Here is a 65,059-nt window from a genome sequence, read left to right as displayed (position 1 = left end):
CAACTTACAGGTTCATTGAAAAGTTTAACAAGAGACTAGATAGCTCGAGAGTGGGATTTGCTCCTCGAGCGGTGAAGAGATATTATTAGGGCCCTCTCGGTATGTCAACATCAATCATCGTTTGGCCAAACGCATATAACTTGGTCGCGGGGATGCCGTAACACGAAAACGAGAAAGAAGAACAAAATCGGTAATGGGGATAACAGTATAGTGAGCATGTGATTACTCGGGAGGATACCGATGCATCCTGGGTTTTATAAAGTACCGCCAAGCAAAGGGAATGTCACATGGTAACCAAATGTTCACTCGAATATCATTGATGTGCTCATAGGGTTCGATATGGATGCCCACGGTCCCGCTATACGTCATTGAACGACGGGATTTTGTTCATGTCTATGAGTTACCGGACCTACGGGGGTCACAAGATTAAGGTAGTCATGATCTACAAAGTGGTAGTAGGACGGGAGTAATGATAACATATTTGTGGAATTGTTTCATTCATATAGTGAATAGTTTCGAGAGGATCCGGAAGCATTTCACGGTCACTACAAGGGTTTCATAGAGTATTGGGTAATACCAGGTATATATATATATAGAAACTCTATTCATTCATCATCCAGGTGCAGAATAGTTTATTCTTCACCCGAGATAATCTTATGATCAATTTACAAATAAATTAAATTTTAAATACAATTATTTACATTTATATTAAATCAATACGTAAAATTTGACAAAAGAAAAAACAAAAATATAGGTCATAATACCAGAAAAAATTGATTTTTTTATATTTTTTGCACTATTTTTGTATGTTCGTAATTTTACGTGATATAAAATATTTTTATATTGGTTTTATTTTTTTACAGTCTCTTTTTGCGTATAAAATAAGACAGAACTTACAGAATGTAAATTTACGGTGCGTTGATATTAAAACAGAGGACGTGAAGAATAACTATTTCTCACCTAGGATCGCGCTATTCGTCACCCTGGGTGAGGAATAGTTATTCTTCACCCCCTCTATTTTCACATCAATACACAGTAATTTTACATTTCTGAAATTTTAATGTTATCTCATACGTAAAAAGAGACCGTAAAAAAATACATAGTCATCGTAAAAATATTTTATGTCATGTAAAATTATAAACATAAAAAAATAGTGTAAATTATACATAAAATATGATTTTTCTGGTCTTATGACCTATATTTTTGTTTTCTTACGTCAAATTTTTTGTAGTGAATCAATATAAACGTATCTATTTGAATTTCAAATTTAATTTATTTATGAAATGGGCGTAAAATTACCTTGGATGAGGAATAACTTAATCTACACCCTGGATGATGAATAGAGTTTATATACATATATATATGTGTGTGTGTGTAGGTGGAAAATGTTTTCGAGGGTGTTAAATTATATATAAAATAATCTGAAATTATTTAAAACAAATTTTCATTTAATTAAATATCAAGGGGCCAACCAAAAAAAGGCCAAGAGGTGAAAGGAAACTTGGGCCCCATAAGGGCCCAAGTGGGAGGCGCCACCCTTCCCTAAGGAAGGAGCCCGAATTGGAGAGAGGGGGGGGGGGTCCAACTCCTCCTCCCTTGGTCGTCCAAGGAGGGTGCACTTTCCTCCTTGGGTGGCGCCCCCCCCCCTCTCCCTTCCAACCTATATATAGTTGAGGTATTGACACTTGTTGAATACATAAGTTTTGAAGCCTACTCTAGTACTTCTAGTTCTAGTTCTAGTTGGTCCAATTTGACAAATTAATTAGATCTAGGTCTAGTTTCTCTGATCCTCATGAAGAATCCCAAAGTGGTTCTAATCTCCTCCCTCTAATTCTCCGACGATGATTAGCTCTGGACGACGAAGTGTTGCCGAATCGTGAAGATTGCACGATTGCAACCAAGGAGAGAGGTTGTGCTTTCGGTCTTCAGTTCGAGGGATCATTCTTGGACAGTTCACGGGATCGTTCATCTACGGTTCGAGGGACTCCAAGTATGATCGACATCGTCATGCTCTTTTTCCACAACAACTCGGTGACGGTAACGATCGTGAGCACAACCATTATCGTATCTTCATAGTGTTCCTCGCTGATAGTAGGGCCAAAAATTTTATTTTCTACTACGTTTCACAACACCCCCCGTCAATGAAGAAAAGGTAGATCTAAAGAGTCAAACTTATATACACATGAATGTAGACGAACGAAGACTAGGTCCACGCAAAACCACAAAAGACAAACACGGACTGAACCCGAGACATCCACGAAGATACACACCTTCAAATGCCCTCTAATGATACGAGAAACACTTATGGTATGAGGGATAGACGAAAAGAAACTTATTCCATCTACATGGAGCCGATGCAGCCTCGTCTTCCTAAGCAGGACACAAACCCTAAACACACTAAAATAACTAAAAACAAAGCATGATCCCTCCCACCGACAAGGGACGGGATCCACCGCTCCTCCATGCCCCTAAGGTCATAGAAGACGAGGTCGATCGATAGCGACTCATGCAGGAGGTGGAAAACCCTAAATGCTTAGCGCCGTCGGGCTGGAGGACACAAACCATCTATTTGCAATAATTGTAACATGACCTCATGGCGTGTGCCAGTTTTACTACTAGCCCTCTCACATTTAGAGCCTCGTGAACTCTGGTGTCAGTTCGGTTTGGAACCAAGCGAATTTCACAAATCACATGTACTATCCTTGCACTTTTTGTTTTGAAATGAAGGTTGAAACCCCTGGCCTCTGCATCCTAGGATGTACACAACCATTTTTATTAACTTATTCAACAAAGGAAATACATGGATCAACTCAAAGTCACCTATTTGACCACATTAGTCGGTTATACCGACAAGCTTGATGAACTGCATGACCGCGTGCCATAGAAACATCTAATTCGGTGGCCTTCCCAAATTGCCCGCCGGCGAGGCGAGAGTACCAACCGGTAGTAACAGACGCTTGACGGGCACCATATGCACACGTTGTGGGCTCTGTCGGCGCCATCTTATGCTACCCGGTCTTCGGGATGGATCAATGTACCAACCTTGCCATGCCTCTCTATCGTCGACGCCACCGTGACACCAGACAATGCAATCCTCATGTGCGAGTCCATCTACATACATCAGACGACGAGCCTCCTCTATGCCACGCCATCGAGATTCGCCGTTGTTGATGTGGGAGATGAAATACCGCTCCGCCTCCTGCCTCTGTCTTCCAGCGCTGCTTCACAAACGATGTTCTCAAGAAAGACACGAGACAACAATGCCGCCATTGTCCGATCTACAAGACCAAATCCTAGGGTTTCCCCTGGAGTAGCACGAGTGGGTTGACAGTAGTTACACGACAATGCCTTCTTCAAGGTAACAACGTAGAACGCCGTCATCGGCTTGGTTTTCACCGGCAACCATGCCCCCCCGACTCGCAAACGGACTAGATGATGAACACCGAGATTCAACAACCCAGCCTTAGGCCGACCACCTCCGATGTAGGAGATGACCACCACCACCATAATCCTCGTGATGCAAAGCAGACCCGGTGTACCACAGCGAGCCTTAACTGAGGCCGACGAGAGGCAACGGAAGAGTATGTAGCAACATCAGCCCTAGATCAAGCCCTCCTGCCACATCGTCGCCTCCTGCCAATCCTGGCGGCCGCAACATAGCCCCTCGATGACCAAGATGAGCGAGAAGACGAGGAGCTGGTTCGAGGCCAGACAGAAGGAGATGTTCGACGCCGACGACCTGAACTAGGTCGTCCGATCGGCCGCGGCCGTTCTTGTTCGGAGGCTGGCACGGGTGCCGCCCGCTGGGCCGCTTGTTGTGTGCCGGCGAGAACCAGATTCATTTTGGAGGCTGGTTGTGTTGCCGTCCGCTGGCTGTGTTGCCGACGAACAAAACTATTCATTTTCTAGGCTGCTGTGTTGCCGACGAGGACGTGTAGGCCGCTAGCTGTGTTCCCGACGTGAACTAGGCCGCTGGTATTTAAAGCGTTGTTCTTTTGGAGGCGGACAGGATAGGGCAAACGGATGCGGCCGTGCGCTGGGCGCAAGGCCAGCGCATCCTAGGACAGGCTCGGACCCGACCCACCGCCCTACCCAAACAGACAGAATCCGGGCAAAACGGACGTCCGTTTGGGGTCGCGCGGTGGAATTGGCCTTAGACGCCACACTGCAGGAGTGGAGTTCAGCACGAGGCGCCAGCGTGGCAGTATGTATGACGCCTTTGGTTTAGACGTCACTTAGTGTAGCGTGACGCCTAGGTGTCGGACGTCACACAAAAGGACGAGTTGAGTGAATTTTTTTCAATCAAGGTTTAGCTTGTGAAATAGTTTCATCTATGGGTTAATCATATGCATTTCGCCTAAAAAGTGCGAGTTGGCAGCTTTTATAGTCAGCTGAGTCACTACTATCGTACATGGCCTAAGAACAAACTTGCACGTGCAGTAGCATCTCAGGTTTTGTTTTGCATGCGTTGTGAGGGGCCCACGTGACGAGCGGCTCGAATGTGTTATGAAGAAGACGGCACGTCCACGCGTTTGCTTCTAGACGTTGCAGGAAATACGCCTTCAATGGCGGCCGCCACCTGTGGTCGTCATGGACGCGTGGACCGATCACATGTTTGTCTTGGCAACGGACGGCGTCCATGTGTGGATACCCACAGCTAGCGACTTCACGCCGGTGCGTACTACGTACAATGGTGCAATTGAAATTAAAAAAACACTTATTTTAAGAAGAAGAAAAAAGAGTACGTGTTTCTACTCCTACACTAATTTGTGGGAAACAACAAATAAGATTAGTCCAACATGTCATGCTAGTAGATAGCTAGTGGCCGGCTTCACGCCTTCGCCAAATGATGATTGCCTAGATATATCAAATTAGACAATGTCGCAACAATATCATTTTACTCCATAAAGAATCATATCTCCTTATCATCCATTGCTTAGTCAAGGCCGGTAGTGGGAGGATCGTATGGAAGAAAATGTCAAGGCCGGTTGACTACATGTTATGCGAAAATAATTAATTCAATCGGAATGCGTGCATTATTAGACAATGCTAGACAGCTAGAGTGAAAGGCCTATCCATATATTACTTCATGTCCAAGCAATATCCATGTACTTCATGTCCAAGCAATGCAACAGGTCAGTAATATACTTCCTTCATCCCTAAATAAATATCTTAATTTTGTATTAAATTTAATACTTAAGTTTAAGATATATTTGTTTTGGAACGGAGCTGCCAACAGATTGTGCATGAACCCGATCAATAATGCAACACGTGAGTAGTTAGAACATCTATAGCAGAACCTTTCAAATGATTCTTCATATATTTACGGGCGCGTTCGGTTAATGACCAGACATGAAAAAAGAAAAAAAATCCAATCAAACACGTCATATTGTTTCTATATGTTTGGATCACGAATCCTCATATATCTATCTAAAATATGAAAATGATATGATGGCTTTTTGACACGTCCGGACGCACCCGATCAGTCCGTTACATAAAACGTGACTCCAGACCATTTTTTTTCTTCTTTCCATTAATCACGTACAAATGACCGGACATATGAAGAAAAAAAATATATAACTACACGAACGATAAATAAGAAACATATCTAATCAGTGACCAAGCGTGTTCATAAATATTTAAAGGATCATATTTGTAATGTCCGATTGCTGCAGATGCTTTTAGCCTGTGAGGTTGTCTGACCAAACTGGCGAACAAAACAGTACATGACCAAGCGGGCCTGCGAACATTCGAGCGGAATTTAAGAGCATGGTTAATAGTATAGCCAACTGCTGGCTATAAGCAGTCTTATAGCCCGTTTTATAGCTAGCTTATACAATAGTTAGCTATAAAAGAGTACTACTTTTATCATATATGGTCAATTCATTCTCACAAAGCACCTAGGAGCACGTGCTAGAGCTGACTCTTCACGAAGAGCCCACTTCCCTTCTCTCTCCTCTTCTCTCTCATCCAACTCAGTAAAAATATAGTATTTTAATCCTTACAGCCTGCTGCCTGTATCTTATTATACTTGTTCTAAAATCGCCGGGTGTAGATGCTCAACTGTGATGCCACGCGTCCACCTGGGGTCGTGCTGGAAGCCAGCTCGTGGCTTGGAGACCCACGAGGCCGCCACATGCAAGAAAAATGTTTTGTTTAGAGAGAGGTCCGTCTACAACCACCTGTCTCGTCATCAATACGTGGACTGATAGCATGTCAAAAGAAACATGTAGGCTGATGGAGCACAACACGTTGCTGGTTTGGGCTTATTGACCAGAGGATCGATGTGTGAGCCAAAGAAAAACGAATATACGTACTACTAGAGTACTAGCACGTCCGGGTGAGATTAGATGCTTGATGCTCTCCTAAGAACAAGTATAGTAGAGCTGAGTCAGCTAGCTATAAGAAATAAATTAATATATTTTTATTTAATTAGAGAAAAGAGAAAAGAAGAGAGAAGATAAGCGGGCTCTTAGCTAAGAGCCAGCTCTATCACGTATTTCTAGGTTTTTTGTGGATATGAAAGATGAATCATATAATAAAAAAGTAATACACTTTTGCAATAAACTATTGTATCTGTTGGCTATAAGATAAGTTATAAATGACATGACAATTGCTTATAACCAACAGCTGACTATACTATTGTACTTGCTCTAACTAGTGTCAAAACAGTGGACACAAGGAGTAACAAATACTCCAGGCTACCGGTGAAAGCTATTCCCTCCTTACCGTAATATAGAAATATTTTTAATAGTATTATGATGTCAAACCCGTTTTTATATATTATAAAACAAAAGAAGTAATTAAATACCTTTAGTAACGCCAATAGGATTAACTGTAACGCGCATGTGTGAATGAAAATTTTGCATGGGAAAAAACCAAAGCACAACAGTTGCGTCTTCTTAGAACCAAGGTCGACACATTCCTTGACTTTTATATCCAACCAATGCTAGTACAGTATTTTTTTGCATATAATAACATGTTGATGTCTTGCTCGAAGATGGTTTTGTTTCTGTCCATATATTAATTAATTACATGAAAACTTGTGTGTTTCTGCGCTAGCTGTTAGTTTATTAATTGCTACGGCAGAAAAATAAGGTTTCCACATATGAATCAATGAATGTATTTGAAAATACTACTATGATACTATACCAATCAAGTTTCGTCCGTCACCCACCTAGTCAAGACAGATTCATGATGTGTGTGATATCATAAGACTAATCATAATTGGAGTAAGAGGAAGTACAATAATGAGCTTATAACCCATTTAGATGATATTTTCGTTTATGTGAAGAAGAAAGATATGAAAAAGTAAGGAGAATGAGTTCTTAAAGCGATTAATAATATAACTAACTGATAACTATAAGACGTTGCTATATCATCTATAGCTAATGACCTTCACTCATACTATATAACAAAAAATTAATGAAAACGGGTGAGAGCCCGGTCAAAAAAGAAAAAAAATCCACGAATGATCAAGGCTAGAAAAGGTTGCACTTGCATATGAAGTGTCCGCTCAAAGAAGTCTAAGAATGCAGTACTCGTATTTAATAACCCGGTCGATGATGCCTTGATCGAGCATGCTCTCATCTCATCGTGCCTTCACTAATGATTAGTTAGTGGATCGATTACCGCACATCGTGATGTAACCCTGCCTTTTGCTTTAAGCCTTTTGGTTTTTTTATGATTAATCAATCAATTCTCGTTTGCTTAACAAATAGACTCTTCATGCAGAAATACTTGTCAAAGGAATAGCCTTATCTACATGTATTTAATTTTAGATATATCATTTCTATTCGTTTCAGCGACAAGTAATTATGAACGAAGGAAGCAGAATAGGCCCCGAACTTCCTTCATTCGTCCATTGCCTACCATGCACGTTCAGTAAGAGGAAACACGTTTCCGTCGACTACGAGACGTCTGTGATGACATTGTTAATATCAAGACGATGCCGGCTCAGTTTTTTAAAGTGTTCATATGGTTAAGATTCTTTGGAAAAAGGCAGGTGTAAGAAAAAGGGAGTGGCTTGTGTAGCACCGGCCATGACCGGATCAACCCACCCCAAATTCTTTGCTGGTCAGAAAGATGGGTGGAACGGTGGGACACGACGTGTGCCTTAGTCACCAACGCCTGAACGGCGACCGACCGCACAGGACCAATTTGAGGACGCAACCATCCAGATTCAGCATATGCCATCATAGATCGGCCGGCATACTAGTACCTTCTGCTCCAAGGATGCGCGTGACGTGGATCCTTCTTCCTTTCCTCCATTGCTGCTGGAAGGAAGGAAGGAGAAAAACTTTGGGGGGTCAGAGTCGGACCACGCCGCCACCACCACCACCACCGGGAACACCAAAACCGCAAGCATTTCCTTCCTGCCTTCTCCCTCCCTCCAATTCTTTTCCTTCTTTAATTAATTAATTAATCCCCCGCGGCCGCTCCCTCCCTGCGTGTCCTGCTCTGCTCGCTCCCCCTCCCTCCCCCATCGCCGATTTAACCACCAGCAGCCGGCAGCGGCAAGCTACGGGAGCAGAGAGGGGCAGATTCCGCCGCCAAAGATCTCGCCTTCCCCCCCCCCCCCCCCCCCCCCACCCCCTTCCCGAATTTCGCCGCCGGCCAGAGGCGGCGCCGCGCGGCGCGGGCGGTACCGCTCGCCCCCTTCCCGGGCCATCACTTGGTAAGCCTCCCTCCCCTCCCCTCCCCCGATTGCCTCCTTCCTTTCGTGGTTCTCGGCGGGATTAGGGGCCGCGGATCTTGGCTTTGGAGCTTGCGCGCGCGCGCAATTCAGTTCAGTTGCTTTCCTCTGCTTTCTACCTCCCCGCGCCACCAATTTGGTTTAGTTATACCGGCAGTTCCTACTCCTAGATACCCGTGTTGTTTAGTCGCGCTGGTGGTTTCTCGTGTTCGTAGCCGGCATATCTCGAGGGCAAAACAGAGTGGGTGCTACTATCTTTGTCCATCTGCGGCTAATGCTCTGTGTATTATATACTTATATGATATAAAGAAGCTTGCTAGTACATAGTACTTCATTTACCCGTCTCTCTGGGAGAATTGTACTAGGGAAAGTAGTTTCCTCCTTTTAAAGCTAGATTTGCTCCATAATAATGTCTGATTAAGAGCCTTTTTTTAGTCTCCAGTAATGATTGCCATTGCCTGCTGTCCCTTTCCCATGGAATCTATGTGCTTAATGTGTTCCTGCAGTTTGTCTACTTGTACTTTCTTTTTTGCTCTTTTGTCTCTCCATACAATTTCCCCTCTAGGGATTCGTTTATATATTGCATATGGGATGGATGGAGGGATGCTTGTTAGATTACTGCCGTTGCCCATTTTGCCACATGATACTAATGATTCACCCACCCTTTTAGATGTCTGCATTTGCAAGTTCCTGCTGCTTTTCTCAAAGCGTCCTATGCAGTAAGACAATCTTACGCATTAAGTATATAATGGCCACTACATTTTGGAAGAGAATTGACTGAGTGAGCAACCATACAAGGGTCTCGGTAGGTGCCGCATAAGTGACTCAAGTATCTACATGTTTCAGTGTGGAGCTTCTGAGTTAATTTGTAGGATATCATGCCAACATGGTCAGGGAACCTGCTTATTTGGTGGCTGTGCTCTACTATTAGCTTTGAAGGGTAGATACTCTTCATAACTTCTCGGATTCCCTTCTTTCTTTTCGCAAAGTGCTCTACTATTAGCTTTGAAGGCAGAAAAGAAGTACCTTTACATTCATTGTAGATCATCTCTCTTCACTAGCACATCCACATGATTAACACCACGGCGCTAGGTGGTTGACAACTACTCTGCGCTGAGTCCCTCCTTGCACCACAATCTATTTCTTTTCTTTACAGCAGCATAGTCGACCTATTTATATATCCTTGCACTGCTGCTGCTTCACAATGTCCATAACCAGCTTGGCAGTTTTGCTTCCGACCTTCATCTGTTCCATGGCGGATTAGCATCTTTAGTTGCCATGCTTGAGTTGGATGCATGATTTAGGTTATCCAGCTAGGTGGCATATCAAGGGTTCGTTGTAAGATTCATTATTAGAAGCCTATGTAGGAATGGGATGCATTAGGAATAGGAGTCCACGCCAAGGGAGGATAAGAAGCAGGATAGGTACATCCAAGTGGCCTTGGTCGACAGATCACTCTGATTTTGCGATATTTGTTCTGTCAATATCTGCCTAAACAATTACATAATTCTCCTGTTTGGGTTAGCCAGATTTGTTTTTTGTTCTCTGTAAATTCCTAGATTTATTTTGGCATCTGCAATATGGATGGTTTCAGTTACTTGTTCTATTCGTAGACGTGAACTTGTGGTCTTATGAAGATTTTAGGGGAAAATTGTAGGGAAAGTTTCATTCTTTTAGAGCCATCTTTGCTTGATAATGTCTTCAGTAAGAGTAGTTTTTGTCTCCGGTAATGATTGCCTCTCCATCCCTTCTCTATGGAATCTACTAATGTCGTGTGCAGTTTGCTCCTTCAGTTTGTCTACCTGTACGTTTTCTGTCTCCATTTGTCTCTGCATCCACATGGCCATATGGAATACCATTGTCATATTTTGTGAAATGATATAAAGATTCACCTCTGAGGATGTAAGCGTTCGGAAAAGTGCAATGCATTCTTAGAAATCATCCTATGCAGAAAGACAGTCATATTTATTTACTATAGGCCCACTTTATTTCGGAACAGAATTGAATAAGTGAGCAATCCTTGAAGGTCTCGGTAGGTTCTGTAAAGTGACTAAGTATTTACAGGATTTAGTGTAAAGCTGTGCGGTGATTTGTAGGGTAGCATGCCAATATGGTGAGGGTACTATGTGATATTTTGTGGCTGTCACAGTATTACAGAGAATACACTGCGTAACTTGTATGATTCACTCAAGCACCAAAGTACAATAAATTAGCTTGATCTTTTTGGTAGAGAGGAAAAGAGGCACATTTAATTCCTTTACCAGTTGTTTGCCACCCTATGTCTACTTTGTAGTTTGTGACTTCTTTCAGAAGTTAGTTTTAATATTGCTGTTCTGCACTTGTATCGCCATTTTGTCAGATTTTCACAATTATTTCTTTATGCAGATCTGGTGGCACAGTTCTGGAATTTTCACTGTGGTTGCTTTCATTAGGAGTATGAACTATCACTGACTTGGGGAGCAGTATTTTTATGGGAAGAGAAAAGCTGCATAAGCAGCCCTCTGGTCGTCTGATTGAATCCCTTAAAATGGAGAGGGTTAGGACTATTCTGACTCATAGATACCCATACCCACATGAGCACTCCAGACATTTCATGATCGCTGTGATTGTTGGTTGGCTTTTCCTCCTTTCATCGGACAACTTACAAACCCTTATAATGAAATTGGACAAGAATTTTAAATGGTGGTCGATGTATGCCTGTTTGATTGGTTTCTTCTATTTCTTCTCATCACCGTTTATTAGGAAGACTATCAAGCCAAACTATTCGAACTTTAGCCGTTGGTAAGCAATCTCTGGAGTCTGTGAAAAGATAATTTCGAGTAAAACAAGATGTATTAGTTCCCTGAGGCTGTTTCTGAATGCAGGTATGTTGCTTGGATATTCTTGGCAGCACTATACCATCTCCCTAGTTTTCAGTCAATGGGGTTGGATTTGAGGATGAATCTTTCCCTCTTCCTCACTATTTATATTTCCTCTCTAGTTTTCTTGATCGTCTTCCACGTCATATTTCTTGGACTCTGGTATTTGGGTCTTGTTTCTCGCATGGCAGAGAAAAAGCCAGAGATGCTTACTATAATCCAAAATTGCGCAGTAAGTTTCTTGGCATACAATGATTCAAGTGTCGTGTTTCGATTATCTTCTTCAGATACTTGTGATTTACCTAAGATCTGCATTTTCTGTCACATCACAGGTGATAAGTATAGCTTGCTGCGTGTTCTACAGCCACTGTGGTAACAGGACTCTTTCAAGGGATAAATCAATTGATCGTAGAACTGCTAGCTGGGTTGCATTTTCACTGTGGAGAAAGCAAAATGAGGACAACACACTGATTTCAAAGCTATTGCGTATGCATAAGTTTAAAGACCAGATTTGCTCATCCTGGTTTGCTCCGGTTGGCTCTGCCAGTGATTATCCACTTCTCTCGAAGTGGGCCATTTATGGAGAAGTTAGTACACTTCACCTTCTGTTTGTCATTGGACATCTCTTCTATTTATTTGCTGTTTTGTTTTTAACTTGTATATTTGCTCCAGTTAGCTTCCAATGGATCCGAACACTCCAACATAATTTCACCTGTCTACTCTTTGTGGGCCACATTCATTGGTCTTTACATGGCCAATTATGTCGTGGAGCGGTCAACTGGGTATGTCGAATGTCTGAGCACATCCATCTGGTAGTTAGATTTTTAATCATGTATTATGAACAACCGAACAGATAAGTTTGTATTCTGTCATCTTATCAAAGAACTTATGATGATGACAAGGAAAATGCGATATATTTGTCATGGTTTCATCTAAGCAGAACTATACATATGTGAATTTCAACCTTCACACCCCCTCAACAAAATGCCATGGTTATCGGAGAGCCTTGGAAAAATCTAAAGGGGCTGCATTCAGTTAATTACCTTAATGAATATATACTTTAGTGAAAATAACATGATGTGAGTGGGTAAAATATCCTCAGGTCATTACTTACTGGGTAGTTAGGAGTTAGGAGTTGCACATGATGATGACCACTTCATTTGTCTTTTTTCACGTGTTTGCATGATATTATCTAGCAGATATAAAAATAGGCCATAAAAAAGGTGCTCAATATAACTGTAAAATGGCCTGAATAAACTGCACATCCTTGGTTTGTTCGTTCAGTGTTGGACTAATTTATTCTCCTTGTTTCCTTGAATTGTTGTATAGATGGGCTCTAACTCATCCTTTAACAATTTCGGAGTATGAGAATCTGAAGAAACTGTTGAAACCAGATTTTGAGGACATGGTTCCTTGGTACTCTGGGTATGTTAGTGGTCTATCCATAAGCCCTTATCCACTTGGGTATGTTGTAAAAATGTCTGACTATTTGTTGGTATGTTCTGCAGGACCTCAACAGATTTGTTCAAAACCGTTTTCGACCTCATGATATCCGTGACACTCTTTGTTGGTAGATTTGACATGCGTATGATGCAGGTACATGACCTGTGATTTGAAGCTTCAGTCCTCATTTTGGTTTAGCTTTTTTGTTTCCTTCAGTTTTATCTTGTCTCAGAATACCCTCCTTCCTAGAATTTTGTTCTTCTCTAAATGGCTTTCACATAGTTACTATTTCAGTTCCTAGTTGAGCCTATTGTTCTGTTAAAACAAATGACATATTTTTTTTCTAACCCAACCAGGCTGCTATGAACAAAACTCCAGATGAATCTAAGGGCAGCGACCTTTTATATGACCATCTTGATGGAAAAGACGAACTTTGGTTTGACTTCATTGCAGATACCGGCGATGGTGGCAACTCTACATATGCTATAGCACGCTTACTTGCTCAACCTTCTTTAGTCGTAAAATCTGATGATTCCAGGCTTATATTTCCCCGTGGAGAACTACTACTTATTGGTGGAGACCTCGCGTATGCTGCATACTTTGACCCTTTACATCATCAGAAGTTTTCAGTTCATGTTTGCTGATTTATGACTAGTAAATGTTTTGCTTGTCATATGCTAGTTTATCACAAGTTGCATTCCATACATGGATGATGCCATCTATTAATTGTTTTTGCGAGCTTGCTATATTAGATTTTCATTTTCCCATATTGATCTTGGAATAAGCTCTTCAAAAAGATGTTGATTTTTTTCCTTTCTTTTGCAGATATCCAAATCCATGCTCATTTACATACGAGCGGCGTTTTTTCTGTCCTTTTGAGTATGCTCTCCAGCCTCCTGCTTGGTACACGCCTGATCATATAGCACTGGAAAAACCTGAACTTCCTCTTGGAGTTTCTGAGCTCAGGCAGTATAGCGGACCACAATGTTTTATGATTCCTGGAAACCATGGTAAATAGTACCTACCTGTGATCTGCATTGTACTTCATGTTTTATGACAATTCATGTCCCTGTCTTCTTCCCCATCAGTAATTTTTTTTTTTGCTAATGATGTCTTGGCATGGGAGAAGTTACACTGTATATTTCTAATGCATTATTGTGAATGGGAATGCAAATAAAAGTGACAAAAGCTGCACTGTTTTCGAGCAGATTGGTTTGATGGACTGAACACATTCATGAGGTATATCTGTCATAAGAGCTGGCTTGGTGGGTGGTTTTTACCCCAGAAGAGGAGTTATTTTGCATTAAAGCTTCCCAACGGGTGGTGGGTATTTGGTCTTGATCAAGCTCTACATGGTGACATCGATGTGTACCAGTTCAAGTTTTTTGCAGAATTATGTCAACAGAAGGTAATACATCCTTTCATCTGCACTCTGTCAGAACATTATTTTTTATCAGATGCTATAGCTATCATTTGTTAGTTTGATGATTCAATAGTAATATACCAGTAGATAAAATTGAAACATAAAATTGTGATAACTGTTAGTAGATCTTTTTTATCTTAAGCAGAAGGCAACACATATGTTTGTTATTGTGCATTAAGATTGCCGCATGTTCTGTTTCATGGTGACCAGCATTAATCGAATTTATGCAGGTGGGAGAACATGATTCTGTAATTCTTATAACTCATGAGCCAAATTGGCTTCTCGATTGGTACTGGAGTGATAAAACTGGAAAAAATGTAACATATTTAATACGCGAGTACCTCAAGGGAAGATGTAAACTGCGGATGGCTGGTGACCTGCACCATTATATGCGGCATTCTTGCATGGAGACCAAAGAACCAGTGCATGTACAACACTTACTTGTAAATGGTTGTGGTGGAGCCTTTTTGCATCCAACACATGTCTTCGAGAATTTCAAGGAATGCTATGGGAACAAGTATGAAACAAAGGCTGTATATCCTTCTTATGAAGATTCTAGCAAGGTAAGGTTGACTCTTACATTTGTATATCTTTCTTTGAGTTTATTATTATGTAACAGAGTTGTTCTTGGAATAGGCTTACTTGTTGCCAACTGACTGCTATCTTTTGTTTGTCCATCTAGATTGCACTTGGTAATATTTTAAAATTCCGAAGGAAAAACTGGCAATTTGATGTCATTGGTGGTTTTGTGTATTTCGTGTTGGTCTTCTCAATGTTTCCACAGGTGAGAAACTAGATTATAGTTCTTAACTGTATAGTTAAGAAATTATTGTTCTATTATTTAATGGTTCTCATATCTACAAATGTTAAGTTAGGAACTGCATCAAAATTATTGTCCCTCGATGGAGTAATTGGCCTAACATTGCAAGCTTCCTTGTTGGTATACGAGTTGGTCAATGATTACGCTGTCTTACTTAGCATTGACATTCAACATGCCCTGAAATATTTCGTTATCCATTGTATGGCTATCTATTTTTTGTGTTAATTTATTAAGATATAATAAAATCAGGGTTTTACTCATATGGTTAGATCATTCTGATTTTCCAAGCCTTAACTCATTGGGCGCCTTAACATATTGCCAGACTTTATGAAATTGTATTGTCCCATAGGGTTTTGTACATTTTTGATAATTGTCTGTAGCTCTCTGTACAAGTAAATTATGCTCCATCAAAATTATGCTCGCCCAGATGATGAACGTGCATGGTCCATAAAAAGCTACGCACACTGGGGACACAAATATTTAGTTGTACTTGTTACAGTAGTGCTTATGTTTCTTAATTTCTATCTTTTGTGGTCTGATGTACGTATGATGTTCTTCTTCAGTGTGATTCGTTTCGTATCTTACATGAAGACTCTTGGGATGGCCGTGTGAATAGTTTCTTCAATGCAACGTGGAATGCTATTTTTGAGATTCTCGAGCATTCTTATGTATCTCTAGCTGGTGTTCTTGCTCTGTTGACGGTATCATTTTTCTTTGTACCCACAAAACTATCACGTAAAAGACGAGCTTTGCTTGGTTTTCTTCATGCTACTGCTCATATAACTTCGGCAGTACTACTGATGCTGCTTATGGAACTGGGTATTGAGATATGCATACGCAACCATCTGTTAGCGACATCAGGTTTGTGTTCCGTATTTCCTTCTGTGTGCATCATTGCGCGATTACCATGTTATGTTGTCGTCTTGAATCCTTAAAGTTATGAATTAATAATCCTAGATTCCTTTTTCGTTTAAGAAGGCTGAGGGTTTCACCACATCTTTCGTAGCAGTCAGATTCCTTTGTAGGGATTTGGAGAAAATAGTACTGCTTGTTGTTTTGCATCACCTCTCACGTGTGTTTCAAGAATAATGTAGACAGCCGCATTGTCTGTTGACACAGTTGTTCACTTCCGATGCTGTTCTCCATGTTTTACTAATTCCTTGCATGAGTGTTCCTTTTTCTACTACTCTCGCTGTTGCCCCTATGTAAAAATTTGTTGGATTACTTGTTTACAGGCTATCACACTCTCTATGAATGGTACCGTCAGGCGGAAAGTGAACATTTCCCTGATCCCACGGGGCTTCGCGCTCGTCTGGAACAATGGACTTTTGGGCTTTATCCAGCGTGTATCAAGTACCTTATGTCTGCCTTCGACATCCCAGAGGTTATCCTTTGAACCTTACAAAGACAACTTCTTCTGATGGGCTTTACCATTCTTGACTGCCATTTGCCCTTTCAGGTTATGGCAGTAACTAGAAGCACAATCTGCAGAAAAGGAATAGAGTCTCTCCCTCGGGGAGGCGCCATCATCTACTATGTGTCCGTCTTTCTGTACTTTTGGGTCTTGTCAACACCGGTTGTGTCGATGGTGTTTGGGAGCTACTTGTACGTGTGCATAAACTGGTTCCATATCCACTTCGACGAGGCCTTCTCCTCCCTGCGAATAGCAAATTATAAGGCGTTCACACGGTTCCACATAAAAAAGAACGGAGACCTTGAGGTCTTCACCCTGGCTGTGGATAAGGTAATCTATCTGCTAGTTTGACTTACTAGTTACTAGCACCATCACTCTGCATGATTCTGGTTGCATTCACTATCTTTAATTGTGTCGACTCCTACCTAGTTATAATGTCTGATATGGTTAGTTTAGCTCTCCAAGCTTGCCATTTCCTGTGTCGATGCGAGGCGTGTCTCATGTTTGTTGTCAATTACCAGGTGCCTAAAGAGTGGATGCTGGATCCAGACTGGGATATGGAGCCCAAGGAGCCATTGCAGATGAGCCACACCAGAAGGTTCCCGAGCAAATGGCGAGCCGGGTCCGGATGGTCGGATCCGACCAGTGTAGTTCGGGTTGTCGACCAGTTTGTCATTCCACGAACACCGGTAGATCCTCTTTCGCCAGACTCTGCTTCGTGACCGACTTACCAGGCCACGCTGTTGTAAACTTGTATTGTAAAGTTGTAGTTTATCTTGTGCCATCTTCTTGGGAGAGGCTGTACATAGTATATAACAAGGTACAAGGTAGAAAAAGTTTTAAGAGAAACGAAAATGTGGAATCAGTAGGAGGGAGGAATGGTGTATATCTGTTCTGGAATGAAGACTTAACTGGCCAACACATGGTCTGAAGATGAAGAGATAACAATTGTCTATCAGCAACTGCACAAATTGTATGCGCGCCTCAACTTAAAAAAAATGAAGATGAAGACTAATTGACCTTAAGAATCTTAGGAACATGATCGAGTTCCATATATGGACCAGAGGGCGTGAAAGTCATAAAATAAAACCTAGTACAAAATTTAACTGGCCAAGTTTTAGCATTTTTAGTTGGAATGACGAGGGGGTGAATAGTCCTATCAAATAAAATATACTTCATCTTTTACATGGTCAATTTTGCTACAGTTGGTAGAATCCAACTTAAATGATGAGGATTCTTCTAGGGTCACTATCAAATCACATCTTATGAATGCCAGTTCTAGTCTTGCTAACACTATAAGTCGTGCGTCTATGGTTGGCGATTTGCGTCTAGATTTCACCTCACGGCTTTTACCACAGAAGCTTGATTCAGCCTTGTTGGAGTCGTTGCGCACGGACCAATTATTGCCACATTGTTTGTTGTATTCAGATTCATAACGTTTAGATCAAGTGTGAACTTTTTTGTAGGTGCACCTTCATACGGTGATCTTGTTTGCTGATTACCTCCGTCGAATTTGCTACACGGAGTTTTTATGCATTGATGTAATATTTCGATTCATGCAAGGGACGAATACATGTTCATCTTGTATGTAGCACACGAGTCAGGTGGAAAATTTCCCAAATTCCAAACTTGGCTAGAGAAATAGGAGTGATGATGATTTTCTTACAGTAGGTGCAATCCTTTTTTTTTTTTTTTTGCCTTCTCACGAAAAGTGCACAACGCTCCTCACACAAAGGTGGCGGCTAGCAACGACATCACCGCCATGGAAACTCGGTTCTTCATACAATGTGTACTCTCTTTCTATGTAGTTCTTTGTTCGTGCATCCTAGTAACAACATTACAACGATGGAGCAGGGACGCATTTAGGGGGGGACGAAGGGGGGGGGGGGGGCTAGACCCCCCCCTAAAAATTGATTTTTATACTATGATTATTATTGTTGCATTAAAAAAATTTCACTTTATATGAACTTTGCCCCTTCCATGAACAAACTTGCCCCCTCTACGTATGAATGCTGGCTACGTCCCTGCGATGGAGTAAGTCCCTCCAGCCTCCTCACCGTCTCAACGATGTTCATATTCCATCTGATATGCTTTGTGTGAAGATCTAGATATTTTTTTATCTACCGGTACATACACAACAACATTTCTCTTTTTCAACAGAAGAAGGAAACTAAAATTAACCTTCATTGGTGTAAAACCCCGCATTGAAGACCCGAAATACATACACCTAATTCCTGCAGAATTGCCAAATGCAATTAATGGATGTGCCCCATGTATCAATGAAGCATACATTGCCCTCACCACCGACTACGTTTACATAATAGGGGCTCATGTATAAATGCATACTAGGATCTAATCCGGCTCGCAACACGGATATAAAGCAAGGCATACATACACAAACCAAACAAGGGATTGCCATTGCCTATGTGAATAGTTAGTTATAAATCAACCATACCCCTAGTTAGCTATGTCTAATGGGATTGGAAGGCGATGGGACTCGGATTGTGTTAGGAGTGACATCGTTGTAGGTTTTTAACTGATAGCCATGCACTTGGACTTACAGAGGCATATGTTCTTAGTGGCTGCTTTGCGCTACGCATGACAAATATGCATGTTTTTAGTGACATCCATATATGCAGTTGTTTAGTTTGTCGGTCATATCGAGTTACCAACACACATCAGGTGGATTTCCTAGTTTTCAGCTCATGATGACAACAAACTAGAAGGGATTGAGCCAAGCCGGAAATTGTTTGCTCTACATTTCCTGAAATCTAAAATCTGCCCCGAACGGAAATCTTAATAATCTTTTATATTTAAGCCCACTTCATGTTTGTTTTCTCGTCAAAGCATTCACTTCGGTCATTATGATGGAGATCTGATGTCAAATGGTCCTTTGAATTTGTGAAACAGTTTATTTTAAGTATTCCTGGTTATGGTAGTTGACAATTGTTTTACTCCCCAAACATTATTCTAACTTATAATTTTTAGTGTGAGATGCAGCATCTCCTGTACGTATTTATTTTTTAGTGTGACATGCAGCCTAAGCTACAGATATTGCCTTGACCAAGTTTCACTAAGTTTTCCTAGTTTCATTGCCTCATGTGAAACACATCATGCACATATGGGGAAAGATGAACAAGTCATTTACTTGATCATGAGTACCATGTACAAAATACGCAAGAATAAAAATGGTGCAGTAGAATGGATATTTAATTGTTAATATGAAGAAACAAATGTTTACCTCATGTTGCCAACAATACTGTGTAGCATTAGAGACACCTATGATGGCTCTAAGAAAGTGCAAACTGATTCCATACATTTTCCTCCAAAACACATAATATCACAAAAAGTATTATGTTTTTCATCTATGTATACTTCGAGACACAACATGTTACTACTGTAAGAACTAGATAAGAAAAATCGCGGGTCCCCATTATGCTATACACCACATGTTACCATCGTTACACCAATAAGCCTCAATGGTATGACTCCAACTGGAATGGTGAGAATTGAAGATTCTTCTTATCCTATTGCACCCACTTTTGGTGTTCACGCCAGATTTCACTTCCAATTTCACCTTAGGATTTTTATCACATAAGCTTGATTTAGCCTTCCAGAGTCATCATTCTTGTCATTTCTAAGCTTGTCAAGTGTAGTTTTTGCCTCACGCATGGTATACAGATGAACTGTAATTTCTCAATAGGCACAACACTTACATATGTTTGATCTTGTTTGCTAATTATCTCCATCGAATTTGCTACATTAATTTTTTCAGCATTGGTATTATTTGGTTCTGTTTTGCACTAATATTTTGATCATACTAGGGGCATAGACTTGTTCATCTTGCATGTAACATGTGTTGAAAATATGCCCTAGAGGCAATAATAAATTGGGTATTATTATATTTCCTTGTTCATGATAATCATTTATTATCCATGTTAGAATTGTATTGATTGGAAACTCAAATACATGTGTGGATACCTAGACAACACATTGTCCGTAGTGAGCCTCTAGTCGACTAGCTCATTGATCAAAGATGGTCAAGGTTTCCTGGCCATAGGCAAGTGTTGTCACTTGATAATGGGATCACATCATTAGGAGAATGATGTGATGTACAAGACTCAAACTATAAACGTAGCATATGATCGTGTCAGTTTATTGTTACTGTTTTTCTGCATGTCAATGTATCTGTTTCTATGACCATGAGATCATGCAACTCCCGGAGGCCGGAGGAATACCTTGTGTGCATCAAACGTCGCAACGTTACTAGGTGACTATAAAGGTGCTCTACAGGTATCTCCAAAGGTGTTTGTTGGGTTGGCATGAATCAAGACTGGGATTTGCCACTCCGTGTGACGGAGAGGTATCTCGTGGCCCACTCGGTAATACAACATCACAACAAGCCTTGCAAGCAATGTGACTAAGGAGTTAGTTACGGGATCTTGTATTACGGAACGAGTAAAGAGACTTGCCGGTAACGAGATTGAACTAGGTATGGAGATACCGACGATCAAATCTCGGGTAAGTAACATACCGAAGGACAAAGGGAACAACATACATGATTAACTGTATCCATGACATAGAGGTTCAATCGATAGAGATCTTCGCAGAATATGTAGGAGCCAATATGGACATCCAAGTCCCGCTATTGGTTATTGACCGGGGAGTTTCTCAGGTCATGTCTGCATAGTTCTCGAACCCACAGGGTCTGCACACTTAAGGTTTGGTGACGTTTCAGTATTATTGAGTTATGTGTGTTTGGTAACCAAAAGTTGTTCGGAGTCCCATATGAGATCCCGGACATCACAAGGAGCTCCAGAATGGTCCGGAGGTAAAGATTGATATATAATAAAGTGGGTTTTGAACTCCGGAAAAGTTTCGGGCATTTTCGGCAGCGTACCTGGAGTGACGAATGGGTTCCGGGGGTCCACCAGGTGGGCCCACCCACCCCAAAGGGTCTCATGGGCTGTGGGAGGACGTGGACAAGCCCTTAGTGGACTGGCCAAAGCCTCCACTAAAGCCCAAGGCGGATTGGAGGTGGGAAGGAAAGAAACCCAAAGGTGGAAAAGGTGGAAAGGGTTTCCAAGTGGAGAGGAGGAATCCTACTCCTAGTAGGATTGGATTAGGACTACTCCACCTCCAATTTCGGCAAAACCTTGAGGGTTTGAGGCTGCCTCCTCCCCTCCCTCCCTCCTATATATACTAGAGGTTTTAGAGGTGAGGGCTAACCCTAATTGCCACATGCTCCCTCTACTTCTCTCTAGATCTGTTTCTCCTCTAGTCTAATTCGGCGGTGCTTAGGCGAAGCCTGCTGGATTAGTTCACCACCACCACCATCACGTCGCCGTGTTGGAGAACTCTTCTACCTCTCCGCCCCTCTTGCTGGATCAAGAAGGCGGGGATCGTCATCGAGTTGTACGTGTGCTGGAGAACTCTTCTACCTCTGTCGATTTTTTTTCTCAACGACATCGTCGATGGTCTGGAAGGAGAGGATTATGGCTCCGGTGATCGAACAATGGAAGAGGAAGGACATTATCATGATGTCTTCGGTGACTGCTGAATCCCGGAGGAAGGAAACCATGATGACGGCTCCGGTGACCGAACGGAGTAGGGAGCTATTGAAAAGTCCGGATCGAGGCAAACATCGATAACGAGACGAGGCCCGAAGAGAAGGTTGGGAAAGGATCAAAAGTTCACGATCACAGCACTCGCGGACGATGGCCTACCGGTTGAACCCAAGCGGACCAAGGACACATTTTCTACTAAGTGCGGAGCTATTATGAGGGACAACATCCCGATCAGCATCAAGCAATGGAATACACCTAAGGGCGATGACATCGTCCCTGAAGGTGATTATGTCACTGATAGGCAGAAAGATGATCTTTGGACCGCGCTGAAGGAAAATTTCACCCTACCACCAGAGGAGGATCCGAATAAGCCAGTTATAGAGCCACTGGTCAAGGCGTGTGCTCTTAAGAAGATGGCAAATCTATTCAGGAGGTGGTAGAATGAGTTGAAAACAAAGTTTGTCGACAAAGGGAAGACTCCAGAATTCGTCGGCCGATTTGAGAAGATGAGAGATCACTGGCCCGCATTTGTGGCCTACAAGACATTGGACAAGAGTAAGAAAATGTCAAAGAGAAACAAGAACAATGCTGCAAAGAAGCAGTATCACCATCACACGGGGTCAGGTGGCTACCTCTAAGGCCATCCGTTGTGGGACAAAGCTCAGAATGACCTGATTGCTAAAGGGGTCCAACCACAGACATGGAACTGGCCAGACCCTTCAAGGAATTGGTTCTTCGGGGTTGGGGGAGCTTTGGACCCTGAAACAGGGAAGTGTTGTTGGACGGACGAGCAACTTGCAACACCCATCAACAAGCTTCAGAAGTGTATCACCGCAGCGCAGGAAGGGACGTTCTTTCCCGACAGAGAGAAGGACGAGCTGACTGAGGCCCTAGGGAATGCTGAGCATCCTGGACGAACACGAGGCACACCAGGCTCCGTTCCGTGGAAGGTTGGGTTTCCCGACGCAGCCGGTTATAGAAGCCGAGAGAGAAAGAGGAAAGCGGAGCTGAGCGACATGCAGAAGATCAATGCAAGACTAGAAATTCTAGAGGAACTTGAGAGCCAACGAGCTGCCGACCAACCATCTGAGCGGCACGAAACTACCCCAGAAGTTACCCCGCCATCTCAGCGGAGAAGCAGCATAGCTTTCACGGAGCTCGTTCATCCTGACTTCACGACACCTAGCTACCCCGTGGATACTATCACGGAGGCTCAACATTGCGATCTTATGACAAAATGCCGGAACCTCACTTTCAAGGCCGCTATCGGTTCTGTTGCACCTCCTCAACCGAACGGAACTTTTCACTGCCTTCTGATTCCACATGGCTTTGCTGTTGTGATGGTGGATGAAGTAATGGAGGGATTTGAGGAGCTCGAGCTTGACGACCCTACAGGTGAAGGGGAGAATAAGCTGGTTCATGCTGTGAGGAGTACATGTCTATGGTCGAAGGAGTACATCAAGCTTCCAAATTGGACGCCTCCTCATCCTCCTCCTCCGACAAGTGATCAGGGCACTCCTCATCCTGCTCCGACGAGTGATCAGGGCACTCCTCATCCTCCTCCGACGAGTGATCAGGGCACTCCGCCTCCTTCTTCGGCTCCTCCTCCGGCGCGTGAGGGCACTCCGCCTCCTTCTTCGACTCCTTCTCCGGCGCATCGGAGCAGTCCGCCTCCTTCTTCGGCTCCTCCTCCGGCGCGTTGGAGCACTCCACCTCCTTCTTCGGCTCCTCCTCCAGCGCGTCGGAGCAGTCTGCCTCCTTCGGCTCCTCCTTAGGCGCGTCATAGCAGTCCTCCTCCTTCGGCTCCTCATCAGGCACGTCGGAGCAGTCCTCCTCAGGCGCGTCGGAGCAGTCCGCCTCCTTCGCAACGGCGGAAGATAGACGTCGTCGCCGCTCCGCCAAAAATTACCCAAGTAAGAAAGATGTCGCCTCCTCCTCCTTCTCTCAAGCGGAAGACAGACTTCGCCGCCACTATGGCGGCTAGCAGTGATGCAATGTTAGCAAAACGAAGAAGTGAGAAAACAATTCCCCAGCTCGGCCAACAAGAGAAGCAATTGTGCCCCCGCTCAAGGTGTCTAGCGATATCGTCGTCACTAATGATTCGGGGTTGCTGCCCGGTACCAATCCTGGTGATTACATGAACGATTCATTAATTTTTGAGATAGCTGAGGTAACAAATAAAGAAACATATGAATACATGCTCGGGAAGCCTCTCGTCAAACCTGGTCATCCTCCTCTAACACCGAGGATGCACGAATTGTATGAGTGGTACATGAACATCTTCAAGGACACTGGAAAAGACGCTATCTATATGAGAGTGAAAAAAGATCACAATTTCATTGGAACTTCAGTGCTGCTTGTTCAGTTTGAGGAGTTATTTCAGTTATACAATCAACTAGCCCTCGACAAACAACTTCTGACTTCCTACTGTTTGTAAGTATTACTTCTATAGTTAAGTCTCTAGCTCAGCTCGTTCATTGCATGTATATATAATTATCCTCACTATATATATTATGCAGATTGAAGATCGTCGAATTAAAAAAAGCAGGAATCTTAGACGTTGGGTTCGTTAGCCCAGAAGCCGTAAATGTATTGTCGGTACGAAATGAAACCAAAGAGACCGAGGTTAGCTTGCTAAAGTCGTTGCTTGCAAATCAAAACAAAAGGGAAATACTCTTTCCTTACAACTTCAAGTGAGTGTTGCTGTCTTCTCTGTATACTCGGTTTCGCTTACTCGAGGTTAAGTAAATGTAATTGATGAGTTATATATGCGTGTGCAGTTACCACTTTATTCTGCTATCCATTAAGCTTGACGGGGCAAAAGTAACTGTCTTAGACTCGAGACGTAAAGATCCCGAGGATTATGCGGACATGATTGCAATGCTCAAGAAGTAAGTTAAGTCAATACCGGGACCATACCGGCATGCAACTTTCGTTAATTTCCTGATATCAAGTAATCATTTTCTTTGCCTGGCAGGGTTTGGAAAAAGTTCACCAAAAAGGCTCCCGGTCTAAACAAAGAGTTGCAATTTACGCACCCCCAGTAAGTAGTACTAGCTAGTTCTGCACATCTCTAATTGATTCAAATTTTCATCGATATATCATTACCATGCTTGCTTATCAGTTTGAGTGAACTCTATTCTCGTAAAGTGCTTGTATCAGGTAGCTGGGACTGAAAAATATGCATACTACGTATGCGAGTTCATTCGCCTCTCACCTTTGGGCGGGGCATCTCTAACAAACAATTTGAAGTACGTAAATAATATTCACAATTTTATTTTATATATTATCATCAATTGTGTTGAGTTTTATTCATATATATGCATGTATTGACCCCCTTCTTTAAATTAGATATGGAAGAATCGGGATGAACCCCTATCAGATGATGGCATACGAGCAATTCAAGAGGAATTGGCAGGATTCTTTCTTGACCACGTCATACCTAATGACGGAGAATACCATGTGAGCTATTTGTGATTGGATCTTAGGTAGATGATGTTAGGCATTGTAAAAGATGTTATATTGTAAAAGATGTTAATGATTGTAATGGTTTCCTTCATTTCCTTATTAGCTAGCGTCATGTTCTTTCTATATGTATAGTAGCTAGCGTCGATCAGATGCTGACGCGTGGATATCATGTTGTCCCGGTTGGTCTCCCGGTTGGTGTGACCAACCGGGACTAAAGGCCCTTCTGCCCGGGCTCCCTGCAGCGGCCACATGGAGACCCTTCGGTCCCGGTTCGTAAGCGAACCGAGACTAAAGATTTTGGGTTTTAGTCCCGACACTTTAGTCCCGGTTCCCGAACCGCGGCTAATGAGCCTCTGAAACCAAGACAAATGGACCTTTTTCTACTAGTGTTTCCTGTGTCGATGCGAGGCGCCCTCATGTGTGTTTCAATTATCAAGTGCCGAAAGAGTGGATGCTGGATCCAGACTGGGATATGGAGCCCAATTAGCCATTGCAGATGAGCCACACCACAAGGTTTCCGAGCAAATGGAGAGCCGGGTCCGGATGGCCGGATCCGACTAGTGTAGTTTGGGTTGCGGACCAGTTTGTTATTTCGCGAACACTAGATAGATCCTATTTTACTAGACCGTTCTGCTTGACCAACTTACACAGGCCACATTGTTGTAAACTTGTATTGTAAAGTATGTAGTTTATCTTGTGCCATCTTCTTGGGAGAGGCTGGCTGTACATATAATAGAACAAGGTACAATTTAGAAAAAGTTTTTAGCGAAAAGAAAATGTAGAATCACCAGGAGGGAGGAATGATGTGTATCTATGTTCTGGAATTAAGATGAAGCAATTGTGTACCAGCAAATGAACAAATTGCATGTGCGGTTCAACTTTTTTCTTGAAGGAAAACAAAGGACTCATTGACCTTAGGAATCTTAGGAAGGTGATGGAGTTCCATGGACTAGAGGGGGTGAATAGTCTTATGAGATAAAATCTACTCCCACCGTTCATAAATATTTGTCTTTTTAGAGATTTCACTACGGACTACATACATATGTATATAGACATAATTTAGAGTGTAAGTTCACTCATTTTGCTCCGTACGTAGTTCGTAGTTGAATTTTTAAAAAGACAAATATTTAGAAACGGAAGGAGTAATACAGTTTTTAACTGGTCGAGTTTTAGCTTTTTTTTTAGTTGGAATGAGGGGGTGAATAGCCCCATCAAATTAAATCTACTTCAATTTTTTACCTGTTCAAGTTTTAGCTACACTTGGTAAACTCTAACTGGAATGGCTAGTATTCTTCTTATCCAGTTGCTGCTGTGTAGCTTGCTAAAGATCATGAATTATGTAGAATATTGGAGTGTTTGTGCCCTGCACTTCAACGCACAGTTATGTATTAATTAGGACAGATATATAGATCATTCAAATTCAAAAAGAGAAAGTTGTGACTGCTATTAAGCTTGAAATCTTTAGTGAACCATGTATCCTATTTATTTTCAGTAATAACTCGGAAGGATTTAGGTCTATTCTTTCCTTCATTTATGAATGAGCTAATTCAGGATTATGGTTAGAAATAAAGAAAACCAACCGAACTTCTTCATGATAACATGGTCCTTTCCCTAAGCAGTGTGACCTAGTTAAATGTTGCTAACAGTCACTTGGCTGATTTCGGATCTGTCAAATACTGATTTCTCTTACAAAGCCGTTCTCCTTTTAGAAGATTGGATTGTCCCGTTTTTGTGAGTATTACCTTGTGTTCACCCATGCATAGCTATCTTTGATGTTCACAACAATGCTAGTGCTTTTCTTTTTCTGTCTTTGATTGAAATCACACATCTGGTATTATTTGGTACTACAGAAAAAACCGTTCCATACATTATATTGAAAAAAAATACATGAACACCATCAAATAGAAAAATCATATATATATAATATATAATGGACTATGGTAGTCTTACAAATGAAGGCAGTCTATAACAATCATAACAAGAAAACTGAAATACGCATGCCCTAGGAAAAGCCTTAAGTTAGGTAATTGGTCTATTTATTTGCGCGTGACGACGGAGACATAGCGAAGCTCGACGGATCCCATGAACAATTTGCCTCCTCTCCTCTCCACCACCTCGGTCGGCCTCACGCTCTTGGGCCCCCTCATCTCTTCAGTAATTTTTCCATGGGCATCAATCCTCAAGGCTAGCAAGTGGCTATCAATGCCAAAGGGGAGCTCATTCTTTTCACGGTGTAGTGCCACCCAATATCCTCCTTTCTTGTCGGGCCTTACATTGTCTGGATAGCCAGGAAGGTCGGCGAATAGCTCCATCGTGCCCGCCTTGGAGCCCTTGATCCAGTATCGTAGCAGCTTACACGGCCCGGTCGACGAGATGATGAGATGCGTCCTATCAGCGCTGATGGCAAGACCATTGGGGTAAGTGATGCCGGCCTGGAGCACGACGGCCTTCCCCGTCCGTGGGTCGTACCTCATTAGCCGTCCCGTCGAGTCTCCGGTTCTTGTCACCATCTCATGCTGCGACCTATTGAAGTTGGTGGAGCTGTCTGTGAAATAAACCTCGCCGGTGACTTGGTCGACGTCCACGCCGTTGGTGAAGCGGAGAGGTGCGCCGTCAACCTCCGTGACCAGCACAGTCGCCTCCCCACCGCCGGGCGCGACCCTCATGAGCCCCTTGTAGGCGTCGGCGATGTACAGGTACCCGGACTTGAGGTGGAACCGCAGGCCTAGCGGGCGTCCGCAGTGGCTCTCCGTGGCCGTCTCCGGGCGGAAGACGGACGCCGTGCACGCCTCGCTGCTGTAGTCGGGGTTGTAGGTGTAGGTCGACCAGCCGAGCGCGTCGCCGTTCCACCTGAGCACGCGGCCGTCGGAGACGCCGCTGTATGGGCCGTGCCCTTTGGCGTCGAAGGCGACGCTCTCCGGGCCGCGCAGCAGTCCGCGCGGCAGCGGCAGGTGGCGCGTCCGCGTGGCGTCGATGCTGGGGACGGCGGCGGCCGTGCTTGGCGAGAAGCAAAGGATTAGGAGCAGCACGGCGAGCGAGATAGTCGCCGCGGCGACACCCCTCGTGCCGCTCGCCATTGTTGACTTCGCTGTTTCGAGAGCTGGCGCGTGTTTCTTCCGGTGGATTGGTTGATGGATTGGTTGCTTGGTTTGTTTGTTATTATATAATAACGGCGGACGGGTCCGAGTCCCGGCAAGAGTCGGCCGTCCTCCTCGGCGACGGCGAGAGCACGAGTCCGTAACGTATGCGTGTCCTCGACTAATTCCGATTCGACTTGGCTGCCTCGGTGTTGTGTCTTGTCCTTGGTGTTTTTCTTCTTTTCCTTTTTTTTTTGTCGTTGAAGAAAAATAAATAACATAAAGTTTATCATCTTTCGTGTTGAAGAGAAAATAAAATAAAATTTCAATACAAAGTTTATCATTTTTGTTTTAAAACATCTTAACTAGTTTCGCAAACATTCATTTATACACATTAATAACATGAATTTGACATCATTATTAAAATCTCTTTCACGGACTTCATAGTAGTAGAATATACTCCCTCTATTTTAAAATAAATGACGCAAATTTAGTATTAATTAAGTTAATACAAATTTCATATTAAAGCAAAGATACTTATTTTGAAACGGAGGAAGTATATACACTACTAAGAGAAAGCCTACCAGTAGTGCTGGTTTCACCCTTAGCAGTAGCGCTGGGGGCAATGCTACTGCTAACGCGCTACGGCTAATCTGTAAGTATAGCGCTGGAGCGCTACTGCTATCTACGTTAGCGGTAGCGTTGGATTAAATAAAGTGTTACTGCTAGACCAGAGCTACTGTTAATATTCCTGCTTTTAATATTTAATTTCCGTCGTATTTATGCCCCCTCTACGTATTTGTGCATGCTCTAAACAATAGTTTCATCGTATCATAATAAACATGCATTATTCTCATCATATCATACACATAAAGTAGTCTCGTCATTCATACCATCATCATTATTATCCAACACATATATCGTTATCCAACATAAATATCATCAAATCTCGAAAATAGCGATACACACAAGTCATGGCACACCCACAAGTTTCATCATCCCTATCTAAATCATCATGTAGAAGAGAAGAGCGATAAGCATGAGAAAGAACGCGACTATATATGCAGTACTTCTTGAGGCACCGATTTTGCTCCGTCTCTTGCCGTAGCATCCACCTCAAGTAACTCATTTCCGCTTCGGCTCTACTGTCGAACCCTCTGTCGCTAGCGCCCGAGTACCTATCCACCTGGGCCTGAGCGTCTGGACAGTGGTCGTACACTCCTGAAACCCTCCCAATGAATACATCGTAGCAGTCCTTCGCCATCTCCGATCTATGTACCTGCATCGTAAGTTGATTAACAATCATATATAATATGCAACATAATGTACTTAAAAAACACAAAGAGGCATAGTTAGTAGAATACAAACAATAAACATAAATAATGAAGTTCCTCATACACAAAATAATTAACTAGAGCGATGTATACGCTAGTTCATAGAAAACCGGTAGTACTAATTGTAAACACGCATTGTCATCGTCAATCACTCGTCCATGTCGGCGCCCCAATCTTCATAGTCAGGGATGAATGACCCGATCTGGTTGAAAGGCTTTAGGTCCAGACGCTGAGCGCGTAGCAGCTCTCGGACATTCTCCCGCCTCATTGTCCCATGGAAGAACATCCCTCCTTGTTCGACGACTTGCTTCATGATCACTTGGGCAAGTTCACACTGTATGTGATAAAACTCAACATGGATTCGATGATCCGGTGTTGTCCCTATGCTTGTGGCCCAGTTGATAATCTTGGCATCGTCGGAATTATCTGACATGCGAAGGCGTTGTCTATCCCTTACACCCGCCTCCGCCACGAGGTGGATCGAAGTGAGCTGAGAAAGACTCAATGATTGCCTCCCTTCCTCCAAGAAAGCAGGGAGGGAGTACTCCCCATCTTCACCAGATCCAAATGCCTCTCAGGTTTATTTGGAGATCTCTCTTACATCCGCTGCCGGTGATGGTGTCCTTGACTAAGAGTGATCATCTCGTCGTCTCCCGTCCAGGTGGGCCGGACCAAGGACACCCATGATGATTTACTAGTGGGCCATGTTCGTCGGGCCCATAAGCACCAAGATAGGATATTTTCGAAGACTTGATACATACTCCTAGACTTAGAGTTCGTCTACACCACGATTACCCTAGATGCAGCCAACCTATGTGTAAACCCTAGATACTTCTGGTACCTATATAAATCGAGGTGTAGGGCTAGTAGATGACATGCATACACACAAAGATCTCATGGTATACCAACTTGTAATCTATGCTGTCTCAAAATCTATACAACCAAAGGAGGACATAGAGTATTATCTTTTTAAGAGAGACCGAACTATGATAAAATCTTGTGTCTGTGTTACCATCACACCAAGGCTACATGATGTTAGGGACCCCTTAGCCGAGATATGATGGATCTTACTCCATCATTGATTGTCCATATATGCCCTCTGAGTATTCACATCGGTTCGATGGCGCTACACATCAATGAGTAGGTTGGATCTGACATGAATTTCCTGTCAGGACAAATCTTTGTCTTGATCAGTGTCATCGTCTTCGCTGATTCGACTGGCGACCTCGGTCAGTTCGAAAATTACGCCTTGGTGCGAATCGTCAGATTCGGTAACATGAAATATGTCGCGGACTCCACCGCGGCGAGCTCGGCTTCTTGAACTTGGTGTCAGACCAGTTTGAGGAGCATGATGACACGCCCGACAAAACCCCGAAGTCAGCCCCGACGTTAGGAAACACTGAAGCCCAAATCTCGGATCCGTCCTCGAGCGAGGATTCGAGCACCACTCGAGACGACCAGATGTCCAACCTGGCTGTCAATGAATAACCTAGGTCCATGCCATATCAGGTCTCTAGGAAATTTCCACTGGCCCCGGCACTCGATTGGACCATGTACGAAAACGCTTATAAATGAGATGTTAAACCGATTCACAAAACCATGATCTTAGATAATCAAGCCTTGGTTTATGGCCAGATCTAGGAACCACCGAGGAAGGTCAAATTTTAGACCCATCGAATACCCACCTAGTCGCCAATATCGAGGATTTAATTGGCGATGTGGTAAGCGCCTCCGAGGAGTCATCCGACATGGACAACGACGTTGAAAAATCTTCGGTCAATGCACCACCAGCTGCTAGGCACACGGACGGGTGGAATGCAACATCCAAATATGACGTATACATGGTGTACACCCCCAAGGATGGGGGAGGATACATCACGAGTAAAGACGACAGTGGCGGTAGTTGATGCTTGTGATCTACGTTGGGTTTTCCGTGAAGAAGAACGATTTATCGCAACACAATATGGGTAAGTATTTCCTTCAGTTATGAAACCAAGATTTATCGAATCAATAAAAATATCAACCACAACCCTCTTCAGCGGCTGCACACAAAAAGAACAAACAAGTTGCACCCAACGCGGGTAAGAGGGCTGTCAATCCTCTTGTCTTGTTATTTGCAAGCAAGTGAGGTGTGTAGATAATTGTAGATAGTAAGATAAAATAAAAACGAGTTAATGGCAGAAAGGTAATGACGGTTTTACCAATATGTTGTGAATAGATCCGGGGGCCATAACTTTCCCTAATAACATCTCTCATGAAAAATACCTTAAGATGGGTAAACAAATTACTATTAGGCAATTGACTGAAAAGCAGATAATTATGCGATATTGACGGCAATGATCACGTGTATATATACATCACATCCTTAAAAAAATAGGTCGACTCCTGCTGAACCTATTACTATTACTCCATTCATCGACCGCTATCCAGCATGCATCTAGAGTATTAAGTAAAACAGAGTAATGCATGAAAAACTATGACATGATTTAGACAAAGTAAACTCAAGCAATATGAATAAACGCCATCGTTTTATCCTTAGTAGCAGCAATACAAAGACACATCTTGCCCCCTTCTGTCACTGGGATAGAGAAATTCCCCAGATTGAACCTACCACAACGCACCTTCTCGTTGAAGAAATATCGATCTACTTGGCCAAACTATTTCAATAGATCGGAGAGAATCACAAAGCTATCATAATCATGCACATAAGAAACATATAAGTATTCAAAGGAGACTCAGATATTTATCATATGGATCCCGACAAACGCACCGCACAAAAGTAATTTACATCATATGGATCAAAGCTCCAGGTTTTCTTTCTGCTTTATTTCCGGGTTGATGTTGTTTGGCTGCTAGGTTTTTCATTATTAATAATATATAATTGTATGCATCATCCTAATACAAAGAGTGAGGGCTATCCACCTTTTCAAAAAATGTAAACTAAAACAAAATCATTTAGATCACTAAAAAGTGATCTAAACAATCTTATATTAATTTACAGAAGGATTACAAAGGATTACATGTGTATTTATACTAGTCCAAGCTGAAAGTGGTTTTTTTCCTCTAGGCTCCTTGGAGATCTTTTTCTCAAACATTGAAAAATCTATTTTTCAAGTTTGAAAAAAAATCTGAAAAATACACACACACACACACACACACACACACACACAGATATATATATATATATATATATATATATATATATATATATATATATATATATATATATATATATATATATATATATAATGTGTACTATATGTGTGTGAAAATTCATCACGAAATACATTTTTATATGTCCTTTAAAAAACAAAATGATGTAAATTCATAGTGAATAGTACATGTGCTAGAAATATGTCATTTTGGCATTTTGATGTAGTTCACATGAAAAAGTATTTCAATATGAAACTTCGCAAACAAATAGTATACATCTATATGTATATGTGTCTTCTTTCATAATTTTTAAAACATTTAAAAAATAAATAAAGTTTTGGAATAAAAGGGCTTCGTGGAGCTCGAGTTCCATTAGGCATTTCTGGTCCAAGCCTAGTTATGTGTGGATCAAGATGTATTTTATTAATATATGTTGCATGTGATTGTATGGATTTGAAGAATTCACTAATGAGACACCTATTTGTGAACATGAACTTTTAAAAGGTGACCGATCACTCTTCACAAACACGCTTGAAAGCGTTCACAGATGTTTTGGGGGCGGATTAGCTAGGTCGGGAAGTAAATTTTCTTGCTACCGTCACACCAAGAAGCCTCGGCGGGAACTCATTCCAGTTGGACTGAAGTGCTTAACACTATTGTTTGACTGAAATGAGTTCCCTTGGAGGTTTCTATCAATGAAGTGCAAAAGTGGGTGCTTCTACTGCATAAAAGCCAATAATCTGAAAAGTCATAAGTACGTCACAGGAAAACTTTCTGTATAATCATGTCATTACACGTTTTCCACAAGCTCAGGGTCATGGTCGCGAAAACCAACCAAAGATCATTCAACATGTGATTTCCCCCCTCCTCCTCCCGCGACCGCATCGCCCCCGTGGGCGACCGGCCGTGCCCCAGCCTCCGCCTTCTCTAGCCCCCCTTTCCCCTCCTCCCCGTCGCCGTCGCTGGAGCTCGCGGCCGTCCTGGCCCCGGGGACGCTGGTGGCGGTGACCCCTGACCTTCCCCTCTTGGTGGCTCTCCGGGGCAGGGAGGAGCTGCATCGGAGGGTGCTCCTCAGTGGCGGGGCCCGCAGGTGGACTGCTGGACGGTGTGCTGCCGTTGGCGGCGAGGTGTCGCTGCGGCGCAATCTGGCGGCTGCCACTCGACCCAGATCTGGGCCCTTCGGGGTCCATCTGGGCTTGGGCGGGCTGATGACGGTGCGGGTCTGCGGCGGGACTTCCGAGAGGCTGGGAAGAGGCGATGAGCTGATGGGTGCTGGCGGCACCGATGACAACCTGATGCAGCATGGCCTTAGCGGGTCTGTTTCAGGCCTGAACGGGCCTGGGTGGCTATGTATGGCCTGCTGCCTTGTCTGGACGGCTACCGCGACGGTGTGGGAGGCGCGGGCCTCTCGCACGACGGTGGTGAAGGTTGTTCCCTTACGCTTGGCTTATGTGCTGCTGCTATGTCGTTTGGCGCTTCTCTCCGGGCTTCTTGGGCTCGTGTTGGTGTTCGCAATGTGACAAGGTGTGTGGCGGCACTACCGTGGTGGTGCATGGGGTTGGGCGGTGGTCTGGTGGTCGGCTCTGGTTGGCGGTGGGGTTTGGAGTGTGGGAGAAATCCTTGCCGGTTCATCCGGCTCCGATGCGGTGACACCGGTGGGTGCCACCATTCCTTCCTGGAGGGTATCGGGGGTAGCCATCCCCTACTTCCATCCGCGTGCTGGGGGAAACCCTAGGGCTTGTCCGGGCAGCAGCGTCGTCGACGTCGCATTCCTTCTTGGAGGTGTTGCTTGGTACACGGCGAAAAGGAGCCTCGGGCTGTGGTGGTTTGTCTCCGGTGGACGCAGCGTTGGCGGGTCATCCGCTCTTTGTCAGCTATCATTGTTGGCATTTTTTTTGGGGGGCTTGATGTGCTGCTCGCTCCAGCAATGCTATGTATTGGTGTTGGTTGCTTTGTAATACAAAGCGGGAGGAAACCCCTTTTTTGATAAAACCAACCAAAAGAGGTGTCTCCTCCTACAGTATGGAAGAAATGAAGATGCATGTCAATGCCGAGTTTCTAATCCGAGATGGTACAAACTTATACAGCCGTAACAATTGCTAAGTTTCTGACAGTGATCTGATGTCAATGTGCCATTTCAGTTTCTAAAGGTTGAACTCCATCCGTGTTATGATAACTGTTAAGGTCCTAGAAGCAAAAGGCAGCCGTTTTATAGAAACTAATTCGCATTATGTAGTTTTTTACTAGATTTTACCAGCCTGTCCCAGTAGCACAAGCAGCACAACCTCATGTGAAATACAGTTCATAACACACATGGAACCACATGAACGACGGGGCACCCTGACTTGATCATGTTTGTTTTCATATTACATCTGCTACGCATTGTTTAAACATGAAGAGATAAAATGTAGTGGACCAACTAATACACAGGTAGTATGTACAACTCAACAATGTTTCTCGAGAATAGGAAAGAAAACGAAAAAGCATGACTTGCCAAGAAAATTACACAAAGGATCCAAATATATACATATACACCCAAGATGGGGAGAAACAGCCAAATGCAATGGAGACGTCCTATGCATTAATGGCATTTACAGTGCCTCTACTACATCAATTAAGCTTTCGTGCTGCATGCCCTGTCGGCTATGTTATTATGTGTGGAAGGACACACTATGCCACATGCATGCGTGTCGTGCTTCATGCATGTATAAAAGCAGATCGACTAGGGCCTAAGGCAGCTCGAAACATGGATAGAAGGCATACATACTCTATCCGAACATGGCCGGGACTTTTCTACATGAATACTTTGTTTTAAATGGACCATAATCCCTAAGTTGGCCGTGTGTCATGGGACTGGAAGGCAACAGGAACCCAGATTTGCGTTGAAACTGCCTCGCCCGTAGGTTCTTAGGCGTAGTGATGCGCTAGGGAAGTGGCATAGCTGGTACGTGGATGTCAATAAGTTAGTGGCCTCCATGGGCTGCTCGTGACAGGTAAAACGACCGAGGAGCTCTTGAAATTTGCGGAAAACCCACCTAGGAGTCCAGCAACTGCGTGCGGCTCTGGAAACTCCTCCCATACCCATTGGATCCGACGGCCCATGAGGGCACCTGCGGCTCCGGAGTCGGGAGCACCGGCTATGAGCTCATACGTGATAGAGCTGCATGTTTTTTTTTATCAAGGGTAGAGATGCATGTTCTTACAGACAATCATGTATGCATATGTATGTTTGATTTGTCATTCATATCGAGTTAGACACGCACCACGGGTGTTTCGTAGTTCTGAGCTCAAGATATATAACGACTAAACTGAAGGGGAACAAGCTGAGCCAGAAGTTGCTTGGTCCATATCGATCTTTTATATTTTTGCACACATGTTGTGTTTTATGTTTGTTTTCTTGTCCGCACCTTCACACTGATGCTTGTGATGGAGATATGATATCACATTGTCCTTCGAGTTTTTCGTTGTTCCTTGTATGTTTGCTTTCTCACATGTGCCTCCATTATGACGTCAATTAGTCTGGTGGTGAGGTTGCCAACATTCTTTGGGGGGAAGTTGTGGCTGAGCCCAGGCACATCACACTCCCTTATGTTACCATCCCCGCCGCCGCTCTCTCATCCTCCCCTCCTCGCCGCCACCGGTAAACCACGTGTGGCAGACGGCGGCGGCGGGGGGCTCCCTCTCCCGGCTCCCCTTCCTCCGCGGGCGGCGGATCTAGGTGGTTGACGGCGGTGGCTTGTGGCGATCGCGATCGGGCGCGAGGGGGCAGGCCTCGGCGAGCGGTGGCGGGGAGTGGGGCGCACGGCGGCGGCCCGCGGCAGGCGGTGGCGGGCGCTGGGCTAGCGGCGGTGCTCCGGCGGGTGCAGACGGTGGTGGCCCCTGTACGCGGTCGGTGGATCCCTCTTTGACCTGGACGGCGCGGGGGGTGGCGGCGGCTGCGGCGGCGGTACTCGCTGGATGCTGGTGGCCATGGTGTTGCTTCTCGTCGACCCCGATCTACTCCGATCTGCAGCGGATCCGGCCCCAGATGGTTTTTGCTGTTCTTGGGTGCTAGCCCTGCAGATCCGGTGGTTGGAAGGGTTCCGGGGGAGTCCCTTGGCCGGTGCGGCGGCCACTCCGAAGGCAGCGCCTTTGGGTATTGTTCCCCTTGTTGGAGGCTTTGGAGAGGATCCCCTTCCTTCCACCCCTCCCAGGAGCTCAGGTGAAAATCTCAGATCCCCTTGGTCCAAGCGACGACGACACCGCGGTGGCGTGTTCCTTCCTGAAGGCGTTGCTCGGGGGCTGCTCAAGCGGTGGTGGAGGTGGCGGCGGGTCGATGTCGGCGCATTTTGGCCTGCTACATCTTGGAGGCTGTGACGTCGGCGGCGCTCGTCTGGTGGAGCAACGGCATTGCTGTTTGCGTCATCAGGCTCTGGATGCTCCGGGGGAAACCCTAGATCTGGGTCTTCCTGGATCGGACGATGATGGCGTTTTATCGCCCTCCCTCCTGGGGGCATCGTTTTGGAGCAAGTGCTGGCTGGAGGAATGGTGGAGCGGTGCTTCATCTCACACATTGATGGCGGCGGATATCGGCGGCATGGCGCTGTGGGGACTCGGCGTCCGATGCGTGGAGATGGACTCGCGCAGGAGGAGGTAGCTATCTGGCATCATGGTGATGTCAATGGCAGAGTGGCTACACAAGGTAGAAGCCTCAATATTTGCTCTGAAGACGGACCGGTGGAAGATGGCGGCGATAGCACACGAGTTCAGATCGGTTTTGTGCCCTAGACCCGGTATGTGGCAGATGGCTTGACCGGATCTCCTGGGGCTTCCGACTTTTGATGTTAGGCTTAGGTAAGTGATCAGGGTATGTGGCCCAGCTAGCACCCCTTCATCATATGGATAGGAGTAGCGACAGATGTTGCGAAGATGGCGGATTCAGACATATTGTTGTCATACTTTGTAAGGTCCTCGATAATAATCAATAAAATGGCCGCATGCATCTCCCTGATGCAGAGGCCGGGGGTCGTCCTCCTTTTAAAGAAAAAACAAAGCGGCTTTTTTTTAGAAACACAGTACATAGGCAGACACTCAACTTTGCAGGTCAACGAAGTATTAGAATTACAATGTGTGACAAAGAAGCTGCATTTTTTGTGTAGACTTCAAATATTTTTTCTTAATAAAGCCTCTTTTTTATATTTATACTTGATCAGAAAAAACTAATCCTTTTCTCATAGATTGTAGTTCGAAAGTTTTATTGACCCGTAAAGTTTGAAGTCCATATGTTTTATCTTTTGAGAGGAACCAAAAAAATCATGCACTAAGTTAGTTGGCTAGCACATATCTAAAAGAAATCTTGGAGGGTATAGATATGGTGTGCAGTGCCCCTCGGCTTAGAAATTTCACTATGTGGAGCTAATAGACTACTCTCGAGACTGCAATGTATTTTTTTATGTTTGGGCCTTTCATTGTATTTCTTTGTATTTCTCTTCATTTGCCAAATAAATTAAATTGCTACAGGGTGTTTCTTATAATGGAAACTTAAGTCATAGATGGACTTAATGATCTTCCCAACAATCTTAACAGTATTTTTGTAGGCCAATAAGTCTTTGCAATGTCATTTATAAAATTTTATCCAAAATTCTAGTCAACAGACTTCGGCCTTTGCTAAAGGATCTTATTTCAGAGAATTAAAGTGCTTTCATTTCAGGACGGCTCATATATCACAACTCTATTATTGCTTTTGAATGCATTCACCATATCCAATCATTGAAGGAAGTGGCTCCGATTCTATGTCCTTACAAATTGGACCTCTCAAAAGGTTATGATCATGTTGACTCGGCTTTCCTTGAAAAGGCCTTGATTAAATGGGGATTTTCTTTTATGTGGATTTGTCGTATAATGGCATGTGTTTCTTCTCTCACATGTTCAGTGAAGCTTAATGGGAAATTATTGGACTCCTTTTCACCGTCCAGAGATCTTCGCCAAGGTGATCCATCATCTCTCTTTTTATACCTTTTTGTCTGTGATGCCTTGTCGGTGTTGATCAACAAGTCAATTTTGGAAGGGCGTCTTCAAGGCATTAGTATTTGTAGGGGAGCTCCTCTTATATCATTATCTTTTGTTCGCTGATGACTCCTTGTTATTTTTCCGTGCTTCTGAGCCACGTGCATTGTTGGTAAAAGGTTCGTTGAACACCTTTTTTTCGTCGATGGGTCAACTCATAAACCCCTCAAAGTGATCCACCCATTTGATTTCTGACAACTTCCCTTCCACAGTTTCTATGGAGATAAAAAATATTCTGGAAGTTACAAATGAAGTTTTTGATCCAAAATATTTGGATCTCCCCGTACCAGAACGGAGAATGCATAAAGGAGGATTTGAAACCTTACATGCACAGTTGAGTAAGAGGCTCGTGGACTAGAGTGAGCAATATATGTCCTCGAGTAGTAAGGAGTTGTTGATTAAGGCGATAGCTCAAGCTATACCTACATAGGTGATGAGTGTGTTCTGGTTGCCTGCTTCGGTATGTGATGAGTAGGAGAATGCATAAAGAAAGATTTGAAACCTTACAGGCACAGTTGAGTAAGAGGCTCGTGGATTGGAATGAGCAATATATGTCCTCAAGTAGTAAGGAGTTTTTGATTAAGGCGATAGCTCAAGCTATACCTACATAGGTGATGAGTCTGTTCTGGTTCCTGCTTCTGTATATGATGAGTAGACACTGTTGATGTGGCAACATTGGTAGGGTGTGGAAAAGGGTTAAGCGTAAGATGGCTGGGTTAAATTGGGATAAGATGAGACTGTCAAAGTCGAACGGGGGTATGGGTTTCCGTGACATCCGAGCTTTTAACCAGGCCCTTCTCGTGAAGCAGGTCTTGCGATTTGCTTGATGCCCTGGACAGTTTATGTGCTCGCTTGCTATGTGCGAACTACTACCCATTGGTAATATTCTTGATACAGTGTTTACTAGTAATTCATTAGCTGTGTGAAAAAGAATTGAATATGGGCTGGAACTTGTTTAAAAGGGATTATCTGACGAGTGGGTAACGGTTCCTCAATCAGAACATGGAGAGATCCATGGATTCATTGAGGACCGTCCTTCAGACCGATGACACCAACGCGAAACTGTCGTCTAAATTGGGTCACGGATTTTTTAGATGATCATGCTGTATGGAATTCCTAGTGACTTAATGATATTTTTTTCAACTGGATGTTCATGAAATAGTAAAATTACGAACATCATCGAGAGTTCGAGACAATGGCAGGATTTGTTTTGCTTGGCATCCACAGAGGAGCGGTAATTTTTCTATTAAACGCGCCTACCTGCTAGCGTCTCTGTCTCATGACGAGGCCTCTACTGGTGGAGCTTCAAGTTCTCATCCTCATAACCAAGTTTTCCTAGTTATATTGTGTCACGCCCAAGATGCGACCATATCCTCAATTTGGCACGAAGGCCTCGTCAGGGATAGAAGTGCATCTCGTCGTATCGCAAGAATGGATATCGTTACAAGTACATGTACTGAAAATAATAGTTATATAATAGAATTGGCTTACACTCGCCACAAGCTACATCAGAGTCACATCAGTACAATACATAATCATCATGGAGAAGAGCAGGGTCCGACTACGGACGAAAACAAACGAGAAAAAAATGAACGACGTCCATCCTTGCTATCCCAGGCTGCCGGCCTGGAACCCATTCTAGATCGATGAAGAAGAAGAAGATGAAGCAACTCCAAATGAACAAACAACGCGCTCGCGTCAAGTAACCTTTACCTGTACCTGCAACTGGTGTTGTAGTAATTTGTGAGCCACAGGGGACTCAACAATCTCATTTCCAAAGGTATCAAGACTAGCAAAGCTTAATGGGTGAGGCATGGTTAAGTGGTGAGGTTGCAGCAGCGGCTAAGCATATATGAGGTGGCTAACTTACGAGTACAAGAAATAAGAGGGGGAAGATCTACGCATAGCGGACGTGAACTACTGATGATCAAATGAATGATCCTGAACACCTACCTACGTCAGACATAACCCCACCGTGTCCTTGATCGGAGAAAGAACTCACGAAAGAGACAGTCACGGTTACGCACACAGTTGGCAAGTTTTATTTAAGTTAACTTTAAGTTATCTAGAACCAGTGTTAAACAAAGTTTCCACGTTGCCACATAACCGTGGGCACGGCTTTCTGAAAGATTTAATCCTGCAGGGATGCTCCAACTAGTCCATCACAAATTACCACAAGCCGCATAGAAATCCTCAATCACGAAGCTCGCGATCTCGTCGGATTCCCTAGTGGAAAACCTCAACTCTGAGTTTACCCAAAGCATCACCGGAATCCCGATGCACAAGATATTTCGTCAAAGGTAAAACTAATCCAGCAAGGCTGCCCGACGTGTCGACGATCCCGATAGGAGCCGTGTATCTCGTTCTCAGGACACGACGGATGAGCTAGACGTCGGGATCGCTAAACCTCCGGGTGACCAGAGGGGCGCCGAACATCGCTCAGGTGGGACCAACACTCATGAGGAGCACTGGCCCGGGGGTTGATTAAATTACTCCGCGGGTGCCGGCGGGTCCTTATGCATTATTATTAGGTTATTAGGCAAATGTAGTACTAATGTTGGGCCTTGCCATACCAGCTTTAATCTAAAACGAATTATCAAGGGGGTCCCCATAACAACCCCGATCGTGTTAGAAACGCTCAATTCTGGAACATAACACCGGTAGCCGAAACTAAGGGGGCAAAGGTGGAACAAAACAACAGGCTAGAAAAGTCGAGCCTTCCACCTTTTAGCAAGTATATAGGTGCATTAAATTAAATAGCAATTAATATGGTGATATAACAAGGAACCCATGCTTTCACATCGAAGCAACTACACATGCAACTAGCAATGCTAACAACATGGTTAGACAAGCAGTAACATAGCCAATCAGTGGTTTGCTAGGTCGAACAAGTTGAAGGTTATCATGGAATTGTTGAGAGGCTGGTATTTAACATGTGGTAGGCAACGAGACATAATCGATAGCATCGAAATAACTAGCATGGCAATGATAGTGATGGTATCTGAGGAAATGGTCATCTTGCCTGAGATCCCGCTTGGAAGAAGAATGCCTCCATGAAGCAGACGAACCGACGTAGTCGAACGGGTCCTCACAATCCGGCACGCTGCGGAACTCTATCGAGACGAAGCAAACCGGAAACACAAATCAACACACGGAATTCACCACACGATGCACAACATAAATGATGCATGAGCAGCTGAAAACATGCAAGTCACGGCATGACAAATCACACAATCAAACACTACACATTAAGTGAAGTTCAATATGCAACGAGTTGCATATTGACGAAACTCCACGTTAGTTATTTAGTTCTATCCCGATTAGGTACACGGCAATATTAAATGTGGTTACACATGGCAAGAGGTGAAGCGTAATTAAACTACCTATCTAGGCATTTTAAATGAGGTCGGAAATGACATATAGCATCTCCGAAATGACCTCACATGTTAATTTACAATTCTGTCCAGAACTGAACTAACACATTTAATTGGTTGTTAAACAGCAAAAGAAATAGGTTCACGTGATTCTACGCGTCGTGACAAGCAATTTACACATAGATATCATCTCCAACGGAGCTACGGATCAAAAGTTACAAGCACCGCAAGATATGATGGCATGAATGCAATATGTGTGCAACGACGGTCACGAGAACTTCGAAACATACAACCAGCAAGAGAAAATGAAACTACACGAGATTCTAAGCAAGTTTCATGTAGGACATGATCAAATCGGAGCTACGGTTCAACATCTACGAGCAAAACAAGAAAACACTACAATCTGCCAAAATCAGCCACATAGCATTTCCTACACCCCACAAATACGAGCTACTCAACTCAAATATAATCAACCAAGGCATGACACGAAAGAGAGTAAGAATCACTATAACAAACAACTAACAACAACTAGCATGGCAGCAAGGAACACTAGGAAAAGAAGTCACAAAATGGCTTCTCACACACTATTTCAGACTTAGTGAAAATTACACTTCATGAAAGTGCAGTTTTCGATCTGAAGCCATATTGACAGCAGAAAAATCGTAAGCTACAGGACTCCAAATGACATGAAAATTCACAGTATTCTAGAGAAACACAAGGGTTACAGCTAACTCCATTGGACCGACCTCAAAAGAACTACAGATCACAAGATACAAGCAAGACAAGACAACAACAAAATATAACAGATTCCAGACTTAGAAATATTTCAGCACCTCCAAATCAGCACTATTTCTAGCAACTTGAGAGCAAGCAAGTTGTGGAATCGCATTCTACACGAGAAACTACACGAAAACCATATACTACACGTTCCGATCCGACTAACGGAATAAGAGTTACGGGCGTTTTAATATACGGTTATTTTCTGGAAGTTAATTATTCCGAAAACCACATAAATAACTAACGGGCCTACAGGGACATGGCGCAGTTTAACTAATGCTCGCCTGGGGCGAAGAAAAGAGGCAGGGAGATAGTGAACAGGGGCTCTCACCTTAGTAGGCCTTGCCCTGGTCGGCCGGCCCACGTGGGCGAGGAAGCAGGCCGCTGGCGCGGTGGAGGCGAGGCGGGCCGAGGCCAGCTGCTGGTGGGGGGGCGGCTGCGGTGGCCACCTAGGCCGGCTTGCGCAGGGCCCAGCTGGGCACTGGAGGGCTGGCGGTCGCCCCTCGTCGTTCTCCTCGATCCAGAGGAGACAACGGCGCTCGAGGGCTGCTGCGGCGGCCGGCGACAGGGCTACTAGCGAGGGGGAAGCCGCCACGGGAGCGCAGAGAGGCGGGGCTGGCCGGAGGGGACCGGATCCGGGGGTTGCCGGCCCGGATCCGGCGACGGAAGCTGGCGGCGGCATAGCTTCGGCCCGCGGGCGACCTCCGGTGACGGGGAGGCGGCGCTCGGGCTCTCCGGCGAGCTGGGGCACAAGGCGGCGGCGGAGGAGCGTCATGGCGGCGGCCGGCGGCGCTGGCGGCAGGGCACGGCAGCTCGGGGCTGCTGCCTAGGGCTCGGCTGCCATGGACGGGAGCTCGGGAGCTTGGGGCAGAATGGGTGGCGGCCGGATGGGCTTCGGGCGGGCCGCGCGTGGGCTCGGGCGGGCCCGGCGGCTGGGGGAGGAGAGAGAGGTGGGAGAATTAGGGTTAGGGGTAGGTGGGCGCGGAAAACTAGGAGGGATTAGAGGGAGGCTGTCTAAAATGCACGGGGGTATTTATAGAGAAAAGAGGGGGGTTAGGTTAACCGGAATTTCGTTCCGGATCCAACCGTGGGGTCGGATTCGAACCATTCCACACGCGGGAACGGGTACGCGGCCGTGTAGAGTGGTTTACCGGAGACGAGAGGGAAACGGGCGACGCGGCAACGAATGTTAAAACACCGACAGACGTCCGACGGTAGACCGAATACGGTGCCGCTACGGTCGACCGTTCGGCTACGAGACGAACTCCGATCACGACGAAATTCGACAGGCGGCCTAGCTAAAACGAATTACGACCGCATGCCAAGTTTCACCCCGATCAGAGAAAGTTTTCAACACGCTTTTAAGACAGGGCTTTGACGATGCGCGGGCGCGTGCGTGTGCGGTCGGGCTTAGAACGGACAACGACGCAAACCGGCAACTAATAACGGATGCAAGTTCTGAAAACTGGCGGCAACGGAGATGCCGATGCAATGCTGATGATGCGCATGATGCGATGATGATGCGGCAAAAGAAAATAGACACACGACGAAAACGGAATAGAAGGGAAATCTTCTGGAACATCGGCATCGGGCTGTCACAACTCTCCTACACTACAAGAGGATCTCGCCCCGAGATCCAAGAATGAAAGGGGGAGAGGATGAGAAAGAACAAGAGGTAAAAACTTAGTCGCTTCTTTGACAAACGAGTGAAACCAACGATCTTTGAAGGTTACAAAGATATGAGGAATGACATGAGAAACAAGCAAGAATTCACGGAAAATTTCGGCAGCACTTCGGTAGGAAAATGGGACAAAAAATTCGATAAGATGGAAGAAATAGACAATATACATGACAAACAACTAAATAGAACAGGGAAACACCATGATCGTGATAGAACAACTTAATAGACCCAAAAGAGCAACAACACAAAGCCTCCGGAACAATAGAATAGGAACTAGCTCAAGCGGAAGAAGAGAATGAAGAAAGAATGCCAACTATCATCACAATAGAATTGAAGAGCCTCCGGACAGAGAATTTACGTAGTAGTTGGAAAACCTACAACGAAAAGAACAAGATAGTAGTGGGCTTATGAAAATCATCTCAACAAATATGAGGTGACAAACAACCACTAAAAGAAACAAGGATAGATTGGGAGCAACAAGAAATCAAAACATCTTACACCAAGAGGGTGCATGAGAACTGGGATTAATGACAAGCACCATAATAGCACAATCCATAGGAAAAGCTTTAGGTGAAGTCCAAACCAAGATAGCTCAATGAAGAAATCATGGGTTGAAAATATCTCATGATCATAGAATTGGTGGGTTTAATTATCTCATTCTTGAAAGGAAAACTCTTCGAGGCTCCTACACTAACAAGAATGCTATAATACCACCTCAAAGGATAAAGGAGAACAAATGCACTGGAGATGCAAGAGAAAGAATACTTGAGGTATTCCAACAGGAATCTTGAAGAACACTTCAGAATGAATGAAATCTTGACGAACCACCAAGAAGGACATCTGTATACAAATGAATGATGCAAAGATATGAAGGTAGAAAAGAATAAGATTATGACCTTGCAAAGTCTTCGATGAAGCTTCACGAAGAGAAACTTGAGAATACTTGGCATTCCAGAAAAGAAAAGATAAGAACACTTGAGAAAAAGGAATTCATATCATGAGCCACCTCGCACGAAGAATTGAAATCATTATGAAACAAGAATAAGAATTATGTTATGCTTATCCATCATCAAATTAAATTGACGACAATCAACGGATTTAGCAAACGACTTAGTCTTCTTGAAAACATTAAAGAGAGATAGATAAAGCACAACTAGAAGAAATGTTGCAAGAAACACCGGTAAGAATTCACATTTGAATGGGAACACCATGAATTAATGGAGATACATGAGAATGAAGAGATCATGATCCACCTAATAAAAGAAAACTTAAAGAAGACACCTGAATAATCGAGAGACGAACAAAGAGACAACAATTGAGAAGAATTGAGGATGAAAGTTGAAAGCTGAGAACGAAGAATCTTCTGAAATGATGGCCTTCGGAGGATCGAGAATGAAAACAACTCAGAAAAGCACTGGATAGCAAGAAATAGATTCGCATGATTGGAGCAATTCAAGATGATAACACAAAGCTGAAATGACGAATCTGCAAGAGAATGACAAAGATTTGAGAGAAACACTCCTTCGGTCTTCTAAGCTGAAATGATAAGGAGAACACCACCAAGAATAACTGAGACACTCTGGAATAAGAAGAATGCAAGGTTGAGCCAAATCTGAGAATTAATTAAATGGATCTTGAAGAAAGAATATGACTGATGAAATTCATACTTACGTCATAGCTGAAAAGAATTAAAGATCTCCGAAAAGATTAAAAGAGCTAGGAAAGATCGTGGGAAAGAACCTGTGGGTTATGGGCCCGCTCAAAGAAACCACCGTTGAAAGGATTTCTTAGAAGAGAGATATTGCACCGGTATGAAGAAAACTAGATGAGGTTGAGAACCTCGAAATAATGAAAGATCTGCAACAAGAAACTATGAGATATCTTCAACACTCCGGATAGAAAGAGAGGAATGAATAAACAAGATAGGCTGACAAGAATTCCCAACATGAGAAAGAATTACAAGGAAGAATAGGATATAATGAACACGGATAGCTGAATTAAATTCACCGGAAAAGATAACAAGACTGAATAAAGATGAACACGAAGCTCCTAAGAATCTTCACAAAGAACCACCGGATACGACACGGATTAAAAGATAGAGGAAGCACATGACACTACTAGGAAAAGGGCTATAGATAATATAGACACTAATGGCGCACCAGACAAGTGGTGCGCCAATACTATATAGCAGTGGCGCACCATGTGCAGGTGCGCCATTAGTGTGATGGACACTAATGGCGCACCACACACACGGTGCGCCACTACTAACAAACTTTTTTTTCCCAAAAGTACTAATGGCGCACCAGATCAGAGTGCGCCATTACTAGTTTAACTAGTAATGGCGCACCACCCGCTCAATGCGCCACTACTATAATTCTGAGCCCAAGCCCGAAGCCACCGATGCGGTTGCCTTCCATTTTTGCCTCCAAATTCCCCACCCCGTCCCGTCCCGTCCCGCCGAACAGCCCCAAACCCCAAAGCCCTACCAACCCATTCCCCCGGCCGCCACCGCCGCCGTCCATGGCGCCCGCCCGTGCTGCCAAGCGCCCCAAGCTCGAGCCCTCCGCCTCCGCCTCCACCTCCGCCGCGCAGCATCAACATAAGCGGGGCGACGACGACTACGTGTCGGGCAACATCGTGAAGATCGAGCTCTGCAACTTCATGACCTACGGCCGCCTCGTCTACCGCCCCGGCCCGCGCCTCAACCTCGTCGTCGGCCCCAACGGTTCCAGCAAGAGCTCCCTCGTCTGCGCCATCGCGCTCGCCCTCGCCACCGACCCCTCCATCCTCTGCAGGGCCTCCAGCGTCGGGGCCTTCGTCAAGCGCGGCGAGGAGTCCGGCCACGTCCGCCTCTCCCTCCGCTCCCAGTCACAGGCCAACGACATCCACATCACCCGCAAGATCGATACCAGCAATAAGTCTGAGTGGCTACTCGACGGTCTCTACTACGTTCAGGGGAGAAGTGTATGGGCCTGTTCTCCTTGAGGTTTGTTTTGTTAGTTGTATGCCTACCAACTGCTTCTTTCTCTGCATCCATGATTCTTATCATGCTACTTTCTTTGGCTGATTTCAGGTCAATGTTCATAGTAAAACTCACGCTGGTTACTTGGAAAGCCACGTTTCAGGTCAATGTTCATACTATGATAATTTTTCCTGTTTAGTTGCTAAATCCTGGTGTGCGTGCTACTTATTGTTTTCCTTTACCTTCGCATTTCCACTCAATATGCCCCCTCAATTCATAATGTGTTCGGCTAGCATACCTAGGAGGCACAAAATTGAAGTAATACTTGACAGGACTTGGAATAGTCCTATACTCCTATGATATCGAATGTTACTTGCATTTTGTGCCTGCCAGGTAGTTATATATTATGAACTGGAGGTAGTATAAAGCAAGGAGCCTTTGATCAAACCGATGCAGGTTTCTCACATGTCCTGTGAACGATGAATGTGCAGAGTAGACTGATTGTCCAGTTACTGAAGATGATTAGTCACTAGTGAAAAAGGGGCCTTTGGCCTGGACCCTTTAGTCCCGGCCTGCCTCTGGACCGGGACTAAAGGGCCAGCCACGTCGCCCCAAATCGCACGAGGCTTTGGTCCCGGCCCGTAAGGAGCCTTTAGTACCGGTTTGTGTCTCAAATCGGGACTAAAGGGCTACGCGGTGTGCAGCCCGCATGTGCGCCACCTTTAGTCCCGGTTTGTGTCTCAAACCGGGACTAAAGTCCTCTGCCTATATATAGCACAGCCCCCCTCTCCCCTCTTCCTTGCATTTTTCTTAGATGGAAGAGTGTGGGTGTGTGCTAGCTCTCCATTTTTTTGGATGTGTTAGAGCGATGCCGCTTCAGTTCACCGAACACAACTACGATATGAGATGCCCGAGCCATGCTTAAACCTCTTCCTCTTTATTTCTACTTATTCTAAAAGGTTAGCAACTATATTTCCTCGTTTAGACCGTGCGGTACTAATTTTTAGGATCGTGATTGTATTTGATATACTGTCGTATAACGCAGATGAGCCATCCATGGATGTATGGTGATCGACGCACAACCGCTTATAGAGAAGGCGTGCATTCTTCTCGAGATGCAGCCGATGCGGACAAGCATGGTAGTGGCTATATGTTTTGTTCATGTGTTGAATGTCGGAATGAGAAAGATTACACTTCCTCAAGAGTCATTCAGAGCCACCTGCTTCGGTCCGGTTTTATGTCGGGCTATAATGTTTGGACCAAGCACGGAGAAAGAGGGGTTATGATGGAGGACGACGATGAAGAAGAAGAGAACGATGATGACAACTACCGATCTATGTTCCCTGAGTATTCTGATACCGCAATGAAAGACAATGAAGAAGAAGATCAGGATGAAGAACGGGAACCAGATGAGCCCGCTGATGATCTTGGCCGGGTCATTTCTGATGCACGGCGAGGTTGCGACACAGAAAAGGAGAGGGTGCAGTTCGAGCAGATGTTACAGGACCACAACAAATTGTTGTACCCAACTTGTGAAGATGGCCATAAGAAGCTGGGTAGCACACTGGAATTGCTGAAGTGGAAGGCAGAGACCGGTGTGACTGACTCGTCATTCGAAAAGTTGTTGGTACTGATGACGAAGATGCTTCCAAGAAAGAACGAATTTCCCGCCAGCACGTACGAAGCAAAGAAGCTTATCTGCCCTCTAGGATTAGACGTGCAGAAGATACATGCATGCCCTAATGACTGCATCCTCTACCGCGGTGAGAAGTACGAGAATATGGATAAATGCCCGGTATGCACTACATTGCGGTATAAGATCAGAAAAGATGACCCTGGTGATATTGAGGGCGAGCCACCCAGGAAGAGGGTTCCTGCCAAGGTGATGTGGTATGCTCCTATAATACCACGGTTGAAACGTCTGTTCAAAAATAAAGAACATGCGAAGTTGTTGCGATGGCACATGGAAGATCGTATGAAAGACGATAAGTTGAGGCACACCGCTGATGGTCGGCAGTGGAGAAAAATTGAGAGAGAGTTCCCGAGATTTGCAGCTGACGCAAGGAACTTATGGTTAGGTCTGAGTACAGATGGCATGAATCCTTTTGGGGAGCAGAGTTGTAGTCACAGCACCTAGTCCGTTACTCTATGTATCTACAACCTTCCTCCTTGGTTGTGCATGAAGCGGAAGTTCATTATGATGCCAGTGCTTATCCAAGGTCCAAAGCAACCCGACAACGATATTGATGTGTACCTAAGGCCATGAGTTGATGAACTTTTACAGCTGTGGGCCGAACTAGGTGTACGTGTGTGGGACGAGCACAAACAAGAGGAATTTGACCTTCGAGCGTTGCTTTTCGTAACCATCAATGATTGGCCTGCTCTTAGTAACATTTCAGGACAGTCAAACAAGGGATACAATGCATGCACGCACTGTTTGGATCAGACAACAAGTATATATCTGGACAAATGTAGGAAGAATGTGTACCCGTACAATCGTCGTTTTCTTCCGCCCAAGCATCCCTTAAAGAAAAAAGGCAAGCATTTCAATTTTAAGGCAGAACCCCGGGGGAAGCCTGTCATCCGTACTGGTGCTGAAGTATTTGATATGGTCAAAGAATTAAAAGTAATCTTTGGAAAGGGTCCTGGCAGCCAACCTGTTCCTAACAGCCCTGATAAGCGCGTACCCATGTGGAAGAAGAAATCTATATTTTGGGAGCTACCCTACTCGGAAGTCCATGAGGTCCGCTCGGCAATCGACGTGATGCACCTGACGAAGAATCTCTGTGTGAATATTCTAGGCTTCCTGGGCATGTATGGGAAGTCAAAAGATACACCGGAAGCACGGGAGGACCAGAAACGTCATAAAGGAAGAGATGGCATGCATCCAGGGCAGTTTCAAGGGCGTGCCAGCTACGCTCTTACTAAGGAAGAGAAGGAAATCTTCTTTGAAGTCCTTTTCAGTATCAAGGTCCCGACTGGCTTCTCCTCGAATATAAAGGGAATCGTAAATATGAAAGACAAAGAATTCCAAAACCTAAAGTCTCATGACTGCCACGTGCTTATGACGCAATTGCTTCCGGTTGCATTGAGGGAAATTCTACCGGAAAATGTTCGCCTGGCAATTGTGAAGGTATGTGCATTCCTCAATGCAATTTCTCATAAGGTAATCGATCGAGAAAGTCTATCAGGGTTACAGATTGATGTGGTCCAATGTCTGGTCAGCTTTGAGTTGTTGTTCCCGCCATCCTTCTTCAATATAATGACACACCTCCTAGTTCACCTAGTCGAAGAGATTAGAATTCTCGGTCCTGTGTTTCTACACAATATGTTCCCCTTCGAGAGGTTCATGGGAGTCTTAAAGAAATATGTTCGTAACCGTGCTAGGCCAGAAGGAAGCATCTCCAAGGGCTATGGAACAGAGGAGGTCATTGAGTTTTGTGTGGACTTTCTTCCTGACCTTAAGCCGATTGGTGTTCCTGAATCTCGGTATGAGGGTAGGCTGACAGGAAAAGGCACACTAGGAAGGAAAGCAAAAGTATGTATGGATGGGCATTCTTTCTCTCAAGCACACTACACAGTTCTACACAATTCCACCGTGATGGCTCCGTATATCGTGAGACACAAGAATATTCTACGCTCCGAAAACCCGGGGAAGGCTGACTCTTGGATTAAAGGGGAACACGAGAAGACTTCCGACAGTTGGTTGCAGACACATCTCATGAATGACGACACCGTTGGAGATGACATGTACTGTTTGGCCAGGCCACCATCTTCGACTATATGTACTTTCCAAGGGTATGAGATAAATGGGAATACATTTTACACGGTTGCCCAAGATAAAAAGAGCACCAACAAAAATAGTGGTGTCCGCTTTGATGCAACAGACGAGAATGGACACTGTTTGGAAACATATTACGCGTACATAGAGGAGATATGGGAACTTGACTATGGACCTACTTTTAAGATCCCTTTGTTTCGGTGCAAACGGGTGAAGCTGACAGGAGGCGGGGTAGTTGTAGACCAAAAGTACGACATGACAACAGTGGATCTCAACAATCTTGCGTACATGGACGAACCATTTGTCCTAGCCAATGATGTCGCTCAGGTTTTCTATGTGAAGGACATGTCTACAAAAACGAGAAAAAGAAATCAGCAAAAGAAGATATCGTCCGATGAGCCAAAACGCCACATAGTTCTTTGAGGGAAAAGAAACATCGTGGGAGTAGATGACAAGACAGACATTTCAGAAGATTATAATAAGTTTCATGAAATTCCGCCCTTCAAAGTGAAAACTGACCCAAGCATCCTACTGAATGATGAAGATTCTCCATGGCTATGACCGAGAAGAAAACAGAAATAATAGATAGGAATATTGGTGCAATAATGTAATAATGTATTAAACCTTTTATGTAATGCATGTATGGAATGTACTAAATTTCAAACACTTCTCATTTTCATAGTTTTGTCAAATTCTCAAATATGCAAAAACAATTTTAATAAACCTTTGTAAGAGATGAGTTCTCGTTCGAAACGCTCATACTTCGAGAGAGATTGTCCGTTTTGTACACGAAGTGCATCTAGTTTTTGTCGTAGCCCTCTCAACTTTTTAACACATGCTATGTGGGTGAAATGATGATAGCATGCCAACTTTCAACATTTTCAGAGTTCATTTGTAGTGCTTTTCAATTTCAGGGTCAACTAGCTCAAAAAAAAAGTAAATGCACGAAAAATACCAAATGAAGTCAGAAATTGTTGAAATTTTGTGATGTGCCTTTGAATGGTGCATTTTGAACACACAAAAAGTATGGAGTTCAAATAAGTTCAAAAAAATGAAATACCTTTGTAAGAGATGAGTTCTCGTTCGAAACCCTCATACTTCGAGAGAGATTGTCCATTTTGTACACGAAGTGCATCCAGTTTTTGTCGTAGCCCTCTCAACTTTTTAACACATGCTATGTGGGTGAAATTATGATAACATGCCAACTTTCAACATTTTCAGAGTTCATTTGTAGTGCTTTTCAATTTCAGGGTCAACTAGCTCAAAAAAAAGTAAATGCACGAAGAATACCAAATGAAGTCATAAATTGTTGAAATTTTGTGATGTGCCTTTGAATGGTGCATTTTGAACACATAAAAAGTATGGAGTTCAAATAAGTTCAAAAAAAATGAAATCCCATTGTAAGAGATGAGTTCTCGTTCGAAACCCTGATACTTCGAGAGAGATTGTCCGTTTTGTACACGAAGTGCATCCAGTTTTTGTCATATCCCTCTCAACTTTTTAACACATGCTATGTGGGTGAAATGATGATAGAATGCCAACTTTCAACATTTTCACAGTTCATTTGTAGTGCTTTTCAATTTCAGGGTCAACTAGCTCAAAAAAAAGAAAAGTAAATGCACGAAAAATACCAAATGAAGTCAGAAATTGTTGAAATTTTGTGATGTGCCTTTGAATGGTGCATTTTGAACACAAAAAAAGTATGGAGTTCAAATAAGTTCAAAAAATGAAATCCCTTTGTAAGAGATGAGTTCTCGTTCGAAACCCTGATACTTCGAGAGAGATTGTCCGTTTTGTACACGAAGTGCATCCAGTTTTTGTCGTAGACCTCTCAACTTTTTAACACATGCTATGTGGGTGAAATGATGATAGCATGCCAACTTTCAACATTTTCAGAGTTCATTTGTAGTGCTTTTCAATTTTAGGGTCAACTAGCTCAAAAAAAAAGTAAATGCACGAAATATACCAAATTAAGTCAGAAATTGTTGAAATTTTCTGATGTGCCTTTGAATGGTGCATTTTGAACACACAAAAAGTATGGAGTTCAAATAAGTTCAAAAAAATGAAATCCCTTTGTAAGAGATGAGTTCTCGTTCGAAATCCCTTATTTATTCAATTTCAAACACTTTTCATTATCATAGTTTTGTTAAATTCTCAAATATGCAAAAAGAATTTTAATAAACATAGTTTTTTAATTGAAAATAACAAAATAGTTAATAGTTTGGATAGTCAAAATAATTACTTTTGAAAATAGAAAATAGTTTTGAATTATTTATTCAATTTCAAACACTTTTCATTATCATAGTTTTGTCAAATTCTCAAATATGCAAAAAGAATTTTAATAAACATAGTTTTTAATTGAAAATAACAAAATAGTTAATAGTTTGGATAGTCAAAATAATTACTTTTGAAAATAGAAAATAGTTTTGAATTATTTATTCAATTTCAAACACTTTTCATTATCATAGTTTTGTCAAATTCTCAAATATGCAAAAAGAATTTTAATAAACATAGTTTTTAATTGAAAATAACAAAATAGTTAATTGTTTGGATAGTCAAAATAATTAATTTTGAAAATAGAAAATAGTTTTGAATTATTTATTCAATTTCAAACACTTCTCATTTTCATAGTTTTGTCAAATTCTCAAATATGCAAAAAGAATTTTAATAAACGTAGTTTTTAATTGAAAATAACAAAATAGATAATAGTTTTTAATTGAAAATAACGAAATAGATAAAAAATTGAAACTATATGAGAATTTATAGAGAAAATTCAACCTAAATTCAAATTGACCTCACTTTGAATTCAGGTTGAATTTTCTCCATAATTTGGAATATAGTTTCAATTTTCAAATTTACAGTGAGTTTAGGCCCGTAAGCCTGCTTTAGAGAGGAGCTCGATGAAGATGCTGCGACGGGGCTTATAAACAAGTTTTAGTCCCCCTCGTTGGGCGAGGTGGGACTAAACTTATCGTGCAGCCGAGGAGGGGCTTTAGTCCCGGGTGGAGTCACGAACCGGGACTAAAGCCCCTCGCCTGCCGCCTGCCGAGCACTTTAGTCCCGGTTCGGGGCTCGAACCGGGACTAAAGACCCCCTTTAGTCCCGGTTGGAGCCCCGCACCGGGACTAAAGGCCCTTTTTCGGCAGACCAAAAGGCGGGAAGCAGGGGCCTTTAGTACCGGGTCATGGCTCCACCCGGGACTAAAGGGTGTCTTTAATCCCGGTTCGAGCCCCGAACAGGGACTAAAGGTCCACCTATATAAGCGGGAGTTAGAAATTTTCAACCCAAATCGCATTTCCTTCTCTCCTTCCTCGTTCTCCTGCCCGGCGCGGCACAGCAACGAACTCGACGACGCCGTTAGGCTGCCCGCCGTCCTGCTCGCCGCCACCTGCCGTCCTCCTCGTCGTCGCCATCCTCCTCGCCGTCGCCGTCCTCCTCGCCGTCGTCGACGCCTTCCTCGCCGTCGTCGACGCCTCCGGCCGGTAAGCCCCCCGCCCCCTCCTCCCAACACTCCGATCGGTAGAAGGAAAGAAGAAAAAGGAGAAGAAAAGAAGAAAAAGGAGAAGAAAAGGAGAAGAAAAGAAGAAAAAGGAGAAGAAAAGAAGAAAAAGGGAAGAAAAAGGGGAAGAAAGGAAGAAAAATGAGAAGAAAGGAAGAAAAAGGAGAAGAAAGGAAGAAAAAGGAAAGAAAAGAAGAAGAAAAAAGAATTTTTTTGTCATTTAATTCCTATTGTTATTAGGTTTGTGCTAGATTATTAGGGTTAGTAATATTTAGAATTAGGTTAGGGTTACAAGAAGAAGAAATATGAACAAAAATAAGAAAATAAGATTAGGAAAAAGGAAAATAAGAAGAGCAGGAGAAGAAAAGAAGAAAAAGGAGAATAAGAAGAGGAGGAGAGGAGAAGAGGAGGAAAAATATAAGAAGAGGAGAAGTAGAAGAAGAGAAGTTGAAGAAGAAGCGGAGAAGAAAATAAGAAAGAAGAAGAAGAAGAAGAAGAAGAAGAAGAAGAAGAAGAAGACATTTCTACGTATATAGATGCTTAATTAGTGTTTCTTAGATTATTGCTTAATTTTGCTATTGTATATGCTTAAGTGTTAATAGTTTAATTTTGCTATTGTATATGCTTAAGTGTTAATAGTTTATTTTTAGCAAGAAAATTAATAGAACTAGTTTATTTTTTTAGTTCATTTTACGATGCCTATCCCGCATCCTCGTCGTCGACTCGGCGGAGGACACCTGCTTGATCAGAGGGGCCCTGTCCGGGACTGGGCTCCGCCCGTCTGGTATTGGGAGGTGCTACCTTCCGGGGGGGCGTAGGTTGGTGAGGATCCAGCCCGTCGTTGACCCGATCCTTGTTTGGTGGTGGTCGCGTGGGCCAGTGAGGGTGCCGAGGCTTCCGGACACCACGGAGGTGGTACGTCACCGTGTCAGCGAGGAGGATGAGCACGTCCGTCGCTACATGGTTGCGTTGGAGGGCAGGTTCGAGCATACCTGGCAGGTTCTTTGGGGATCTCACTGGAGCTATGATCCTGTGATGGTTCCTTCTCTTTGGGTGTCCACCGCCCGCGCCGATACCCGTCGGGCGCTACCGTTCTAGATGTATCAGTGATGCTATATGTATGATAGTATTCGAGGAGTATTAGTGATAATATTCGACGATGTACGGACAAAAGAGATGATGTATTTGCTTATAATTGAATGCATGCTAATTTGAATACTACTTTATTTTACGATTTGGTTTTGCTTATTGAATGCTCAAATTGGAAAAGTACTCCTACTTTGAATACTATGCAGAAATCTAGGAGTCCCGGGTGGAGCCACGACCAGGGACTAAAGTTGTTTTGGAACGGAGTTCCTGATAGAATAATTCTTTTTTGGTACAAAGTTCAACAAAGTCCTTTGACACTAGACAATGTGACATATAGAAGGGTAGATGAGATCAGGAAAAATAGGATCATTTTCTACACACCTAGAATGTCGCCATTTTGTTAAATCCTTAAAGGTTAAGAGAATCCGTTAGACATATTTTAGAGTTTAGGTTCTAGCCAAGACCCGGGACTAAAGGTCCTCCTATATAAAACGACAATTCGAAGTTTCCAACTCCTCTTATATAGTTTGTTAGTTTATTAGTTAATCAAATGTCCGTTTTTTGCCGAACTATGGATCCACATATCAGGAACCTCGAAGAGGAAGAACTTCTCGAAGATATAATCAAAGACGGCCCCGACGTTGAACCAGCTGAATCTCCGTCGTCATATCTAAACCCCTCCGGATATGGAATGGAGGTCGACCGACACGAAGATGAAGCCGATGGGGCAGGAGATAGGTCCAATGACGGAGAAGGTGATAGCTCCACTGATGGAGAAGCCGGTGGAGAATCCGGTGGAGAAATAATAAAGTCCGGCGAGGTATACATATGAAGTTCGACAATCACTTGTAATATGTGAAAAACATTGGAGATAGCTCTATATTGTATACATATACATTCATTTGACGAATGTTTCTCCCTCTTAGGCCTCCACATCGAGCAAAGCTATGAAACGAGGCCCGACTAGAAAGTTGGATGCACGAACGCATTACACCTTTGAGGTGATATTGCCTACGGGCGAACCCAAGCTTCCTAAGAATGCTGCTGACACATTCAAGAAGCAATGCGGAGTTCTCGTTAGGGATCACGTCCTGATTAGCGTTCGGGAGTGGAACAAGTGCAAAGGGGCAGCCGATAGTGACTATGTCGCCGAAAGGTACAAAGATAATCTTTGGAATGATCTCATGTCACATTTCAACCTGGCAGAATGTGAGAATTAAGACGCCGCAGACAAACTGAGGGCCAAAGTCAAGCAGTGGACTCTAAAGAAGATGGTCGAACTGTTCCGTAGCTGGAAGAAGAAGCTATGGAAAAACTATCTGAAGACAAAGAAAGTGCCAGTATTCGAGGGGTATCTAGCCAAGCTGGCGAATCACTGGAAGGCATTTCAAGAGTACAAGGAGTCAGAAGATGCGCAGGCATTATCAGAAAAGAACAAGATACATGCCGACAAGAAGAAATATCACCACAAGCTGGGGCCAGGGGGCTATGAGACTGCCATCCCAAAGTGGGATAAGAAAGAGCAAGATCTGCTAGCTAAAGACATCGTACCTGAACCACTCCGTGATGAGTGGGAATTGAGAGCAAGAAATTGGTTCCTTGCGCATGGTGGTTCGTACGACGAAGAAACAGGGGACCTCATCTGCAGTGACGGTCTTAGGATACCCAGGGATAATTGGAATAAGATAGTGAAATAAATTAAGGAGGGAAAAAGAAAGTTCACTGCAGATAGAGAGAATGATTTGCTCACACTGGTCCTCAGCAATGACGAACATGGACGACGAACGCGAGGCTTCGGTCCTTCTTACCCGTGGTGGCTTGGGTTTGCCAGAGACCAAGACACTTACAGAACCCGAGCGAGAGCAAAGAAGTGGCAACAGGATGAGGAGAATGACAAGTTCAACCAGTTGCTTGCCTGGATTAACGAGCAACAGAAGCAGATTGATGAGCTTAGAGGACTAGCGCGCCAGGAAGATCCTGCATTTGATATTACCGGCGCCCCATCTAAGCGGAAAAGCAGCGTGGTTGAATCTGAGGCCCCGCCCGACGATGCACGAAGAATGATAGAGGGCGGTCCCGGCTACCCCGTGTATGGAATCAAGGAGTCAACATCATGTGAACTCCATCAGAAATTCAAGAACATATCCATGAAGGTGGCCGTCGGACAAGCTTTACCTTCTCTCCCTGATGCACGCTGGCATGGCCGTGAGATTCTAGCTGGCTTTGCTAAAGTCGGGGTGGATGAAATCATGGCGGGGTTTCATGATATGGAGCTCGACATAGCTGGACCCGAAGATGAGAGGACACTCGAAGAAGTACTGGGTGGAGTCATCCTATGGGACAAGAACTACATCAAGCTTCCAGGCTCGGCCCCAAGGACAACACCGCCTCCGAGTCGTCGCAGGTCACCTACACCTCCATTACCTCCAAGCCCTCCACATGACGTCGACCAGCACAACACGAGTTCATCTCGATCACCGCCGCCGGACTTGGGTCGTCCGTCTCCGCCGCCGCCCGCTCTGGATACTAAGCGGAAGCGTTCCAGCAAGAACGCTCCGTCGATGATTTCTAAGCGACGGAGCCCCCCAAAGCGCAAACTGTCGCCCCTCCGAAAGGTACCTCATGCTAATCTTCCTATCAGACCTGATGATCGTACCCCTGAGGAAAACGCGAGGATAGCAAAGGAACATCATGATGCGCAGATGAAAAAGAAGGAACCCGAGCCCCGCCCGGAATACACCGAGAAGCAAATAGCATTTGCAAAATACTTCACGACCCTTCCATCACAGTATGACTTACACCATAAGCCTGATGACTATACACGCACATTGCAGAAGGAAGTGAAAAAGAGCAGATCACGTGCAAGTGCAAGTAGGAGCAAATCAAGTTCAACTACAAGCAAAAAAAGATCAGACGTTCCTCAGCTTGGACAACAGGCCAAACAGTCGATCCCACCCCTCAGGGTGTTACCCGAGAATGTCCCCCCTCCGGTGCAGGGGCAAGATTTGGAATTAGCAAAGAAGTGGGCGGATGAATGGGGTATCCCGGTTGAAGCCATTCTGGCTTCCCAAGACGACAGGTTACCCAAGGCTGTGGTAGCCCCTAAGCCACAGTTTGTCATGGGAGCGCCTTTGGTCAGCAAAGATGATCTCCCAACAAATATGTGTTACTTGCATACATGGTACTTAAGTGAATCAAAGAATGGGAGAACGATGATCGTGGTGAGTGTCCCACGGGAGTACTACGGCCGCCCCGAAGAAATCCATATCGACTTTGATGAACTCTTCCAGATGTACAATGCCGACGCCCTCGACAAATCGCTTATGAGTTGCTATTGTGTGTAAGTTTTTCAATTCGTTGTCTACATATAACTTGTTTAGTTATTTCAATTCATTGTCTATATATAACTTGTACTCTATTATGCAGAATGAAGATTCTGGATTGTAAAAATAGGAACATCCTAAATATTGGGTTTATTAACCCAGATAAAATACATATAGCGACGCTAACTGATAAACCCAAGGAGACGGAGGAAAACCTTCTAAGGTTTCTAACAGATCAAAATTTCTGTGACCACATACTGTTTCCATACAACTTAAGGTGAGGGTCTTTACTCTGTTGTGTCCATTCACTTATAAGTGTAATTGATAAGTTACTGACACACACACACACACACACACACACACACACACATATATATATATATATACATGTGCAGCTTCCATTGGATTCTGTTGGACATTCAAATTGATAAGGGAAGAGTTGATGCCTTCGACCCATTATCGAGACCTTTGGAACAGTTCCAAAGCCTGCAGGACATGCTCCAAGGGTAATTTCAATCATTCTTGCGCTCTATCGGTCTCTTTCGATGATTTTCTGATATATCAATTAGTGAAAAACTTAGCAAATCATTATCCTTGTCGGGCAGGGTTTGGAAGCGGTTCAAGTGCGCGACTCCCGGTATCGAGCCTGAGAAGCTAACCTTTAGAGCGGCTCAGGTAAGTAGTAGTATGATATACTTCTATTTTCAATACATTTATGATGCTAGATTATTATTTTGATTATATATATTCTATTCTCGTAAAGTGCGACCAGCAGCCACGGGGGACGCATCTATGCGGATACTATGTTTGCGAGACCATTCGCACGTTTACCTCTGAGCACAAGGATCACAGATTCGACGTAACCAATGAACATTCACACCTCTATTTTTACCCGTCATTCTTTGTTATCATGATTGATATTCATATTCATCTCCTCTTCTTATATAGTACACGACCATGAGGGAGAAGGTCCTACCAGAGCAACGCGCGATTGCTGTTGCAGAGGAGCTTGCTACCTTTCTGAGGACGGAAGCTATAGATGACAAGAGACGATTTAGTGTAGCTAGGGGCCATTATCGATGTTCGTCCATGTAATCGAATAGACGGGCTCTAGTCCCGATAATTCAGATCTCCATATAATTGTATATATATATGCTCGCTTGTAAGATAAGTTAATCTTATATATATATGCATAATTATTTCTATTTAGAATTATATGAAAACTAATTCCCGAACACCAAACGAGGCATCACGTTAATCTCCCGAACACCTAAACCCTAAAACCTAAAACCCAAAAATAAACAAAATCTGAAACTTTTTAGTCCCGGTCCACGTAAAGAACCGGGACTAAAGGGCCTGCCCGTGAGGGCGCTCCGAGGCGCCCACGTGGAGCACCTTTAGTCCCGGCTTGGAACAGGGCCGGGACTAAAGGTTAGGCCTTTAGTCCCGCCCCTTTAGTCCCGGTTTGTGAACCGGGACTAAAGCCCCTTACGGGCCGGGGCTATAGGCCGTGTCCCCACTAGTGAGTGTCCAATAAGAAGACATGCTTGGAAACTTTTTCGAGATATTATTCCTTTCCTTGCTGTCTGTATTTCTTTTGCGGATCTTGTCAACTATGAGGGTGTTTGGATCACTAGAGACTAGAGACTAGAGACTAGTAGTAGTCACCTTTAGAGGGTGTTTGGATCACTAGAGACTAGAGACTAGAGACTAGTAGTAGTCACCTTTAGTCAGTAAACCTCCAAACACCCCTGACTAATGGGTGACTAAAACTAGTTTAGTCCCTAGTCACCCCACCCCCAACTTTTACTGACTAAAGTCTCTTCTCTAATTAATTGGCGGGCCCATCCTGTTACTTGCCCATCCTCCCATGCGGGCACGCCAATGAAAGGGAGATAAATGAAAGGAAGAGAGAATAATTTAATACTGAGACATTTAATGCTGACTAGTAGTAGTCACCTTCCAAACAGGGCCTGACTACAAACTTCTAGTCTGACTACTACTAGTCACATGACTAGAGAGTATCCAAACACCCTCTTAGTCGGTAAACCTCCAAACACCCCTGACTAATGGGTGACTAAAACTAGTTTAGTCCCTAGTCACCCCACCCCCAACTTTTATTGACTAAAGTCTCTTCTCTAATTAATTGGCGGGCCCAACCTGTTGCGGGCTCATCCTCTCATGCGGACACGCCAATGGAAGGGAGATAAATGAGGAGATAAATGGAAGGAAGAGAGAATAATTTAATACTGAGACATTTAAATGCTGAGTAGTAGTAGTCACCTTCCAAACAGGGCCTGACTACAAACTTCTAGTCTAATTACTACTAGTCACATGACTAGAGAGTATCCAAACACCCTCTATCTTATTGATTTCCATGTGAAAGCATTATATCTGCAACAAATTAACTGCCATTTCGTTGTGTGTGCCAGTCATTCATTACACAGAATGCTTCCGACCGTGACCTCTTGGTTAGATAACTGAAGCAATATGGTACTCCTATTCTGAACTACACAGGGGGCAATAGCATCATGTGTGAGCCATTGAACATTACCCCGGAGGTCAGCACCTATATGCCAATCAAAGTTACTCCCTCCGCCCCGTAATGTAAGACGTTTTTTGACTCTAGTGTACTGTCAAAAACGTCTTACATTATGCGATGGAGGGGCATCGATGTTTATTACTTCTTGTTTCTCTCCTGTTTGTATTATGAGAGCTATTTTGTTTTGAAATCTTTGCGCGTGTTACAACGTGTGCATTAAGACTTAAAGCTAGGTCCTCTCTTTCATCATTTCTACCCTTTTCTCTAATTGTTTATGCATGAACAATTCACTTCACCACACAAACTATCATCTCTCATCTTAGGGTGTCTTTGGTTGAAGGGATAGGCTAGGGTGGTTGTGGTTATCCCCAACCAGGTGGCTAGGGATAACCCTTTTTTTTGTTTGGTTGGAAGGGTAGGGTTATCCCTTTTTTTGTTTCGTTGGGAGGATGGAATCCTGCCGCGTCGGCCTCCTCCTGCGCCACCCGCGCCGGCCGCGCCGGCCTCCCCCGCGCCGGCCGCCTCCCCCCGCACCGGCCGCCTCCCCCCGCGTCGGTCGCCTCCTCCCGTGCCGGCCGCCTCCTCCCGTGCCGGCCGCGCCGGCCGCCCTCCCGCGCCCTGCCGCGTCGGCCGCCCCAGAGTGGTTGCCACCGCCCGTCCGTTTTTGGCGGTTGGCCACATCCCTTTTTTTAGAGAATATTCCCAGCATCTGGTTGACTCTATCCCTCCTCGTCCCAGATCCAAACGCATGGCAACCACAGAAAAAAGTGGTTATCCCTGTCCCTAGGAAGATATCCCTCCAACCAAACACACCCTTAGGTAGACACTTAATGTGACTATGAGAGCACATCATACTAAAGTAATTGTCTTTGACTTCATCAATATTGGATCTTTCTTTATCGTTCTGCCCAGTTAAAATGTGCTCAGCAAAAATAAAGCCGAGAGGTTAAAATTTCAGTGTCATTTTGACAGATGAAGCAACTTGGGATCACATGAAGACTCGATCAAGAATATGAGGCTCTTCCTGCTGTAAAAAATGTTTTGATTACTGAGGCTTTAGTGGATCAATCGGTATAACACTGCTTGTATCCGGTTCATGAATCTACACCAAGTTGCACTGGTTATAGCTTTAAATAAATTTTCTTCTTTTCTATGTCCATGCAGTTATAGGTACAAATCAAGCGGATAAAAGCGCAGATGATGTGGTAAAGTTAGGTATTAATGACCTTTGGACTCCACGTAACCATTATCGATGGAGCAGATTCAATCTACCCGTCACGCCTCTTCATGTGCGGTATGTGTTACGATCTCATGTTTGATAAGTTATTCAATTATATGGTTCACATATGTCTAACGCTTGTCAGCTTTTCTTCCAGACGTGAATGTTAGTGACATTGAAATGCTTCGATCTGAAAAGGATCAACATGCAAAAAATATTGAAGGCATGGAGGAAGCCTTAAAAGAGCTCCAGAAAGATCAAAGAAAATTAGAAGATGAAGAGGCAGTATTTGGCACTTGCCGGTCAACTTTCCTACTTTGTCTATCGCTCTTGCCGGTCAACTTTCCTACTTTGTAGTATTTGGCACCATGACGGGTGGCTGCCTTCAGTATTCACCCAAGATCAAGTTCACCATTCCTATAATCTTGGAAAGTCAGTTTCTACCCCAAAGATAGCTTGTTCTGCCAAACCAAACTATTGTAATTGCAACTCAGTCCTTGAAATCCAGCAGTATATTATCACCAAAATAATCCAGCAGTACATTTGGAGCTTCACTGAGAAGTTATACGTGCAAACACATTTGTTGAATATCTCTGGGCCTTCAAACAGTCAATATTTTATCTTGACACTTGTTGCAGTTGATCAGCTGAAGCAGGGTTGCTTGGCCAATTTATCTTTTTGAAATATATTCTCAGCTGAATAGTTGATATTCCTCGACATTGATTGATGAATAGTTTAGCACATGGTGTCTTGTTGTTTTATAATGGTTGTTTTTTAAATTTACCATCAGGCCAAAGAATCACTCAAGAGCACAGGCAGGCGGTGAATAAAACAAACTCGCTACTCGCGGTCTCGAGACTTGTAATGTTTTAACTTTGTTCGGTATTTTAAATTCGAAGACTAATATGATGAATTGTATTCGGAGACTAATCTTCTATTGTATTCGATAAATCTGTTGTTTATATGTTGTGCTCTCTATATTCTATGCAGTAATATGTTTTGTAACCTGTGCAAATATAAGAAAAGAAAAAAATATCTAATATTCATACTAGTGGCGCACCATTCAGCACTTTAGTGACGCACTGCAAAAGGCACACTAGTGGCGCATCGTCAACTAGTGCGTCATTAGTAAGCCAGAGCACATGGGTAAATATGACCCCCTGGGATGCATACTAATGGCGCACCATGGGCTATACTAATGGCGCACTGCCTGGTGCGTCATTAGTATACCAGATACTAATGACGCACCTGTGGTGCGCCATTAGTAAAAAATTATAATGACGTGATGCTAGTGGCGCACCTGTAGTGCACCATTAGTAGCCAAAACAGGTGCGCCACTAGCAGGCCTTTTCCTAGTAGTGTGAAAAGAAAACTCTTGGATGAAAATTGAATCATTGAGAAAAAGGGCGGGAGGGTGGGTAAAAACAAAGACAACTTGAGACAGATGAGACAACTCCGGAATAATTGAGAGAATGATCTGCAAAAATTTGAGAGGATTGAACTCACTGAAGAGAA

The 65,059-nt window shown here is 43.9% G+C and overlaps 2 protein-coding genes across 4 annotated transcripts; one reads left to right on the top strand and one right to left on the bottom strand.

Moving 5' to 3' along the window:
* The first annotated feature begins 8,228 nt into the window (after nt 1–8,228).
* Nucleotides 8,229–17,591, top strand: LOC123452036. Of its 3 annotated transcripts, none has more exons than XM_045128612.1 (16): nt 8,229–8,677; nt 11,081–11,476; nt 11,560–11,785; nt 11,886–12,140; nt 12,226–12,335; nt 12,883–12,978; nt 13,062–13,149; nt 13,353–13,582; nt 13,822–14,006; nt 14,205–14,404; nt 14,650–14,982; nt 15,102–15,203; nt 15,803–16,100; nt 16,475–16,623; nt 16,699–16,983; nt 17,175–17,591. In XM_045128612.1, the coding sequence occupies exons 2-16, from the start codon at nt 11,166–11,168 to the stop codon at nt 17,373–17,375; spliced, it is 3,069 nt and encodes a 1,022-aa protein (XP_044984547.1). In that variant the 5' UTR covers nt 8,229–8,677; nt 11,081–11,165; the 3' UTR covers nt 17,376–17,591. The 3 variants fall into 3 exon arrangements, with proteins under 3 accessions (XP_044984547.1, XP_044984548.1, XP_044984549.1); XM_045128613.1 differs by lacking the exon at nt 8,229–8,677 and adding an exon at nt 9,568–9,635; XM_045128614.1 differs by lacking the exon at nt 8,229–8,677 and adding an exon at nt 10,688–10,704.
* A 10,064-nt stretch (nt 17,592–27,655) lies between these two features.
* LOC123399213 (protein STRICTOSIDINE SYNTHASE-LIKE 10-like) lies at nt 27,656–28,800 on the bottom strand. Its single transcript, XM_045093642.1, has one exon. The coding sequence runs from the start codon at nt 28,763–28,765 to the stop codon at nt 27,725–27,727; it is 1,041 nt and encodes a 346-aa protein (XP_044949577.1). The 5' UTR covers nt 28,766–28,800; the 3' UTR covers nt 27,656–27,724.
* Nucleotides 28,801–65,059: the final 36,259 nt, after the last annotated feature.

This window comes from Hordeum vulgare, chromosome 5H (assembly GCF_904849725.1).
Source record: "Hordeum vulgare subsp. vulgare chromosome 5H, MorexV3_pseudomolecules_assembly, whole genome shotgun sequence".
NCBI lineage: Eukaryota > Viridiplantae > Streptophyta > Magnoliopsida > Poales > Poaceae > Hordeum > Hordeum vulgare.
The sequence above is the reverse complement of the archived record's forward strand: the minus strand, read 5'-3'. Positions and strand labels throughout refer to the sequence as shown.

Bases quoted from the DNA above. Each gene is read 5' to 3' on its own strand.
- LOC123452036 (XM_045128612.1), top strand. From the start codon at position 11,166: ATGGGAAGAGAAAAGCTGCATAAGCAGCCCTCTGGTCGTCTGATTGAA. The intron at 12,979-13,061 runs GTATGTTAGTGG...TATGTTCTGCAG, and splicing joins ATGGTTCCTTGGTACTCTGG to GACCTCAACAGATTTGTTCA. The intron at 16,101-16,474 runs GTTTGTGTTCCG...ACTTGTTTACAG, and splicing joins CCATCTGTTAGCGACATCAG to GCTATCACACTCTCTATGAA.
- LOC123399213 (XM_045093642.1), bottom strand. From the start codon at position 28,765: ATGGCGAGCGGCACGAGGGGTGTCGCCGCGGCGACTATCTCGCTCGCC.